General features: G+C 41.2%; 4 protein-coding genes across 4 annotated transcripts; 3 read left to right on the top strand and 1 right to left on the bottom strand.

Moving 5' to 3' along the window:
- Positions 1-4,031: 4,031 nt before the first annotated feature.
- Positions 4,032-5,108, top strand: LOC308310279 (26S proteasome non-ATPase regulatory subunit 4-like; the record flags this gene model as incomplete). Its single annotated transcript, XM_080756550.1, has 1 exon — positions 4,032-5,108. The coding sequence occupies one exon, from the start codon at positions 4,032-4,034 to the stop codon at positions 5,106-5,108; it is 1,077 nt and encodes a 358-aa protein (XP_080612676.1).
- Positions 5,109-6,473: 1,365 nt separating this feature from the next.
- Positions 6,474-7,811, top strand: LOC308309745 (COP9 signalosome complex subunit 2-like; the record flags this gene model as incomplete). Its single annotated transcript, XM_080755662.1, has 1 exon — positions 6,474-7,811. The coding sequence occupies one exon, from the start codon at positions 6,474-6,476 to the stop codon at positions 7,809-7,811; it is 1,338 nt and encodes a 445-aa protein (XP_080611788.1).
- A 3,964-nt stretch (positions 7,812-11,775) lies between these two features.
- gpsm1b (G protein signaling modulator 1b) lies at positions 11,776-55,426 on the top strand. The gene is made up of 14 exons (XM_080756544.1): positions 11,776-12,014; positions 26,510-26,731; positions 28,209-28,344; positions 29,083-29,225; positions 31,022-31,145; positions 32,336-32,451; positions 33,359-33,514; positions 33,905-34,013; positions 34,348-34,462; positions 37,441-37,511; positions 38,038-38,202; positions 51,417-51,570; positions 52,504-52,709; positions 53,591-55,426. The coding sequence occupies exons 1-14, from the start codon at positions 11,950-11,952 to the stop codon at positions 53,780-53,782; spliced, it is 1,974 nt and encodes a 657-aa protein (XP_080612670.1). The 5' UTR covers positions 11,776-11,949; the 3' UTR covers positions 53,783-55,426.
- Positions 55,427-57,133: 1,707 nt separating this feature from the next.
- On the bottom strand, positions 57,134-71,553 carry LOC308310277 (TBC1 domain family member 10A-like). The gene is made up of 9 exons (XM_080756548.1): positions 70,931-71,553; positions 67,052-67,151; positions 66,061-66,168; positions 65,669-65,775; positions 65,203-65,317; positions 64,820-64,885; positions 63,498-63,687; positions 62,002-62,156; positions 57,134-61,620 (listed from the first exon to the last, which is right to left on the bottom strand). Exons 1-9 carry the CDS (start codon positions 71,128-71,130, stop codon positions 61,234-61,236), a joined length of 1,428 nt encoding a protein of 475 aa, XP_080612674.1. The 5' UTR covers positions 71,131-71,553; the 3' UTR covers positions 57,134-61,233.
- Between the last annotated feature and the right edge of the window lie 536 nt (positions 71,554-72,089).

Consider the following 72,089-nt stretch of genomic DNA (forward strand, 5'->3'; position numbering starts at 1 on the left):
TGTCGTACGATGGTGTCACCCTGCAAAAACAGGCAATCTATAAGCTCATAATGCGTCACAGATGCGACACATTGTGAGCTTGTAGATCTGCTATTTTCAGTGCATGATAAACTGCTCCTAATAGTAATGGAGAAGGTCCCAATGATATGGTCTGTGGATTAAAGGCGAAAACAAATAAATGAATGGGAAAAAATAAAATAAAAGAATGAATCAAAGGGGCAACGGTATGTTGTTGGTTTATTTCAGAAGACAACAGAATTTAAGAGTGATGAAATGGGTGTGCTTATGAAACAACAAGTCTGGAAAATGGAATATATCTCATTAATATAAGTGGTTTCTATTGGAAGAATATTATAAAATATGACATAACATGCTTTCAACTTAAATGCGAATGCAATTATGACTATTACTCTTAACCCTAAACGTTTGGCCCACTGGCTTGCCCTGCAGTGTTGATTTTGTCGACTAAAAATGTCCTTCAACTACCTTTTTAACTACCTAAAACTAAGCCACCATGACTAAAACTATGACTAAATACTGACAATTTCGTCAACTGATAAAAACTAGACTAAAATGTGGAAGGGACTATAGTGAACAAGAGATCCGTAAAAAACACAAGTCATTTTACACTTTGTTGCATGCTGAAAATAGCCAATCTACAAGCTCTACAATCCATCTCTACAGCCGATCTACTGCCAGAATACATTTTATTTGACTATCTTATGATATTTACTCGACTAAAACTAGACTAACACTAAAACATTCCAGGTGACTAAAATGTGACTAAAATTAAATGAAAACTATTCAAGAGACTATGAATTTGCTGTAAAAAACAACACTGTTGCTCTTCTACATTAATGTCCTAATTGAGCGGCCTAACCCACATTTAGTAAAACCACGAGCACCGGCCGGCAGCTCTATTATGAGCAATTTGGCAGTCACAGAATGAACACTGATGTTCACTCCTATTGATTAATGCAATGACAGCAGAAATATGAATCTCTCAAGAACAGATTCGAGCTACGGAAAACATGACGCTTGTCTTTTTTGGCCGCCGGGTTCCCAGATTGAGGAAAGAATCCTCAAATAAATCTTTCTATAAAACCATGAGCAAGTGATCTTTTATCAAATGTGGATGACACATTTTGCAAGTCTAAATTCAAATGAATCAATAATTACGGATCTAGTTCCCCATAGAAGGCAGTCTGTTGCTTTCTTTTTTGCTTTTCTGCCTTTATTGATAGTATCAAGTGAAGACCGACAGGAAAGAGGGAGAGAGAGAAGGGGAGAGACATGCAGCAAAGGTTGTCATGAATGGGACTCGAACGCGTGACACGCTGTCAGGCCAGAGCCCATATGGCAGGCGCCTGGACCGCTAGGCCAGCAGGCGCCCTACTTGCAGTATTGATACTTTTACTTAAAGGGTCACTCACCCCGTTTGCAACCAGATCTTATTGTAATGTTTGGGAGACAATAAACACTTATCTGGAGTTTTTATATGGGACCTGGGTACCTTGGTGTTTTTAGATATTTTAGTATTTCAAAGTGTCTTATTAACATTGAGTGACTGGAGTTTCTTCCAGCTGTGAAATTATACAGTTATATGAGTTCATGGAGCAAAAGTAACTATTAAAAAGTAATTATTTCTGTATCATGATAATAGTGGCTTTCAATATGGTAGAGCAATCAAAAATACTAAATTTACATTGCATAATAAATAAACTGAACAGAAAGCAATATGATAGATTATGTTGTAACAATACTTCTTGGCAATAACTTTTATATTGTTGAAAAGGCTGTTTATCTTCCTTTTAATTTTGTAATTTGTAGGAACATGCATTTTGTGGGATGAGCAGCACAGTATACAGCTGAGTATGTGGGTTAATTTGTGCCCATGAAATCTAAGCCAAATCTTCACTGCCAAACGCTGGTTACTGTGCTTATTCAGCTCTGCTGCTGCCTGCTCATCCCACAAATGCATATTCCGAACCATTTAAAATGGAAATAAAAAGGCTTTCCAGTGGTTATAAAGCCAAGAAAGCAACAGAGACTGTACATCTATCTGTCCAAACTTTGTGTTTTACTTTAGTAGGTTGGTTAGAAGTGCCACTATAGTTTCTCAAGAATCCCCATGTTGGTTTAAGTTTTTATTTTATAAAAGGTATGCAATTTCTCATACATTAAGTAAGTAAGCCTTGCATCGAGCCATGAGGCCCATAGGGCAGGAGCCTATCTCCTGTTTAGCGTGAGGCAGCTTGATGTACAAGTACAGTAGTACACCCTCAGGGATTTACCCCCAATTTGACCCTTGGTGCTCATTGCCAAGCCAGGGAGTCACTGGGTCCAAATTATTTTCTTTGGTAGGATATGACCCGTCTGAGGATGTAACCCCGCCTCCCAGTGTCAGGACACTGTGCTGGTTCATTCCTCATACATTAAGTCACACTAAATAAAAATGGTGCTAAATAGCACAAAATGTTTCTTTGGCACATAATTATAGGGAAACCTCTTTTGGTACTACAGCATACTTTGTCAAATAGTGAGCTTTCCTCTAGTCTACTGCCTCAGCCATGATCCATGATAGCACCATGCTTCTCCTGCTGCTGGCTATATAATACAGCTGCAGTTCCAGAAGCAATATTGGGACCTGAGCACACATGCACCATCTAGTGGATATTATGTTACTAGCCACTGGTTTACCATGATTAAAGGACAATTTCACAGCTGGAAGAAGCTGCAGTGTAGTGGGGAAAGAGTATTCATAATTGAAATTGACACCCTATGAATTAAATCAAATACAAACAACACATGTGTTCCTCTGGAAACTAGTCAAAGGTGACTACATCCTCCTTAAACAGGCTAATATCTAAATGTAACAAGCAGGGATACCTGTGCACAGAGTTCTGTCCACGCTCCAATTACTCAGGTGTAATTGTAAGTAGTCACTGATTACCCCCTCCCCTATAAAGCCTGATGCTCATTCATTCATTCCTGCTCGGCTCTCTGTATGCACTAGCTTGTTTGAGCAAGGTAGGCACTGGATTGTTGTAAAACCATTGTTTAGAGACCATTCATGTATTTTTAATTATCCTATGTTCTTCAGGTGCCCTCTTCTAATACGATACACAACTATCAGAGCTTGTACACACTCACCAGGGATGGACTGGGACAAAAGTTAATCATTTGCCCCAAAAACATATTAAAGCAAGGGGGACTGGACATAACGTCAAGTGGCCAGTCCAGGCCTGATAATCACCGACAAGTTTGCAAAGCTGTGCTAAGAACGATAATGTCATGTTGTCCTGTTTAACTTTCAATGTGATCTATCCATGCCGATCGTGTTTACGTTTACAACTCAATGTGCCAGCGGAAGTGTCATCCTCTTTGAAGAAAGAGGGGTCGAGCAGAGGAGGAAAAGCCTTCTTGCTCTCTGCTGCTTAAAAGGATGCCATTTGATACTTTTGCTCTGCTTGTGTTGAGGAACTCCTTGCGCTGTGTTGGATTGGGGTTCGTAGAGAACAGGCCGCAGCTTGTGTCAGGCATGCCCAAATATGGAGTGTTATGAGGTCAGAACAGGCCAGCTCCATATGGGCAGGGGCCCTGTCCAGAGCCCGGGCAGAGGCCTTTTGCGGTTCCGGACAACTGTGGGTCCGACTGACTCCTGTGGTGGTGTGGAACGCGTGTGTCGAATTTGAAGTCTGTGTGGATTATACACGTACATACAGAGACTTGGTGCATAGATAGATAGATAGATAGATAGATGGATAGATGTTATAATAATAATATCAGGTCCGATCTACTGATCGGTTTTACCCAAATATGGAGTTCCACACTGATGTCGTCACTATGAAATCATTAACGTGTCATACGAGAATAAGCCAGTGGGTTATTGGACTCTTTATTCTGGTTCTCCCCCACAACGGGCCGTGATGTTCATGACACTGATGTGATGTATATGCGCCATACGTCACCGTGGCAGTATAATATATAGTGTACAGGTGGTTTCTCATTCTAGCATCAAGGTTTTCAAAATGGTGCTTGAAAGTACTATGTTCTGTGTGGACAACAGCGAATATATGAGAAATGGAGACTTTCTGCCGATGAGGCTACAGGCCCAGCAGGATGCCGTGGTCGTCGTCTGCAAGTCCAAAACTCGGAGCAACCCAGAGAACAACGTGGGCCTCCTCACAATGGCAAACAACTGCGAGGTCCTGATGACACTACAGAACAATCCGGATACCGGTCGCTTCCAGTCCAAACTGCATGCCGTCCAGCCCCGTGGCAAGATCTCCTTTTGCACAGCCATCAGAGTGGCTCATCTCGCCCTGAAGCACAGACAAGGGAAGAACCACAAGATGAGAATCATCGCCTTCGTGGGGAGTCCTGTGGAGGATAACGAGAAGGACCTTGTTAAATTGGCAAAGCGCTTGAAAAAGGAGAAGGTCAATGTGGATATCATCAGTTTCGGAGAAGAGGAACTGAACACGGAAAAGCTTACTGCCTTCATGAACACTCTGAATGGCAACGAAGGGACAGCCTCCCACTTGGCCACTGTCCCTCCCGGGTCCAACCTCTCCGATGCCCTGGTCTCGTCACACATCCTGGACGGCGAGGGAGGCTCAATGATGGGTCTAGGTGCCAATGAGTTTGAGTTTGGCGTGGACCCCAGTAACGACCCAGAGCTGGCCCTGGCCCTACGGGTGTCGATGGAGGAACAAAGAGCAGCTGCTGCCTCTGCTGCAGAGGTAGGCATGTCCACACCCAATGCAAGTGAATCAGAGGAGGCCCTGTCTCGGATGTCTGCGTCTCAACCAGGCTCGGAGCCCGACTTCGGCAGCATGACAGAGGAGGAGCAGATGACCTATGCCCTGCAGATGTCCCTTTCGGGAGCCCCCATGGACACTACCGCGGAATCTACCAGGGAGCAGGATGAGGATGACAATGACTTGATGCAGGATCAAGAGTTCCTTGAGAGTGTCATGGAGAACCTGCCCGGCGTGGACCGCACTGACGAGGCCATCCGTAACGCCATCAGCTCGCTCGCGGCCCAGCCAGGAAACAAGCCAGATAAGCCAGATGGCAAAAAGGATGAGGAGCCGAAGAAATGAGGGAGCAAGGACAGAAACATGCAGGACTGAGAGACAAGTTGGCATATTGCAGGACTTGTCATCCGTCTATAACTTTAGGGGTCAGAAGATGACCCCAATATGCACATCTGCGGAAAAGCAAAACAGTTTTTTTTCTTGTTCTTTCTTTTTATTCCTTTTCCCCCCCCGACTCATGAATTGGCTAAGGTTGATCTGGTAAAATCTTCTTGCAGCATATTATTAAGTCCTATTGATGGGGAAATATCGTAGTCTGGTTTTAAATGAGCAGTGATCACTAATGTGAAACTAGGGCATTAGCCATAGCAAATTTATAACCAACAAGGTTCAGAGATTTTACAATTCAACACTTTTTTTTACTTCCTGCTATCCGTAGCAACCATACGATTTGCATGACCATGCAATGGTACCTGTGGCCCGACTTCAGAGCTAAAAATAAATAATAATAATAGAAATAATAAATAATATATCTAATATATTTATACAGTGATATTAGTCCATGTAGCAACGTCATGCCAGGCAAATAAAGCACATGTTATTCTGTGAGTGTTTTAAAACAGTATAACCAACATAATGAACAAAGCATATAGGCACAAACGGTAATCTTTGAGTGTACATTTTGACACAGAGCTGAACCACTCCAAGACACTGGAGATCTCAATAATCTTACCTGTGATGATGTGTGTGTGTGTGTGGGGCTGTGTCCATGATCCCCGCCAACTGTCCGGAGATGTTGTGCGTAATGGATTGACGCCCAAGAACTCTTAGAATGGGCATAGTGCACAATTTGAATTACATGATGCTTATTTTGAATCTGATTTACTGTAACATGCTGTATCTGGGAGGGGATATTCTTTCCACTCTCTAAGGAACGGTGGCCATGTAATAAGCTAACATGACAACCTATTTTTAAATTAATAAAACACGATTTGTGTTGTTTTCCCTTGCAGTTCCTGCACTGCACAGCACCTTCATCATTAATCACCTAAAGGCCAATCTAGTGCAGTAGCCAGTCTATGACGTCGGTCATCTATGACATGTTAGTCACCTACTGTATATGACCGTCTATCGGTATTATTATTAGTTATTTCCATATTTGGGCAAAACAAACTATAAGGATAAGAAAATCAATATAAACTAAATAATATAAGTTCGTGTCTGTGCAGACACTACGTTTTGCCATTTTTCCAGCTTTAAAGGGTGTGGTACGCATGACAATCCAGTGATGTCATACGTCACTGCAGTGGTATATATATATATAGAAACAGGTTGCTTGGTTTCTGAGTCACTCTAGCACTAACTAGCTTTGTGATTCAATATAGCCTTCAGTTTAGCTCTCATTTAGTATAAGCAAGGAAAACCATCAAGATGTCTGACATGGAAGATGATTTCATGTGCGACGATGAAGATGACTACGATCAGGAATCGGACGACAGCGCATCTGGACCCAACGTAGGCCTGGAGAACCAGTATTACAACTCCAAAGGTCTCAAGGAGGATGACCCCAAAGCAGCACTCGGCAGTTTTGAAAAGGTGCTGGAACTAGAAGGAGAGAAAGGAGAATGGGGATTCAAAGCTCTCAAACAGATGGTCAAAATAAACTTCAAGCTGAACAACTTTCCCGAAATGATGAACAGATACAAGCAACTGCTGACATATATCAGTGGTGCTGTCACCAGCAACTACTCGGAGAAGTCCATCAACTCCGTTCTGGACTACATCTCCACCTCCAAACAGATGGACCTACTACAGGAGTTCTATGAAACTACCCTTGAGGCTTTGAAAGATGCAAGGAGCGACAGATTGTGGTTTAAAATGAACTCAAAGCTGGGGAAACTGTACTTGGAGAGCGAGGAATATGGAAAACTAGAGAAGGTAGTCCAACAACTGCACCAGTCGTGTCATACAGACGGTGGAAAGGATGACCTGAAGAAAGGCACACAGCTCCTGGAGATATACGCTCTGGAGATCCAGATGTACACCGCACAGAAGAACAACAAGAAACTGAAGGCCCTGTACAAGCTATCTCTTCACATCAAGTCAGCCATCCCTCATCCGCTCATCATGGGCGTCATCAGAGAATGTGGGGGGAAGATGCACCTGAGGGAGGGCGAGTTTGAGAAGGCTCACACAGACTTCTTCGAAGCCTTCAAAAACTACGATGAGTCTGGGAGCCCACGGAGAACCACGTGCCTGAAGTACCTGGTCCTCGCCAACATGCTGATGAAGTCAGGAATCAACCCCTTTGACTCTCAGGAGGCCAAACCCTATAAAAATGACACGGAGATCCTAGTGATGACAAATTTGTTAGGCGCCTATCAGAATAATGACATTGCTGGATTTGAGAAAATCTTAAATCGCAGTAAAATAATGGAGGACACTTTCATCAGAGAGCACATCGAGGAACTCCTGCGTAACATCAGAACTCAAGTACTTATCAAGCTATTAAAACCATACACAAGAATACACATCCCCTTCATCTCCAAGGAGCTGAACATCGATGTAGGTGATGTGGAGGGTCTGCTGGTGCAGTGCATACTGGCAAATACGATCCAGGGCCGCATTGACCAGCTTCACCAGCTAATAATACTGGACCATAAGAAGAGACAGGAACGCTACGCTGCTTTGGACAAATGGACAGAGAAGCTGAGTTCACTGAACCAAGCTATTGTCACCAAACACATGACGCCGTCAGACACTATGTAAAGAGAGAGAAAAATCACCTGTGTGACGTGAGCGGTGCCTTTTATCATGATGTCACAACAGGTGACCTGGCTAATAACCTAAGACACACACCAAGCCACACGGTGGAGCGGTTAGCACAGCAAAAAAAAGGAAATAGCTGAAAATGGCATGTTTGAATGCTTCCATAAAAATGCCTCTCCATTTAGACCTTTTTTGAGAGTCACAAAGAAAAGTCATAATAATCACCTTTAAAAATGTTGTCTGAATAGGGATCCCCATATAGTGCAGTTTCTTCAGTTGAATAATAAAATATAAAAAAAAGACGGTTGGCTCAGTTTGTGCAAATGAGCAGAGCAGTAGACCGGACCATTAGCTATAGGAGACATCTTACAGTCAAGTCACATTTATTTATATAGCACATTTCCATCGACAATAAAGACAAGAAAATGCAAAGGTCAGTCCGTATAGTGGTGTACACAGAGAGTCTCCAGAGTAGTAGAGAACAGTGGAAGTTATTTTCTCAGCTAAGACCTTGCAGCTATGCATTGCAGGCCTGGGGCCTGGGGGCATCTCCTGTAACCAGTGCATTTCCCCATCTACTAATCCCACAAGTTGCCAGTGGACATCAAGAACCCTTTGGATACCTGTTGAAGAACTGTTGCATGATGGTGTTCAGGAACCATGACATCTCTGACAAGAAATTGAGGCATCAAAGAGCCTTGTGGCCTTAGTTCTCAAAGTTGGGGTCCAGAACAGTCCAAAGCCCCAATTAAAGGCTGATTATCATTTCTTCTACCGGTAGTTTTAGAAATCTGCAAAGTACGTTTTCTTTTTTTTGATGTGAATTCCTATCAGAATGTGCTGTCCAAGTCTGGATCCATCTGTACGTGCATGGAACCAGAACCAGTGGTGGACAAAGCACTCAACCGCAGTACTTGATTTAAAGTATGACCAAATGTTACAAGTGAAAGTTCCTCAGTCAAATTTGCAGTTGGGTTCAAGTACTGCAGTACTTGCTTTAAAAAATACTCAAAAAAGTGCATTAAAAAAATATATATATATATATAAACTTATCCCATTTCCCAGGGGTTCCCAAATGTTTTAGCTCAAGACCCAAAAGAGAAATTAATTAGGCATTTGCACGGGACCCAACGGCTAAAAATCACACCTGTGTGAAGTGAGGGGTGCTCTTGTCATCATACATCATCATGGATCATCTAATACTGGCCAATCAGAATGCCGATTTGCTTGTTTACATTTGACGTACATTTTCCCTTCAATGTCATTGGCTTTTAATGTTTTGATGTTTAATTTACGTCATATTTAGCGGAATTTTGACCTGAAGTCCCCTTTCATTGTCAATGGCAAATCTTGAGACGTGAGGGGACAAAAGCTGTATATAGGAGTGGCTAGCGCCCCTAAAAAAAACTGATTTTAATTGCGACCCAATTTAATTGCGACCCATAAGGAAATGAGAAACTATGTTGTATTCTGTACCGATTTGCTCAGGCACATATGATGTCAATTCTCCATTCATTGTCAATGATAATTTAATGTTTGTGTAAGACGTAAATCTACACTAATAGCTGAATATAGGAGGGGCTAGAAAAAAGAAGAATGTCATGAATTGTCAAATTGTGAAAATTTGTGAAAATAGCTAATCGTCTTGTAGATATTCTATTTTCAATATTTACAACAAAGTATAGGACTTGAGTAGTTAAAGTTGTAAACAAACCAGCCATTGTACAAGAGTTGTTTTAAAATAAAATAGATGAAATTCCTGAAAACTCATGTTTGGTTTTAACTAGTTTGGTCTCCTTTGTTGTGGAGAGTTTACCAATGAGGGAAAAAGGTAGTGTTTTATGGAGTGTACATCTTGCACAAAATCTGTAACAAAGCCTCAAAAGCAGATGGACATTTGAGATCAGCAACCATGTACACACATTTGTACAAGCTGGTTCATTCTTCATTTGCATTGATACCTCATCACTATTAATGATATCATCAATATTATCAATGATATCACTATGCATACTACAGTTGCATGCATCTTTTCCACTGAGACTGTATTAAGGCCAACCTTTCAGGGTGTGAAACAGCATCAACCTTGGTCCTTGGACATGAGTACTTCACCAGTACTACAGCTAAATATTAATTTTCTCTTTTATTATTGTGTTGCTTCTGGGTTTCTGCCGAAACGTTCCCTTCTGTTGGATAAGGATCGCAAAAATAGGTCATAGGCGTAAATAAGAGACTGCATGTTTTGTGTCCAATGTCACTCATGTAGATGTTGTATGGCATACATCAGATGGGGAGAGGTTCATAAACTTCCTGGCACTTGAATCTGCGCTTTTATATTATACTATTTTATAAATGATAGGTTGCTTTAACAACACCACTCCTGTTCTCGGGCATACTCATTAGGGGTCCCAGTAGGGAAGCTTTCCAAACCCCACTGTTTTTGTTCTCATTATTTCTGTCCACTAAAAGAAGAAGCAAAAATAGTATGGCCTAAAATTACACTACAATTGGCAGTTGGTTTGCAAATTCCACCCACTACTCTGGCACATAAAATGACTCATTTTGACCTCAAGGTGGCACTGTAAAGTTTACATTGGATACTGCAGATGGTAGCCCAGGCCAGAGCAGCAGTATTGTGCCTGTGACAGAAAAAAAAATCACACCCGCTGGTGCAACTCCGTGTGGGGGTCCCGGGGGGTCCCCATGGGTCCCTGCAAGTTCCAGACCCACAGGATGGAAAAACATTGTGGAGGAGAAAAAAAAGAAGAAAAAAGTTCAGAGTAGAACACCTACACTAAACAACCCTAGTTTGTTACTGTTGACTTTTCTTTTCTCTTCCCTTGATGGTGAATTGATATTGTAAAGTAAACCATTTATTTTATTTTATTTTTCACGTTGTATACATCTCTCTCTAACTCAATAACTTGTATAGTCCTGCAAACAAAACATAAAAAGTTGAAATATGGAGGTATAGTTTCTGCCCGACAGCAACAACATAATGTGTGGGCTGACATTGCATACACAGGCTATTCATAAATCACTGTGGCTCCCATGTGGTTGTTGGACCTCACGCGGCCCATCTATGATGTCAGTCATCTATGACATGACATAGGCCTATCTATGACTCATGGCTCCATAATAGGCCTATTGGGCAAGGTTTCAGACTTCCATCATACAAATAATTTATGTTTATATTACATAAATATACTCAATATGTGAAAAATAAATGTGTGGAGGACTGGAGGCATTTTCTTGACCTAAGAAATTTGACCTTGATCAGTCCAGCTGTTCGCGCTTGTTCACCCAGGGCTGTTAGGACTACCTTGTGCCCAAGATCAGTGGTTCTCTCTAAATGGTGTCCGGGGTCCCCCAGGGGTCCTTAGGGAAGTTAGGGGATCGCCAACAAAAGTAGCCTAGTTAATAGCATCAAAATCAGTTCAACCAATATACAGTACATTGACTATTTGAAAATATCCAATCTATAAGTGAGCTTGTAGATATCCTATTAATTAATTAATAGGAGAATGAGAATTGAAAGAAAGAAAGAAAAATAATCAGGTGGCCTTTTAAATGTTTTGCTCAAAATATAGGCCTACAGAAAATCCTCAATTTGAGTATTTTAATACATGTTTGTAAACTTTTACAACATAAAGCAAGTTTATATCCTTTGATTGGGCTCTCCCAGTCCCAGGGGTCTACATAGGCTATACTTGCCCGACCCCCTCCTTTTTCCAAATTTCCATCTACACCTGAGCTTTTATATTATATATTAATGCTGACAGCCAGGGAAAGACAGTAAGTATTATGTGGGTTTCACCAGCTAAAATCACTCATGCTCACTCACTCACTCTTTTACTCCCCAGCAGCCTCTGATGTCACTTCGGGGGAGGGGCTGTCTTTTATATGGTTTGTGTTTGCACAATACCTCACTTCCTCAGCAGCTGCCATTACTGTGTGTGTGTGTAGAGAGAGAGAGAGAGAGAGGGAGTGAGTGAGGCAGCTGAGCTAGCTCTATGGCTGAGCGGCATACAAAAGAAAAGACGTGGTGAAGAGTTAGCGGAGGAGATATTTGAAGGAAGGGTCGAGCCGGAAGTAAGAGGCAGGTAGGCTACTTACAGTAGCAGCAGCAGCTCCTTCCATGGCTCAGTCCGTTGCTAACGGTACTATGGACCAGGATCTAGCAAGCAAGAGGCTCCACTCAAGGTAGGACCCTCTGGGGGAGTCGGGGAGACGCACAGATTAAAGCTTTGTTGCCTGATCTTGGGTTGACTGTTGTTACCTATCGGTGGAGGGGGGGGGGGTCTACTCTGTGGAGGGAGGGGGTCTACTTCTAGGAAGAGAAAGAGACGGGGTGGGGAGGTAAGTGTCTGCCGGGCTCAATGCACGACTGACTGACTGACTGAGGAGCAGCAAGACAGCCAGCCAAGGACACCAGCTCTCCTCCCTGTACTGTACCAGAGAAAGAAAGACCCAGGCAGGCACAGCTTCCTTCCTTCCCCAAACTAAGCCTCGTTCCTGGGCTTGCGTGGCTCCCTGAGATCCCTGCAGCCTGGGTGAACTGAACTGACTGCTGGTCTAGTCTGTCTGTGGCTGGAATGTGCAGACTGGAGGGAGCCACGTAAGACGTGGACATGGTGATGGGTGGGTGGGATATGTGTTGCAAGGAGTGTCTCTGGCCCAGCTGGGGGACGGGAACAGGGAATATGAGAGACAGGCTCACTCACGCATGGCTCCTTCTTTTAAAACAGTGGTTCTCGTCAGCTATCAGCTATGATGGATAGTTTAGGAACCAAATGGACCCATGGATCTGTAACACTTGAGAGTGTACAAATGGAACCCCGTTAGGGTCTCTCAGAGTTAAATTAACATTGATTTTACAATAACAATTGGGGTTCCAGAGATAAAAATGCCATTAAATGGGGTTCCGTAGCCTAATGCATGTCAAACTGGGGGTCCTTGAAATTACAATGGTTGACAATCACTGCTATAGCCGTAAAAATAATCTTCTCTTATGGGGGTCCCTGGCATATCTTTTTCAAATGGGGGCCCGCTGGCTAATAAAGCGTCAATTTGGGGGTCCTTGACATGAAAAGGTTTAGGAACCAAAACACATCATATATCGGGTGAAATGTCACACCATGAGATATATATATATATATATATATATATATATATATATGTACATACCTACACACACCTCCTGACTGCTGTGATTTCTGATCTGACAGACGTGTATATAGGCAGTGACACAAATGAGTTATTAACTTACTGTAGGCTACCCTGTATAATAATATAACAGGAAATGACCAAAGGTCATAACATTCTTGCATTTATGAAACTCATGCCATTTAGTACTGCTGCCTACTGTACATCATGCAACTGCAGCAACTGTACATTATATTTACTATTTTGGGGCTGGCAAATATTAAACATTTTAAGCACAATGCTCTAACGCATTTATGTGAAGATTAATATAATTCTAATCATTATTTTACAACACTGCTTTAAGTTGATGAGTCATATCTGTTTTGTGTGATGGGACTTTGTTGTCCCTTTCACCCTGCACCACATAAATGTCACAAACTCGCTTTGACAGTGACGCAGTGTGTGTGTGTGTGTGTGTGTGTGTGTTACTGTTAAAATGTGACACATTCATTCAGCCAGCACTTTGATGTGACCTGGCGTGTACAGTACTCCGCAATACCAAATCCTATCCAGAAGACTTTTGGACAAACATTTTTTATCAACTCTCGATGTCTTGCCATTGTAGAAATTGTTGCTTGCTTGCCACCCTCACGCCACTTGAGGGACAGGCTGTGTACACAGAAGGGGCTGCCGAGAATGTTAATGGCTGCTGAGTTGTGAATTGACATTCACAAGCCCTGTGAGGTCACCATGCCCCTGGGACAAACATGACGTGACGTGCGCCGTGCGCACACTTACTGTATTTTGCTTTGTTTCCATCATATGGCAATAGAGGCCTGCCTAATGTATAGCAGCATTCCCTGTATACTCTCCACTGTCTCCAGCCTACGCAGTGTCAATCCATACCCTTCTGGCTGTGTTCTTTGTCTTTCCAAGGATGTACAGTACTATTCACCATGTAGAGCCTATTTAATGTCCTGAACCTTCCAAGTTCCTTTGTACATAAATAACATACTGTATCTTAGACATAGTTTAGTACCAAAACCCTAGCTAGATGAAGAAGAATTTGGCAAATGGTGCATTTATATGGCACCTTTATCCAAGGCACTTTACAGAGATTGTGCATTACATTCACACAACACATTCATACACCGATGGCGGAGGAAACCATGTAAGACTGCTCATTGGGACCAATTAGGGGTTCAATGTCGCACAGATTAAAATAGGTTGCATTTTGCATCCCAAAAGGCAGTTAATATAAAGGGACGCAATAAAACAACGACCTCTGCATCCACGGGATGCACTACTTTTTTTTAATTCTAGTTTATTTTGCTAGCTTTAGTTATAATAATAATTTCTTCTTCTGTTCTCTACATGAATATAACCACATTATAACCATATAAAATGAAATGGGAGTTAAATGCTGCAATTTGTAAAAATGGCAAAATATGACTCCTAACGTTGTTGAAGTGGGACTCATAAAATGTCCCTGGGATTCATCTAAATTCTAAAAGACCATCCCTGCATCCCGGGACTCATTACATTGAACACCTATTTACATCACTGCTGTCTTGCTCAAGGACACTTCAACACTAACTCTCTGGGGGAGCCCGGGATCGAACCGGGAACCTTACGGCTCCCAAGCGGCCGCTCTACCTCCTGATCCACTGTCGCCCCGTCCCGCTGTTGTTAAAGTCTAATAGCAGCAGGACCAGTGGATGAGTCTCATTGAAATGAGACTCTGCTGCACTGGAATAATAAGCTTATTACTGCGTTTATTACAAATCAAAAGAGCACATTTTGATTCAGTGAGCTTCTGGGTTTAGGACAAAACGCTAAATCACCATTGTGTGTTGTCTTCAAATCTCACAATTCATTTTGTGAGGCAGGGGAAAAATATAATTATGTAATGACCCAATTCTGGGTGGTGTTGACATTCCCCTAATGTCTGTATTCCTTGGTAACGTTCCACTTTTTACACTGTTTATTTAGAATTAGCTAATATTTTTTGAAAATGTTGGAACAAGGCTTTTAAGTGGTTAAGTGAGGCATTCAGGGGGTAGACGGCGAGCTGTGGCCAGAGGCTCAGGAGGTAGTTTGGCCATCTTGGAATCGGAAGGTTCCAGGTTCGATTCCTGGCTCCTCCTGGCTTTGTGTGGAAAATGTGAACCCCATTATACTATGCTCCTGATAAGCAAGTTAGATGCTCATGCTACCTCGTGTGTGTGTGTGTGTGTGTGTGTGTGTGTGTGTGTGTGTGTGAGAGAGAGAGAGTGTTAGGGTATGGTGAGAGAGAGACTGTATGTATATAATACATTGTAAAGCGCGTTGTAAAAAGCCACTACTGTATATAAATGCACCATTTTATCTTTTCTTTACCATATAGAAGACTAGACGGGCAGATATGAGAATGAAAAAAATGCAATATAACAGAAAGAGAGAATAGAGCAAAAGGTTCTGCCTGGATTGAGATGGACATACAACACGGCAAAAAACATTCCTAGAGAGTTTCTCTTTGGTTTCCCTGACAACTAGCCTTGGCGCTCTGTAATTATGGGCTGGATTAGTACTCTGAGGACATAGTTCCTGGGCTAAGCCAGGACTCTGCCAAAGGGGAACAGCAGTACAGAATCCCTAATGAAAGAAGAGCTCCAACAGAGAGCTGTACATGAGCTGAATATACTGTAGGGTAATATCAGCCCTATTTTACACTTCCTTGTGTCGCACGAAAATAAGTAAGGCTTGCCGGTACAATACATTCATTACAAGTCAGAATTGAGATTTGTTTGTCAATTATTTTCTATCCTCTTTGGTACAAGGGCACTCTCTCCCAAGTATGTACCGGTAAATCAACTACAATGATGCTTCTGTTCACCTGTCCCAATCACCCTTATCAAGGACAACTGAAACGAAATACCTTGATGAAGGTACCACTTGATGAGGGTATTCCTAGAGGTTGCAACACTCTCAGCCATAATCAGTATGGCCAGGATTCACGTTGCCTGAAGTAACATATTCATTTCTGACGCTTGACATCAGTGCTAATTCTGTGGCGATTAGTTAAGGCTGATATTACAGTCTCATGCTCACATTGTATATGACCTTATCATGCACTGAGAAGATAATAAGGGCACTGACGCATTTGGGTGCTGGTGGAAATGGACGTGCGGCCGCTTGTGGCACGCCTTCTGACTGAGCCTAAAGGAAGAAAAAACCCCCCCAGTTTTGCAGCTATGTAACAATATCATTTGTTTACTAGCTCTGCTCACAACAAAGCTTAGAAAAGTGTATCTTATACACATATGCTGTTAGAGCGTATCAAACCACGGTGGAAAAAAGTGTGAAGGCTTTAAAAGGATTGTTGTTGTCAACATCACCTCACACTCTGTCCCAGTGGTGTGGAGTGGGACCACAAACAGCTATGGTTTGGTTAAAAACATTCCTTTGTTGGGCCCTTTCACTTTCCACACTGAATCCATGTTTTTATTTTCTTGTATTTTCATGATACCATAAACAAGGCTTACACCAGTAAATAGTTATACACAAGAGCACACACTTTATTCAATTGTCAGTAAAGTCAGTTACTGTGGCCGGTATGCTACTTAAAGGGACACTTCACCCTTTTTGCAAAAAAATATATGTTAATGACGTTTAGAAGCTTTAGAACACTTTCCTGGGGGTCTTTATGTGTGTAATATGTGGTTTTAGATATTTTAGATTGTAGCAGTGAGCCTGTTGTCTCTGATGTCATGGACACTGGGCTCACTTCCTTCCTGGACTACATGTTGTCTCAGTAAGACAGCTCTCCCCCCTATCCACAAGGAGGAGCAGTGCACAAAATAATTATGGGAATTGTTGTCCAGGAAGGTAGTGAGACCAGTGTCCATGACATCAGAGACAACAGGCTCACTGCTACAATCTAAAATATCTAAAACCACATATTACACACATAAATACCCCCAGGAAAGTGATCTAAAGCTTCTAAACGTCATTAAAATATATTCTTTTGCAAAAAGGGTGAAGTGTCCCTTTAAGAATGTTACATTGATCTCAAGTATGTTGTCCGACTCAACTACTAGTTATTTACCGGTATTACAAAATAACAATGACTAATCTTCCTCATCTGACGGGCAGCTGTGTGTTCACAGTCCACACTAAGCTGTTTTCATTGAAAGGGCATACATTATGGCTCATGGTGAAGTTCAGCTTACTGTCAGACCTCACTGAAAACTTCACTGTAACTTTGGTTCCTGAAACCTGTCCAATAGGGGTGTGCTTCCCCTGTTCTGCCATGGTGACTGTATTGGAAGACTGTCTCCTTTAGACCACAGGCAGCCTATTATGGGATGAATGTCTCCCAAACAGACCAATTAGAGTGGTAAGCAGAGGAGAGAATGGCAGACTGTACCATACAGAGGCATTATTAGGTCAGCCACAATGATGGCAAGAATAAAAGTAAACTAAATTAAAAAAAAAACATCTTGCTGCCGAGACTAATTCCTTTGTGCCTTTCTGCTGTTGTTTCTTGTCACCTTAATTTCTTTGAAATATATATATTTTTCGCCCCGCTTCAATTCCATATTGCTTAGTTTTTTGTAATGTTATTTAGTTTTGTTGCTTAATATTCATAACTTTTTGAACTAATTGAACTGTTCCCAAAGTTATGTATGCAAAACCTGAAAATATATGGGATATAGAATTGCATACATTAAATTGATTGATACACATCATCTTGACTACTACTATGACTAAAATGGACTCTGCTTAGACTACCTTAGACTACCGGTACATTTTTCTTAAATTCTTTGCAGCTCAGTGGTAGTGTTTAATGACGCACATTGTGATTGTTTGTCCGGATTGCGGAAAACTTCTAATTTCTGACGCTACCAGAAGCTGCTCTGTTACAGCCCAGTCACAACGCTGTGAATGGAGATCATAGACGGCACCCTGTCACACTGAAAAACTAAAGATGCTTTATCATGCTTATGAGTCATGACGACCAATTTTGCCACACTTACTGTGTGCTGCACTGTGGAAAGTGTGTCTGGGACCGTGGGCAGTCCCTAATGCTTAAATGATGCTCCGTTGTCAAAAATGTAAATTAAGATCTAATGTCTGTGTGCGATTCCATCATACAACATCATTGTAGGAACGGCGGTGAAGTATAACTCGGGCTTAACCCATTCTGAACGGGAACCCATTTTGGTGATAGCATCATGTTATGCTTTAGCTATTGAAAAATAGCAGATCTACAAGCTCATAGCGCGCCACCGAGTGGCGCGCTACGAGCTTGTAGGTCTGCTATTTTTGAAAAATCGAAGAACGACTGACATTTTTTAGAATCTGATCTCAGGTCAGAATGGGTTAATCAGACCAGTGTGTGTCCAGTGGAAACCTCGTATGAATCTGATCTCAGGTCAGAATGGGTTAAAACCAGTAAGACGCCTGAGGGCGAGAAGCGACCTCGTCCGGCGAGGCCATATATGGAGCGTGTCTTGAGTGTACGGGGTTTGATGAGGTCAGATCAACATATGGAATGTCAGAACAGGTCTGCTCCATATATGGAGATCTAAGGGTGGCAGCGGGGGCAATGTCTTGAGTGTACAGGGTTTGATGAGGGCCCGAACTTAATTTTACGGCCTGTTGAGAACTCTAGTTTTCGTCGGCTGCCGGGCAAGGCTGCACAAATAACTTTGGGGCGGCCCGTCTAGAGTTTAAATGGACAGGTTCTGACATATATCCATATACTAATATTGATGACACCAGGGATCTCCATATATGGGCTTAATTGCGACAGCAGGTCCCATTTACTATGATCCCTGATTTATGTCATCCCTGATGATGTCATAGTGATGCCACAAGACCTGGGCACAATATATATGGGCTTTCCCCATGTATGGGGATTTTGAGTGACTGACGGACAAAAAACGCACGATTCAATATATGACTTATCTTATTCTATTCTTAGTCAACAATCAATCACGCACAGATCCAAAATTCGTTGCAGCGCTCTACTGTTTTTTAGCCTCTCCTCCTTGCCGGTAAAGTTGATGTTCTTGAAATGGTGGACATTACAACCTTGACTTGATTCTTGGCAGTATAGTACCATCGCCAGGAATGTTCAGCAGGAGTTTTAGCTGAGCTGCCATATGCAAACTAAGAGAGGTTTCCTGTCTGATCATTGATGTGTACTTACAGTACATTTCAGGATGTTGGAAGGCGATAGTTGTGAGTCGTGACATGACATTGTCGCATAACTACATGGTGATAAGTTGTGAGTTAAGTTGTATGGTCTGGGAAAGGTATCATCACGTGTGGTTGTGATTAAACATCCTCCTTTTAACAGTTCTTTTTTTGCCATTTGTGGATACTGAGCTGCATGTTTTCTTTTTTTTATTATGTATTCTGTATTTAAATACCTCTTACTTTTACTACTACTGACAATAACAAATATATGCCTTAGACTCTGAGCAATACTATGTATCTACTTAACTGTAAAGAACATCAAGGATAGGATAAAAAGAGAAGACAAATAATAAATATTTAATAAATAGTGTGTGTCTGTAGGAACCGAAATTGAATTATTTTAATGGGTACTGTTGGAGATAGTCTCTTGATAACAACAAACAAACAAATTGTGCAGTGAGATACTTGAGGAAAAACGAATATGAAATGTACTACATCATGAGATCTCATGGGCGTCAGAATTCTATCCCTTGCAGATTAAGTACAATCACCAAGTGACAGTTTGTGAAGTCTGCTCCCTGGTCAAATGCTTTCCCTGCACATTTTATACATTAACATGAAGCCAAAAACGGCGGATTCCAGATGATTTCTGTATGTTCCCCTCGATACTTCTGCTTTTCCTCGGGGTTATGCGATGGTCAGTTTAGTCAGAGAGTTAGCCTGCAGGACAAGGCATAAGACGAACCAACATATAGAAAATATGGAACTGTGTGATGCAGAGAGGCCTCTTGACCTCTCCTCTGATACTTCCTTTTTCCTTGCTTAACAGCTGAGTGTCCATTTTTAGATTTCTTATCAACCAGCTGTTTTGGGAAAACACAGTTACGGAAATATGGACATACAGTGTATTTGTCATCCTTTGGTCGTATAGATTAAAGGTTAAACATGGATGAATCAATATCCTGATATATTCAAAATGTATAATAAACTTGCATTTAATCACATTATGCCTTTAAATAAATGGCTCTTTATTTAACATTAATGATCGATACCCGGTTCGATACCCGGTACCAAAGCATGTTCGGTTCGCTACCTGCTTGGTCCCGAGGTTTGGGAATCGGGACCAACCCCTAGTATGAATTACTGTACATCTCCCATCAGTGCTGACTGAGAATCAAAAGCTGTGTGTATGTACAGTATGTTGATCCCTATATACTTTGACATCATAATCACCTCAAATAGTTCCTATTTTTGCCGAATGTTTGCCTATTATATGACCATTATATACCCAGAATAGGCATGCTTGGATTAATGTGGTTAATGTACGAAAATATTCCTTTGACCATGTGCATGTTTGACTAATGACAGTCATACCTAACTGGAATATAATGATTATACACCCCTGTTTTCATTTATTTAGAGAACCATTCAGACTGGATACAGTGCTGCACAGTGATGATTATACAAGTGTAAAATAAAATAAGATGCAAGCCACTGATCGTTGGCACACACATTGTTGTGTTGGTGGGTTGTCCTTTTTCATTAGGCCAACTTTTGTGTTCTTGAACTACTACGACACGTTGTGAGCTTATAGATCGGCAATTTTCAGCAAATAGATTTGGTATAGAGGGAAAAAGGAGGGGTGACCCTAGTCAACTAAACATGTAGGGTTTTATGCAGAGATTGTGCTTATCTCCTCATTTATGTCTCCTTCTTCCAAGTTTTAGTTTTCCCACGTGGATCTGGCCAACTATGACAACTGCCATTTTAGTCTGCCAATTTCTTGATGAGCATCAGCATTTCTCACAGCTTTGGTTGTTGACTCTCAGCTCTAACGGAATTCACTGGCAGCTGCAGCATGTTTTCTGTACAGTTTGTGTGATGCAGTAGAATGTGCATTGTGCAGGGTCATCAGAAATTAACCTTGTCCAATTCCGGATACTGTTTGATCCTGTTTGTTGTTAGTGAATTGATACCAAAAATGGTCAAACATTTTGAAATGTCAGAAAGCCTGCAGAGAAGTTGAGACAACATGCTCAGCAGGTTGTACAGTTCTTCGAGTATAACAGGAGACTGAGGAGAGGTCTTTCCAGATTTACTGTGACTAGATCACATGGATGCCTTTTGGCTGTTACAGTACTGTCTATTACAGTATTATTATGTCAGCTTTACAGTAAATGGGGCCTCCACCACTCTGTTATGGACACACTGCACTGTGTACAGTAGACAGTGAAGTGACAATTGGACATTTTTAACACCTAAAAAGGAGAAAAAAGCAGCACCATTACTGCATTAAAAGTAATCGTCAAACTATACTATACTATACTAACTAAAAAATACAATATTTGTATGGTTTTATATTGTATCCTACTATAAATGCGCCACGTGTGTGTGTGTGTGTGTGTGTGTGTGTGTGTGTGTGTGTGTGTGTGATTGTAATGCACGTAACTCGAGAACCGTTTACCCCACGGACTTCAAATTCGACACACGCGTTCCACACCATCACAGGGAGTGCAGTGCACGGCCTCGAGTCGGTCAGACTATGGTTTTCCAGAACCACCACAAAAGGCTCTGCTCAGGCTCTGCCAGTGGGCCTAATCAGCCTAAATCCCCTCACCTGTGCCTCAGCCAATTGATTGCCATGGCAACCCGACACGGACAATTGATTAGCCTACTTAACCAGTCCACTTTTCACAGTCAGTCAGTTTGCCCTCTTCAGACACGGGCAGATACAGAGATCTCCTTGTGGAACACAGACAGATAGTTAAAACGGGTGCTATGACAAGTTGACAAATGGTATTATTAGGTTCCCAAGTTGCATCGTTCTCAAGTAGGCCGTTAGCCGACGGGCACGTACAGGTCTAGTATTAATAATATTGCTAGTGATTCGATTGTGGTTGTGGACTTCAAAGGAATATATTGCATCGTGATCAAACAGAATACTCAATCATCGAGTTATTTAATAGATCATACAAAGAAAACATCAATTGTGTTTTATAAAAAGTGTTTTATACCTTTCTGCAGTATTAAACCTGTACAGGAAAACTACAAAGGATTTCTTGCCTCTTTATGCCCTACATACTTCATCGTATATGCCAAATAGTGAACATAGTCAACACAATTGACACAGCCAAATTGGAGACAGCTGGTTGAAAGTGGTTCATGGAGGGGGGAACGGTGGCACAGTCGGGACTCGGTAGTGCTGTGGCCTCACAGATAGAAGGTCCTGGGTTCGATTCCCGCTGGGGACGTGCTCTCTCCCCCGCGCGGCGTCATCACGTGCCCATACCCGAGGCGGGGTTGGTGAAGGGCCCCTCTGTGTGGAGTTTGCATGTTCTCCCCGTGTCCCCTAGGGCAGTGGTTCCCAAAGTGGGGTCCGGGGACCCCCAGGGGTACCTGAGGGAGTTCCAGGGGGGACCCATCTATTTTGTTCATGTTCATAAAGTGCTAAAGTGTTTAAAGCAGTGGTTCCCTAACTTTTTCATGTCAAGGACCCCCAAATTGACACTACTTAGCCTGTGGACCCCCATTTGAAAAGATATGCCAGGGACCCCCATAAAAGAAGACGTACACATTTAGACGTCTACATTTAGACGTACACATTTAGACGTCTACATTTAGACGTCTGTATACATTTAGACGTCTACATTTAGACGTATACATTTAGACGTATACATTTAGACAGTGTCCCCCCGAGTGCCTCCCCAGTGTCCCCCCGAGTGCCTCCCCAATGCCTCCCCAGTGTGCCCCCCGAGTGCCTTCCCAGTGCCTCCCCAGTGTGCCCCTGAGTGCCTCCCCAGTGTCTCCCCAGTGCCTCCTCAGTGCCTGCCCAGTGTCCCCCAGTGTCCTCCCAGTGTCTCCAATAGCAATACAAGAGCAATAATACAAATTAATCTTAATGTATTAATCTTATTAATTAATTAATCAAATTAATTAATTAATGAAAATGCGGCCTGTGCCCAGCACCATGCCAAAGCTTTTTCCTGCAGGAAACACTGCTTGTGGTTGTAAATATATTGTTATCCGTGTTGCGAGGATGAGGGGGTACTTGGAAAAATATCTACCCCTAAAGGGGTACCTGGACCAAAAAAGTTTGGGAACACCTGCCCTAGGGTAGGTACCCTCACAAAAAACATGCAGTAATCCTGGTCTCTAAACTACCTCCCCCTGGCCAGCCGGGGTGCCCGATGGAGGGGAAAGGAACTGGTCGGAATAACGTGTTCCTTCCACGTGCTACGTCCGGCCGGGGAAACTCTCCCCCCGTCAGGTGAAAAGAAGCAGCTTGGACTCCTCAGACATGCATAGAAGGAAGCATGAGGTCAGTCCGCTGCCCCCCAGGTTGGCAGAGGAAGTGTAGCACCCAGGATTTCATTAGATAATTGACACAAAAATGGGTTGCAAAATTATGGGGTAAAAATATAAGTTAAAAAAAAGGAAAAGAAAGTGGTTTATGGTAACATAATAATGTTACAGGCGTTGACACTAAGGGTTGCCCACTTGCCCCTGGCAGGTAAACAGAAGTTCCGTGCAGGTGGAGTTTGCTTTCAGGTTGCCTGACCGGGCAAGTGTTTGAGAGGGGACAGAACCGTCTATAAATACACACAACACGAGATGTATCTGTCTAAACACTTGAACATGGCCAGAGCACTCTGTCTTCTGGTCTGTGGAATGTAAAATAAGAGCACTGTTTGCCTATAATATGCTGTTCACGGTTTGGTACACAAATATAGAATAACAAGTCGTGAACCCATAGTCATATTCATAGCTATGTAGGTATTTAGCATAAGAAATTGTGGTATGGCATTTTTTTATAGAAAACAAGTCTTAACTTGAACGGGTCAACTTTTACCTATCATATACTTTTGGGGCAAGTGAGCATGGCCTTGAACATGACTTGTACTTGTGCCTCTGAGACCTATAGTGTCAGCCCCTGACTGTGTCAGTGGCGGAGTCAGCAGACAGATGGATTAGTCCGGGATATTCACTCGCTGTCCTCTGTCTGAGAAGGTTCAGATCTCTGGATTAGTGATTGGCCAGATGCCACTTCCCCCACCCCCACCCCGTCACTGTCTTGTTGGTGTGTGAGGTGCCGCCCGGTGTCATTCTGCTGTCGCACGTTTCCAGCACCCTCACCCCAAATCTTTCCATGTCACCTCAAATAACAAAGGGAGTCTACCAACCCTGGAACGGCTGGTCCGGTGCATCACAGGAACAAGGACACTTAATGCAGGAGGAGAGGACACTGGAGCAGGACAGACATTTTAAGCCTTTTATTATGTGCTAGTATACAAAAACGACTAACGTAACCTGATGTCCATGACCTCAAATAACATTTGGGAGGATGGAGAGGATCCACAGAGAGGAGACTTTTAAAGTATTACTGAAGACTGCGAGAGCTGGCCATTTTCCCAGATTTTGACAACTGAATTGTTTACTTGGAGGAACGGAACTTAACTTCAGTGCTGGAAACATAAACGTTGGGATTCTGGATAACGCCTGGATAACAAAACATGCTGTATGTTCTTGCGTGGGAGTTTCAGGTTTTCAAGCTCCTTTTGACTGTTGAAGTTCAATATTTGGATTTTGAACGCTTTGGAAGACGTGAAAAGCAGATGTAATCCTTGTCATGGGACGCTTTGTTTACAGCTTCTAACCAGAATGTAAAAAGGCAATTGAAAAAAGTTAATTTGTCTTCTTTTTTTTTTTTACATTTATCTAAACCAGTGCTCCACTATATATCTTAATCAGGCAATTAGGCATGCGGATGGAATTCACTGTCATTTTACAAAACTGGATTTAATACTAACTCCTTAACTACCTAATATTGATCTTTTATATTGATTTGGCCCCCCCATGGACCCTGAGGCTTGCCCCCTGACTGGGGCAGAAAGGGCAGTGTGCAGATTAGTGCACCATGGGCCTCGGCCCCAAGCTGTGCTTAAGCCTTTGCGACTGGAGCTACAGGTATACGTGGAGAAAACACTAGTCAGGCTGAAGCCCAGGTAATGTTGGAGACGGGTTTCTTTACCACTAAGATGAAAACATGATTTCAGATTTGCCCGGGGCGAAAGTTGTGAAATCAAATTCCTTTGGATTTGTGTATGAGGAACACAATGAAAATAGGTCTTGGACTTTATTGTGTCTCATCCTCGGATGTTTTTAACTGTAACGTTATTGCTCTTCAAGTAACCTAAACAAAGTAATGCCGACACATAACGGTATAGTGACTTTGATGTGGGACTAGTCACTAGTGACTACGCTGAGAGTAGCGTAATTTGCACAGCCTAACTTGGCTTTGCTGATCAAGGCATTGCCATGGTAACCAAGCCATTCTAGAGGTGGGTGGAAGAGTGTATACTGTAGTATACACAGAGAGCAGTCTGATCCTGCTCAGTCTTGCTCTTTTGTTAAGTTATTTCTAGCATGCTTTCAATTTCTATTCAGCAGGGATAGTAACTAACATATCTACAACATACATTACATTATATGCTGCAGGTTAACTTGTATTCTAATCAATTAGATTTTGCTTGACCTTTACACAAAACATAAGCCTACTTTTTATAGATATTTTAAATAAAAATGTGTCGACATGTCCTTTTAAATCTCAATCTTAACCCATTCTGAACGGGAACCCATTTTGGTGATAGCATCATGTTATGCTTTAGCTATTGAAAAATAGCAGATCTACAAGCTCGTAGCGCGCCACCGAGTGGCGCGCTACGAGCTTGTAGGTCTGCTATTTTTGAAAAGAACGACTGACATTTTTAGAATCTGATCTCGGGTCAGAATGAGGTTAATCAGACCAGTGTGTGTCCAGTGGAAACCTCGTATGAATCTGATCTCAGGTCAGAATGGGTTAATACCTTCTCTATGATGATATATCTATGATGTATGACACATGGTTTCAGCCAGACCAGTCTGAACTAAGTCAGTTGTACTGTACTGTACTGTACTGTACTGTACTGTACAAGCCCTGGCCCCTGTGTGTGTGTGTGTGTGTGTACAGTGTATGTGTTAGGCTGCGCAACAGTGACACTTGGTGGTCGACAAACGCTATTGCCGTACTCGGACAGAATCGTACGTACATATAGGGACACGCATACATAGATAGGGACACGCATAGCTGTCTATAGGAGTGGCTGCACCACTCACAAAGGTAGAACGAGCTGGAAGTGCAACTTCAAGATGCTCATCGTGTCAGAATGATGTCTGACTCTGTTGTCAAGGAAACATTGACATGGCTAAACTACAGACCCTGTTGCTATGGTGATCCTGTCAAGATAATAACCCTATTCAAGATGCTTTCTGTCTCCCACTTTGTGTGTGCGTGTGTGTGTGTGTGTGTGTGTGTGCGTGTGCGCACTCAGGATGGAGGCGTCTTGCTTGGAGTTGGCCTTGGAAGGAGAGAGGCTGTGTAAAGCGGGGGACTTTAAAGGCGGAACAGTGTTCTTCGAGGCGGCGGTTCAGGTGGGCACGGAAGACCTGAAGACCCTCAGTGCCATCTACAGCCAACTGGGCAACGCCTACTTCTACCTGAAGGAGTACGGCAAGGCCCTGGAGTACCACAAACATGACCTCACGCTGGCCAGGTGAGGACGCAATGGGCTCAGTATACACACACGCCATTTTGGAAAGAACTTGGGGGCCTCCTTCACAGGTGTTACAGATGATACTGATGAAGGCTCTGTTCCATTCTGGTCAAACAGAGTCCGGGTGCGGCTATTGTGCATGTCAGCTCACTGGAAACACTCTGCTACACCAGTGGGTCTAAAAAGGGTCCTTAAGTGGGTTCCAAATGGCCCCGTACGGGTGTGTAACCATATGGCTTAACTTTATAACTTTAGTTTTATCTGGTCTAGTCTTATCCAGTCCTTTTTATTATTACCTCGTTGTTATTGTCCCACCGCTGCTTCTGCCTACTGAGTGACGAATAAACAGTGTTGCCAGAGTTTGTGAGAGAAATAAGCAACCAGGTCTCTGTTAACAAGCCCAAAAGAAGTGTCTCTAGGCTATGGCTATTTGAAAATAGCCGATCTACAAGCTTGCAAGTAACTGCTGTATAATTGCAGTATTACATGCACTCCCTTTCGGCGTTCCTGCATGCAGTATTGCAGGCGTAAATTAATGACTGTAAAACACACCCTCTCGTGTATGCACCACATCTCTGTATGTCTGTCTGTGTGTACGTTTGTAATGCACGTAACCCGAGAACCGTTCGCCCCACCGCTTTCAAATTCGACATGCACGTTCCACACCCCCAGTGTAGTGCCTGGTGTCGAGTCGGTCGGACCCACAAGTGTCCAGAACTACTTGGGAGAACCAAAGTGTAAAATTGCACAGCATTCAGTGAAAAACATACATGCTGCTTTTCATCTAGTTCTAGTTACTTTTTAATTGTCATTAACAAACTTTACATCATAGATGCATAGCCAGAACAAAATGAGGTTCCATATGTTTTAACTTGGCCTTTTTTTTCCTGTTTGAAATCAACACAGATGTGACACAGATGTGCGACAAAGTATGAGTTATCCAACCCTGGTGTTTGCCCTGTCCCAGAAAAAGTGACGGGGGATTTGAAACCGTTTACGCTGACCAACCACCGGCTTGATATTTGGCGAGCTCGTTAATCCCTTCCCCTGCCGACTGTGCCGGGAGGTGTGCATTTGGTGTTCCAGCTGGGTAGCGATTAGAGCCAGCAGGAGCATTTAACTTGTTACATCACATTCCCAGCAGGATCACTCGTACCCGAAGCAACCTTTTAGCTGACATGATTAATAATGTAAAATGAACATCGTCATATTGTTTTTACGAAACAGAAGAACATATGATTTTCATTCATTAATCATTAACGTAGACAAGTGATATCCAAATATCAGTGTGTCAAGGACCACCAAATATATGTGTATACGCGTGCTGTACCCCATTTAAAAAAATGTCTTCTAAAGATGTGGACATGTTGGAAGTGTTTAAACTGTTTCCGCATATCCCCCACCTTGAGGGCCAGTGACCTAAGAGTCTAAGACGGTTCACTGTCCTTACTTTGGCACCGTTTCCTTTCATTTTCAGGACAATAGGAGACCGAATAGGTGAGGGAAAGGCCAGCGGTAACCTCGGTAATACGCTAAAGGTGCTGGGGCGCTTTGATGAGGCAGCTGTGTGCTGTGAGAGGCACCTAGACATCTCTCAAGAGCAGGGTGACAAGGTATGACACACACACACACGCATATTCTATCTAAACCATAACCTTACCATTAGGGATGTCCCGATCACCTTTTTCTGCTCCTGATCCGATTCCGATCATTTGATTTTGAGCCGATACCGATTTTTCCCGATCCGATATTTTATCCGATACTTAACATTTAACCCATTTAGGACTGAGACCAGCTTTTACAAATGTCTTCTAAATCCTAACAGTTTTCTGAAGAACCTATGTTTCTATGTCAGTGATTCTCAAACTATTTCACGTAAAGGACCCCATCTGACAATGTGCTGTTCTAGGGAGCAAACATATGAGTTAAAATCATTCGCTCTGAAAGAATATAGTATATTCAAAGATTTGCGCCACATTTTCAAGATCTTTCAAAAATAGGTGATAGGTAGATCAGCTAAAGTATAACGTAATCCTTAAAACAACAAAAGGGGTTCCTGTCCTGAATGGGTTAAAGTTGCAGACAGTCAATTTGTTTCAGAACACAACAAGCCTTGTTAACATTTAATAATAATAAAAAAACAGCATAGTCCAGAGTCTGGACTACCGGTATGCTGTTTCTTTTTTTTTAAATTATTATTAAACTCCAGACTGACAATTTCTTTTACTGTCTGGCCACTACTGGCCACAGAACAGCTAGTTGACTGTCGGCAGAGGTTCAGTTGTGTTTTGTGATTTTCCCATTGCAGGAAGATGTTAACACGTGTCTTGTTAATGTTTGTGTGGCTTTAGGTGGGAGAGGCGAGAGCATTGTACAACGTTGGGAACGTGTTCCATGCCAAGGGCAAGCAACAGCTATGGGGCTGTACGCAAGAACCTGGAGACCTTCCTCCTGACGTCAGAGACACACTGCAAAGGGCTACCGGCTACTACGAGTTAGTGTTGATTTTAACTAGATTTTTATTTTGAAGTTTAATACATTAGCTCATGGCAGAAGTACGTTAAACAATGGGTAGTTCTCGTACCCTATGTTGAGAAGCAGTGGTATGCACGCACGCACACACGCACGCATGCACACACACACATTAAATAAACACTTCATACTGGGCCCATTATCGCCTATTAAACCCACACACTACCAGCTGAAGGCAATTATCGGGCACAGTACAGGTGAAAGTGCCAGCTATGATTCAGAACAGGCTTGTGTCAAAGTGTGTGATTAAACTGCAATTGTTGTTCCATTAAAAGGACATTAAAAGCGTAAGCGCGGGTCCCTGTGGATTCACAGATGCACACCAAGCTTAAGTGCTCGACAGTAACACAGTGTTGCAATGGTTTTTGTCTACATGTTGCTGATAATTTCACAATTTGCATCGGTGAAAATTGCACATCCCACAGATATTGTGACAGGAATTTTGCCTGTCTGCAGTGAGTGACAGCACTTCTTTGTCAAAGAAATGTAATAGGTTTTCAATGTCACTGGCTAGTTGGTCACGAAATAATCTACATCACACGTTCTCAAAGTGGGGTCCGGGGGTCCTCGAGAGGAGTCAATGGGCTCCCCAGTGAACAGTTAAAACACTTTAAAGCACCATTACGAATTTCGGCTATTCTAAAATAGCCAATCTACAAGCTCACAACACGTTGCATCACAACTCGCTGTGAGCTTGCAGATCTTTATTTTAATTTTTATTGTTTTTAAATCATTGACATTTTGTGTCAATAAATCTTGTCTGTTGGGGTTCCCTGGCACAAAATCTGTCCAATTGGGCATCTGCGATCAAATGCATAATGGATTTGGAGGTCCTTGACATGAAAATGTCCAGGAACCAGCGCTCTAAACAGGAATGTGTTCATCTGTTTGTAGAATGAACCAGCGCTCTAAACAGGAATGTGTTCATCTGTTTGTAGAATGAACCAGCGCTCTAAACAGGAATGTGTTCATCTGTTTGTAGAATGAACCAGCGCTCTAAACAGGAATGTGTTTTTGATTGATTGATTGATTATTTTTTTAGACAATATATCATATGCAAAAACAGTACATAGTACAGTAAAAAAAAAGCACATTTTATCCAAAAGGATGGCACCGAAAAAAGTCCTTGCGGTCTTGTTTCCATTCGGGTCCCAATGCATTCATTCATAATACAGTGATGATAGTAATCGAGGATACCTCACAACACATGAAAGTTATTTACAGGTGTACCAACAAATCTAAATAAATCTAAATACCAAATAAATCGCTCGGAGGGGGGGTATAGGGAGGTTGGGCAGTCATCTTCTCTCCTTTTGACCAGCTGATATTGATAGGTGATTTTTCAGACCGGTTTTAAAGGAAGCCAGTGATTTGTTTGTTTTGAGGGAAGGGGGCAGGGCATTCCACACCTGAGTGGCAGTGCTGTGGAAAGTGAATTTACCCATATTTGTTCTATATGTGGGTGGCACCAGATCATTATTTATACTCCCTCTGGTGTTGTGGCTGTGAGAGTTGCTCACCTTTGTGAGGTAATCGGTTAAGTAAATGGGGACTGAGGGCACAGAGGGCAGGGTTGAATTTACTATTTTGAAAGTCAGCCCCATTTTCAACTGCTTGACTCTGTCTTCTACCCGGATCCATCCTATGCCATCAAAATGTGTTACATAAAGGTGGGTCCTGGGCTCTAGGCCTAGGAGGAGTCGAATTAGTTTGTTCTGGGAGGTTTGAAGCTTAATTTTTTTGATCATCTGTTTGTAGAATGAATCTGTGTTTGGTCAAAGAGCTCGGGGACCGAGCCGCCCAGGGGAGAGCCTTTGGTAATCTGGGCAACACGCACTACCTCCTGGGAAACTTTGTTGAGGCCATCAAGTTCCACCGCCAGGTGAGTAATTACAGTATTTATAGTTGTACACGTTTAACACCTTGACGGCTTTAGATTAAAGGGTACCGAGGCTGCCGGGATTGTTTAATTACCTTTGGAGCATACACCTAAGTATTTGCGCCTTTGATCCATGAAAATAGTTCCATGGCTTGTTGTCGAACCGAAGAATATGCCACCGTCGCACAACAACAACAACAGGCAGTGAGAGCTGCTGGAGTCCAGTTGAAACTGCTGTTCACTTGCATTGAACTCATTTTCCCAGAAGCCCTTGCTTCCGCTATTTATTTTTGATTATTAAAAAACGGTGAATTAAACACACAAAACAAATAGTGGGTTTAGCGTATTATGCAGGGTAGAAACATGGATTAAATAGCGTGGAAAGTGGGTTATGTAGCAGAACTGTTAATGTATAAAGAATCAGACGACAAGCGACCTGTAATTAGGGCCGCAACTGTCGATTATCTCCTCATTGATTAGATTGCTGTTTAGATCAATCGAATAATTAAGAAGAGATCATTGAGGGAGCTCCTCACGTACAGTGATTCCGAGATTACACCTAAAATAACATAAGAACACGATGCTGACAACAAATGGTTGCATACAGGCATTGAACGGTTATTTAGTAAATTCCTAAAATGGCCAATAGATGCTAGGGTATTTAGTTTTAGATCTTGTTGCAAGAGGTTCCAAGAACCAGATGCGCCGCCAATGCTGAAAGCCTTCCCCAGTTCAGTTCAGAGATTTGGCACGAGGAAACTGAGGGACTGGGCATTCGCTAAAGCCAGTTCGAATGCGACTAGGGTTCTGACGTAACATGGATGAAATATATTGATCAATATATTGATGAACAGATCAATAGAGTAAAAAACAACCCCCCCCCCCCCCCCCCCCCCCCCCATTTTTGAAAAATCGTGAACATTTGTCTTTTGTATAGGGTTATTTTTTTTTAAAGCAAATATTTTTTAACTCAAATCTTCGCTTCTGGCGGTCCCTGGAACTAAATATCTCTACATGTTGGGGGGACAAATGTATTTTGGGGGTCCTTGACACGAAAAGGTTTGAGCACCAGTGCACCAGTGCGACAGTGCAACATTGGTAAACGACAACACGTTTTTCAGAATCGCCTCATGTCTTAATGTAATGAATGCTCTGCATAATAGGACTGAAAGTGATATTGTGTCATTTCACAGCGACTGTCTATCGCCAAAGAATTCGGTGACAAAGCAGCGGAGCGGCGAGCGTACAGTAACCTTGGTAACGCTCTGATATTCCTGGGCCAGTTCAACACAGCCACAGAATACTACAGGTGAGAATAGAGGATGTTCTGACATCTAGTGGACGAATGATAGAAGTACACATACAGTATGTGGTCAAAAGGCAGTTATTATGGCTGAGCCTATATCTGTCATTGATTCGAAATCCCTTATTTTTTTTAATAATACTGAATACATATGAATATGTATTTATTTCTACTTCACCTTCTAAAGTTTTTCCCCTTTCATTTGTTTTGTCTGTTTAGTCTGTTGTTTTTAAGTGGTGCAACCACTTCTACAACCAGCTCGCAATGTCCATGTACCTGTTTGTTTGTTTGTGTAGGTCAATGAGCACGAGTGGTGTGCGCATGCGTGTCAATGAGCACGAGTGGTGTGCGCATGCGTGTCAATGAGCACGAGTGGTGTGCGCATGCGTGTCAATGAGCACGAGTGGTGTGCGCATGCGTGTCAATGAGCACGAGTGGTGTGCGCATGCGTGCACGTGCACCACTGGTGTGCGCACGCACCCGCACCCGTGTGTGGATGTTGTTGCTACATGAATAGTGTCAATGCTAACGAGCTAAAATATAGCCATCCTTGCTCTAGAAAGCACCAATGTTTCCATCTAGACCACCGGAGTATCAGCAAAAACCTCCGAAAATCGCGCTAATGGACCAAACCATGGAGAGCTCCGTACATTAGGAGTTATTCAGCTTTTAGAGAGGGGAGTTGCACCACTTGGTTCACACAGGTGTGATTTTTTATGTGACAAGCACCGTGAGTTTACCAAGAACAGTATTTTCCTGCCATGTATGCAGAGTGTGTTTTAAATTGTTTAAAATCAATTACTGATTGATCCACAATTCCAAAGTGTGGTTAATTATTATTATTATTTAAAATCCTCTCCTCCCTTCTTTCTTGGATGACGTTATTCCCCTCATATTGCTTGTTTGCTTGTAGGAAAACCTTGCAGTTGTCCAGGCAGCTCAGAGACCAGGTGATGGAGGCCCAGGCGTGCTACAGCCTGGGGAACACGTACACGCTGCTCCAGCAGTACGAGAGGGCTATAGACTACCACCTCAAACACCTGCTCATCGCTCAGGAGCTCACCGACAGGTGGGCACCCACACACGCTCACACCCACCCACACTCACACCCACCCACACTCACACACACCCACCCACCCACCCACGCTTCTCATACCCACCCACCCACCAACGCATCAGCGTTCTCAAATAAACATGCTAAATTGCATCTGAGCCAGTCTTCCATCTTTTATTTTGGAATGCCGCTTTTTTCCACTTAGTTGTTTTATGAGTTAAGTTATTTTCAAAGCTGAGCACCCACTGCCTTAACCAAAGGGCAGTCTCCAGAGAAACCCTAACCCAGTGGAAGCGCACCTGCTTTTCTTTCTTTACATACACACTTACTGTATTTGCAACTTATTTTCTTTGCTTGTTAAAGACATTCAGGTATTTATGCGTAGTATTTTGCGTCTATCCAAAGGGTGGGTGAGGGCCGTGCCTGCTGGAGTCTGGGAAACGCATACGTGTCTTTGGGGAACCACAGACAGGCTCTCCACTACGCCCGCAAGCATCTGGACATCTCCAAAGAGGTACAACGTTTTCACATGCATATAGATATACTCACATGGTACGCTGTAGGGCTGGCTGCCACAGTGGTGGGAAAAAGTACCCACATTTTGTACTTTAGTAAAAGTATCAATACTGTGGTGTAGAAATATGAGTAAAAGTCTGGAATTAAAAATGTACTTGAGTAAAAGTATCAAATGTACTTTAAATACCAAAAGTGGAAAGTACACATTATGCGGAATGTCCCATTTTCAAGTTTTCAAATGTTTAAAAAGATAATGTTACAGTCTTGAGATTTCATTTTGCGTGTGTGTGTGTGTGTGTGTGTGTGTGTGTGCGTGCCTGCCTGCCTATCAGATCGGGGACAGGAACGGGGAGCTGACCTCCAGGATGAACGTGGAGCAGCTGATGGATGCTCTGGGGGTCAGCGAGAGTGACCTTTCACCCTGCGGGTCAGAGTTTGAGATTCAAGGTGAGAGAACCATACCATAGATACAAAAAAATATAGATGCCTTATTGGTCGCTGCACTTTAGCTGCAGAGACCTGTCTCCAACGGGAGGAGGAAGTGAAGCGGAATCTCGGAAGGCTGCTGGGAAAGAGGGAGTTCCGCCTCTGATTGGCCTATACCGAACGTCCCCAATATCGTTCTTCCGTTTTGCTCCGCTATACTTCGCAAGGAATCTGGGCAAAGCTTGCCAATGCAATCCAATCACGCATTGTCATTGCGTTCCGTTGCCTCCATGTTGCGTTCCGTTGAGATGCAGACGCCGCATAAATCGGTATGGAACGTTCGGCATGGATTTTTATATATATATATATATATATAATTATCTGTCTGTCTACGGTACATCTTAAGGCAAAAAAACAGCTAGTGTGGAATTCTCCTTTTAAGTTGTTTAGAAGCTATGCTTCAGTATAAGAACTAGTCCAGAGTCTCACCGCTCTCTTCACATCACATCCTCCTGGCAACGCATGCATGCGCTCGCTCGCTCGCGCGCACACACACACACACACACACACACACACAGACTGAGGGGGAAATACCACACTTGTCCTTTAACGACTCTTTTCAGTGTGGGAGTCCATATTATTTGCGTGAGATTGACTGCTAAAATATGTATTGGATGCTACAAATGTCCTGGAGACAATTTATTTGATTATAAGTGTACTTGTTCAGAAAGGGAACAGAGTAGTGTGGGATTGAGTTACCATTGAAGTGCTTATTCTTGGCAGTTAAATGAGCTTGGTCAGATGTAGTAGCAGTCATAGAGCACCGAAGTCACTTTCAGTAGAGGGCGCCAATACACAGGTTCATGTATTTCTTTTTTTGCATTGTTTTCTCCATAGGGCGATTTTAAGTCGCTTCATATCAGAACCGTGTTTGAAAAATAAACCGACCACCCCAGCCTTTCTGTCAGGGGAGTGGCTGTGCGTCGTTATCATATTTGATACAGCCAGTTTCTGGAGAAAATGGAATTATTGTGGCCGCAAAAGACTTGAAACTACATATGAAGGCAATATCGCTGCTAATATACGTCACGCCCAGCTGTCAACACATTGCGTTCCTGAGATTCCTCGTTGACGTAAGCTCAGCTGGTGGTGACTCGACTCGTACTAACCACGAAACATTAAATATCAATAAAATTAAAATAAACGTAATTAACATTCAGTTTCTGTTGTGCGACGGGCAGATGAAGCCACCCGTAAATGTACATGTAGTCTCTGGGTTGCTTGACTCGTTTCTAACGCTTATTTTGTTACTCTTTGGGTATATTTGTACATTTCCACCTTCATATGCATATAACCTGTGGACTGACGCCCTCTACTGACAGTGACGTCAGGACTTCAGTGCTCTATTATTGTCGTGGTCTAGAAAGGAACCTGGTGATCTGGCTGTGCTCTCACTCAACCATGTGATTTGATGAGAAACAATATTCCTCTTCAACAGAATATTATTTTGGCTACAATGACGCCACACCCTTGTACTTGCAAATAGGGTAAGGGGATTTACAGTAATAGAGAAGGGTTCCCACGGTCCTGACATTCGTGGAAATATTGTGCAAAAAATAACGTATTCCAGGCCTGGAAAAGGTTTGGAAAATGAATCAAATGTATTGGGAAATGTTTAGAATTGACAGTTTCTGGCTATTGATTTTGTTCATAAAAAAAAACAAAAAAACATGTCCGAACACATGTATAGCATTATGTGAAATTCGTATTTTGTCACTTGACCAAAATATTAGATCTACAACATACATCTGTACGTTGTAGATCTAACCTTGATAGGTTGTTAGCTTGTAGATTTGTGGTTCGATGGAGTGCATTGATGGCACACTGGTGTAAGAGCCTCATTATTGCACCACATGATGATTGCTATAGGCCTGTAAATGAGGTAATGAGGTAAAATACTTATTATTTGCTAGCAAAAGGCTGGCAATGACCCCCCCCCCTGACAAGACGTCGTCACATTGAATGTGATTGTCGGTTCACACGCAGGCCTGCTCTGCTGGCGCGTGCACACACACACACACACACACACACACACACACCACACTGTTTTACCACAGTGGACACCTCAGGACACGGCAGACCTGCGTGTCCTGAGGTGATCAAAGTGGTGAGATAAAGTGGTGGGAAGAAGTTGGCCTTCTTTTTTGCTAGCATGTCTAGTCACATGGATGGAAGTACACAGCACACGAAAGAAAAAAACACAATGATAAACAAACATTGTCCGCGTCCTCACATAAGGCTGTTGCACGATGGACCGATTCACACCCAGATTTGAGAATTCTCCCTCGGTTGAAGAGTAGGCAAATTGGTAAATGGTGCATTTATATAGTGCCTTTATCCAAGGCGCTTTACATAGATTGTGCATTTACATTCACACACACACACACACACACACACACACACACACACACACACACACACACACACACACACACACACTCATTCATACACCGATTGCAACGGAAGCCATGCAAGGTACCAACCAGCACATCGGGAGCAATTTGGGGTTCAGTGTCTTGCCCAAAGACACTTCCACATGTAAACAGGAGGAGCCGGGATTCGAACTGCCGACCCATGGATCATTGGCCTGCTCTACCTCTTGAGCCACAGTCGCCCCAAAGAGCCCCTTTTTCAGACTGCGTCTCTGGTTGTCTGTCTAAGCTAGCTCTCCTGTCTTTACCAAACGTCATGGGACCACAGACCACCAGCAGCATTGATATAGCACTCTGTTGCAGAACAACACAAAAAAGGAACGACCCAAGGGAAAGCCATACACATGAGTCAGTTCACGGGAGGGTTTCAAACTAAAAGTGTAGAAGTGTACTAGAACTAGAAGTGTAGAAGAGATACTGCAAACTTTTACATTGAAAGTTGTGACAGATATTGTTTCCCCCCCTCCTCCTCCCCCTCCCTTTTTTTCTTTCTTTTTTTTTAAATAGGAGCTAGACCCAAATTTACCAAGAGAAACAGCATGGACAGTGTGGAACTGTGGAAGTACTCATCAGATAAGGTGATTTCTCTTTTCTAAAAGGAGTTTTTTTTAAAGGTACCTTAAAGGATCAATTTTGCAACCAGAGCTTATTGTCTCCACCAGGCCGAAGGCATGGGGAGACTGTGTGTGTGTGTGTGTGTGTGTGTGTGTGTGTGTGTGTGTGTGTGTGTGTGTGTGTGAAAATAGAAGATCTATATATAATTGCATAGCTCGTAGCGGTGCCGCGCTATGAGCTTGTAGATCTGCTATTTTTCAACAGCTAAAGTATAAATAATGCCAGTTAAAACACCAAGAGGGGTTACCGTCCTGAGTGGATTTAAAGTTCTACGTCCATGTACTAAGGTACATTTAACCTATTTTGAGCGGGAACCCATTTTGGTGATTATGTTATAATTTAGCTATTGAAAAATAGCAGATCTACAAGCGCATAGCGCACCACAGAGTGACGCGCTACGAGCTTGTAGGTCTGCTATTTTTGAAAAATCGTGGAAATATTTATGAGGTCGGGTCAAAATGGGTTAATCCATCTCTGCTTGTGCTGTAGAATGGGGACAGTCAGGACATGGACAGTATATCCAGGAGATCCAAGCTGTCCCAGCCGGGTAAGAGGAAGGGCTATCCCGACAGCCAGTCATCAGACGAACGCCAGTGGCTGGACTCTCCCGTTGACGCCGATGACATCACTGTGCAAGTCCCGCCTTCAGTGCCAGTAAGTCATCAGTTATATGAATCAAGCGAAGTTGAGTCAGTTAAAAATGTTGGCTTTAAAAAGAAATGCATATATAATTGTATTTGGCTAAACTTTTAAAAAGGTTTCACGAATAGCAACGAATAACAAGCTGCTACGAAGTGCTATTCCCCAATTTAATCCTTGCGTAGGACAAAAAAAGACGATTTGCTCGTCCACATGACGTATATACGACACTATAGCTGAATAACACACAGTTAAGCATTTTATAATGAATGACTTATACTGTCAAAGTGTCAAGTATCATAATACTGGACTTTTGTTTTTTATGATAGCTCATGATTATAATTATACATTGTTTTAAGCAGATTATTATTAGTTTATAAAATGCATTATCTAGACTGATGGTTGGAAAGGTAATCAGAGACGTGGCTTTGTTGCTGACACCAGCGATGTCTGAGTGTCTTGCGATCGCTTAAACCCCAAGTTAAACCCCAGTTCCTTCAGAGTATAAAGTGTATCACCTCCTAAATGCATTATCCTCATCCTCCGCCTCTCATTCCCTCCGTTCATTTTAGACACCCTTTTTAGTCGGTCGATAAGATTGTTAATGGACTTAGCGAGCTGAAGGCCAGGAGACGAGATCTCGTTATATGCAGCATCTGCTGAGGAGTCTGCTTTATACCTGCAGAGCCAGGGCAAGACATATGGACAGCTGATGCAATCAGTGATTGCTAAGTATTTAAAACCCCCAGGTTATTTCCTTTTAGCTTTTTCGCTGGTATCTACGTTTAATAAACGTAGCTAGGCTATCAGTACCTACTGGTGCTAACTACGCGTACGTTCGACAACCGTATACTCCATATAATATGAAAGCAGCGACCGTCAATTTACCTTTTAGCATTGCTCCGTTAGTATGGAGAGCTTCCGTCCCCACCAGCTATGGGATTTTCCCCTTCATTGTCAATGGCATTTAATGTTTGTGTTGCCACATATTTACGTCATTTGACAGACATATGACCTAATTTCTCCTTTCATTGTCAATGGCAAAAATATGAGACAAAAGCTGCCCCTCAAAACAGTTTTAAAATGCATGTTATTATATGGGAAGCCGTTTAGGCCATAAATGCATAGTCAACTCGCACATACATGTATACTTCTCTTGCACATACATATATATTGGTACTTCACTTGCACAGACATGCATATCTCACATACACATACATGCATACTTCACTTGCACATACATACATTTAGGTAATTAACTTGCACATACATACATACTTCACTTGTACATACATACATACTGCATTCGCACATATATAAATACTTCACTTGCACATACATACATACTTCACTTGTACATACATACATACATACTTCATTCACACATATATAAATACTTCATTCGCACATACATAGTACATACATACTTCATTTGCACATACATAGATACTTCACTTGCACATACATACATACTTCACTTGCACATACATACTTCACTTGTACATACATACATACATACTGCATTCGCACATATATAAATACTTCACTTGCACATACATACTTCATTCACACATATATAAATACTTCATTCGCACGTGTGTGTGTGTGTGTGTGTGTGTGTGTGTGTGTGTGTGTGTGTGTGTGTGTGTGTGTGTGTGTGTGTGAGAGAGTATGAATGTATATGCACAAAAGTATGTATATAACAGGAAGGCAATTCCTGGAACAGGAAGCTCGCAAGATGGTCACATAATTCGCCAGGACACCATTTTTGCCATAACAAATGAATTTCAAATGAAAGGCTAATGGAAATGCAACAGTCAGGAACAGGCCTGTAATTGCTGAGTGCTGAACTGGAGGTAGTGCAAAAATTAAGACCAAATTTTGAAAAAAAAAGTTATCCTCGTTTCTCATAATTTTGGCCCATATCGTACGGTATACTATAGCGCGCCGTTTTTCATCATTTTTGAGGATTTAAAAAAAATGACGAAATGACAAACGATGGGTTATAGACTTATAGCCCATGTTTTTTTTAATTTGGAGAAAAAAAAGTTATCCCCGTTTCTCATCATTTTGGACCATGGGCTATAGCCCATATCGTACGGCATACTATAGCGCGCCGTTTTTCATCATTTTTGAGGATTTGAAAAAAATGACGAAATGACAAAAACGATGGGTTATAGCCCATGTTTTTTGAAATTTTGAAAAAAAAAGTTATCCTCGTTTCTCATCATTTTGGACCATGGGCTATAGCCCATATCGTACGGCATACTATAGCGCGCCGTTTTTCATCATTTTTGAGGATTTGAAAAAAATGATGAAATGACAAAAACGATGGGTTATAGCCCATGTTTTTTGAAATTTTGGAAAAAAAGTTATCCTCGTTTCTCATCATTTTGGACCATGGGCTATAGCCCATATCGTACGGCATACTATGGCACGCCGTTTTTCATCATTTTTGAGGATTTGAAAAAAATGAAAAAAACGATGGGTTATAGCCCATGTTTTTTGAAATTTTGGAAAAAAAAGTTAGCCTCGTTTCTCATCATTTTGGACCGTGGGCTATAGCCCATATCGTACGGCATACTATGGCACGCCGTTTTTCATCATTTTTGAGGATTTGAAAAAAATGAAAAAATGAAAAAAACGATGGGTTATAGCCCATGTTTTTTGAAATTTTGGAAAAAAAATCCAGGCCCATGAATTTTCAATTTCCGCAATTTCCAATTTCCGCAATTTCTAATTTCCGCAATTTCCAAATTCCGCAATTTCCGCAATTTTCCGCAATCTTTCCGCAATACTCTGCAATTTAAAAAAAATAATCAAAAAACATGGGCTATAACCCATCGTCTTTTTTTAAACACTCCGCAATTTGCTTATGTTTCCCATCCTCCGCAATTTGCTAATGTTTCCGATCCTTTCCGGTAAATACAACACATTGAGTAGGGCACTGCAGGGAGTTGAACCCCGTTCCGGTAAACCAGAAGTCCGACACCAGTGCCTTAGTTTTTGTGTTGTTCATTTACAGGCCCATGTATTTAGCTTTTCATTTGAAATTCATTTGTTATGGCAAAAATGGTGTCCTGGCGAATTATGTGACCATCTTGCGAGCTTCCTGTTCCAGGAATTGCCTTCCTGTTATATACATACTTTTGTGCATATACATTCATACTCTCACACACACACACACACACACACACACACGCACACGCACACGCACACGCACACACACACACGCACGTGCGAATGAAGTATTTATATATGTGTGAATGAAGTATGTATGTGCAAGTGAAGTATTTATATATGTGCGAATGCAGTATGTATGTATGTATGTACAAGTGAAGTATGTATGTGCAAGTGAAGTATCTATGTATGTGCAAATGAAGTATGTATGTATGTATGTGCGAATGAAGTATTTATATACTGTATGTGTGAATGAAGTATGTATGTATGTACAAGTGAAGTATGTATGTATGTGCAAGTGAAGTATTTATATATGTGCGAATGCAGTATGTATGTATGTACAAGTGAAGTATGTATGTATGTGCAAGTTAAGTACCTAAATGTATGTATGTGCAAGTGAAGTATGCATGTATGTGTATGTGAGATATGCATGTATGTGCAAGTGAAGTACCAATATATATGTATGTGCAAGTTGACTATGCATTTATGGCCTAAACGGCTTCCCATATTATTACTTCAACTTTCATTTTAAAATGGAAGTCAAAGACACTCTGATTAGGCGATTACATCATAGATATGTCATAGACGAGGATGATGTCATCATAGATTCACATTCACAATTTTCTTTCTTTCTTATCTACCCAATCTTCATTATGAATAGTGCTATAATATAGCTGTTGTATTACAATATTGATCCTGGATGTACAAGGTTTATACACTAATATTATTGAAAGTGCTTTGGAGATTCTAATATTGATTGAACAGGAACGCATGTTGACGCTTCGCAACTCTCTCGATCTTTCAGGATAATCTGACAATAAATGCGTCGCCAGCGTATATTTATTGTTTTCATTTTATTGTGTGGGAGTGGACAGAGAAGAGGGTCTGTAATAAGGGTAGTGGGTGCAAACTGGAATGCTGGTTCCTATAGCAACGCTGATGTCATTTAGGAAGAACCTTTTGCCCCTCCCACATTCACTGTCTTTCCTTCTCTTTCTTTCACAGAACCCCCCTCTCTCTCTCTCTTTCTCTCCCCCTCTCTCTCTTTCTGTCTCTCCCCCCTCTCCCTCTCTCTCTCTCTTTCTGTCTCTCTCTCTCTCTTTCTGTCCCCCACCCCCCACTCTCTCTCTTTCTCTCTCTGTCTGTCTCTCTCTCTCTTTCTGTTTCTCTCCCCCTCTCTTTCTGTCTCTCTCCCCTCTCCCTCTCTCTCTTTCTGTCTCTCTCTCTCTTTCTGTCCCCCACCCCCCACTCTCTCTCTTTCTCTCTCTCTGTCTCTCTCTGTCTGTCTCTCTCTGTATCTCTGTCTGTCTCTCTCTCCCTCTGTCTCTCTCTCTGTCTCTCTCTGTATCTCTGTCTGTCTCTCTCTCCCTCTGTCTCTCTCTCTGTCTCTCTCTGTATCTCTGTCTGTCTCTCTCTCCCTCTGTCTCTCTCTCCCTCTCTCTCATTCGATTGGCACACAAGTCTCCCTCTTCATCCCTTCCTCCTCTCGGAGGTGTTCTGTCCCAGTGCCCTAATTGAGTAACTGGACAATAAGCATCGTTGCTGTCGGGGGAGGGGCCTGGCATCGCCACATTTCAACTTTTTGTGTTTCCTTTCCCCCGTAGGTTTATGCCCTGCTTTGTCATATAAAGTGTCGCACGGGGGTTGTGATAATAGCCGATTTACAAGCATAGATCATGATCTTACTTTCTTTTCAGCTATTAGTGTAGATTTTCGTCTTACACAAATATTAAATTCCCATTGACAATGAATGGAGAAGTTGCATCATCTGTGTCTGGGCAAATAGGCATGTTACGTCATGATGATGTACAATGATAAGAGGCAAGAGCGCCCCTCACATCACTTTTTATAATGAAAAGGGAACGCTTTTGGACATGCAAGGTTTTCAGTCGACGACGCGGAAAGCAGAGATTCAAACAGATACAGCGGTAGAGGACACCTGGTCACAGCACAGTGGTAATCAAGAGGGCAAGCTAATGACAATCCATTGATTTTTGCATTGACTTGCAATAGAAATGCAACATCGTAAAGAACTAGTGCAACGGTATATCAAACAAATCAATTTAATTGATGCTGTAATAAAAAAATCTATTAATAACCGTTCCCTGTTGTATGGGGCATGTCATTGTACGCAAAAAGTATAAAACAGTGGCTCACAAAGCGCAAGCGTGTAGATTTGCTACTTTTAGTGCTGTTATGGGAATAGTTTTATTTCCCCACAACGGTCCATACTACATTTTAAAGCGTGCCGTTTTTTGCCGGGCGTCGTGGGGCGTCTGTGCACGATAGATACTGATAATGGTGGCACGCTAATGAGTGAATGTGGCTGTGGCTGTACATATACGCCTCTCTCAACCCGGGACATTGTCACCCCTCGCTTGTCCCCTCAGCCATCGCCATAGCCTTGTCCCCTCAGCCATCGCTCCGCTGACAGTGCGACCTCGATCGGAGGGACCCCATCCCATCCCATCCACTCCCCTCCACCCCACCCCTATAGCCCCCACGCACGCGCCTGCTCCCCATAATGAGTTGTTTTCCCACACTGGGGAGAACAGGGCTACAGCTGGGGCACAATGATGACCCGCAAGGAGTGACACACAGAACGAGAGAGAGAGAGAGAGGAGAGGAGAGGGAGGGAGAGAGGGGGGGGGGGAAGATAAAGAGAGAGGAGAGGGAGGGAGAGGGGGGGGGGGTGAGAGAGAGAGAGAGAGAGAGAGAGAGGTAGGATAGATTGTCGGACGTTGAAGGGAGGGGGCACTGGAGAGAAGGACTGAGGAGAGCAGTGTAAAATGGTGAGTTGAGGAGGGGGATAAGAGGGTTTGTGTGAAGTGGCCGTGCAGACGGATGAGAAGGGCAAGCGGACGGAGAGAGTAGAAGAACCGCGGCGGTAAGATGCGTCATGCTTCGGTAACAACGTGACTGGAGTGATGCTATAGAAAGGACTTGTGTGTGTGTGTGTGTGTGTGTGTGTGTGTGTGTGTGGATTGGTGACCCCGCATGCTGCCTGCCACCTAACTTTGGTCTCTTCTTGCTCTTGTTATTATATTGGTCTGTCAGTTTGTCAAGACTCGGCTTGTTTGTTTTCCTTTCTTTTTTTGTCTGATAAGGAGGAAAACTGCTAATTCATTTAACCACTTGAACCCCAGCATCCGTATTCTGGGGGTAACATTAGCCAAAGATGGCACATTTGCGACGCATTGTAAAACTTGTAGATTGTCTATTTTTAGTGTCAGATTTGGTGTAAAAAAACAGCGCCTTTTTTCCCTCTAGACCAAATCTCTTTGCTGAAGATATTGTGATCTACAAGATCTATATTTTCACCGAATGTCTGCCTATTATGACCAGCACAGGGATCACTAGGGTTCATATGGTTACACGTTCTTCCCAATGATGCTGACCTACTTAATAATTATGCTACTCCATACTGTATAGAAAGAAGCATAAACTTTTAGTAAGTGTTGGTAGCGCATCAAAATGTGAGCACCGTTAGGCCTGATTTACATGAGGTCTATTTCGCATTAACTACACAGGCTGACACCTTTATTTGCTGTGAAAAATCATCTGTGTTTTGCTGCGTTCTGTGTGAATGTACACAGTTTGTTTTTCCTTTTTTTGTGCTAAAAATAGCTGATCTTCAAGCCCACAACATGTTGCTATTTTCGCCAGAATGTTCACGCCAGGGTTAGCCTGGCTCCAGCCCTGAATCGCTACCATTAAAAAGAAATGGCTCCTGGCGATTGAAACGAAAAAAAAATTGAGACTTCAGAGTGTCGGGCTGCCCCAGGGCACGGTTATTTTATTTTATGTGGTAAATGATTCTTATTCTGCTATGATGATGGAACACACAGTAGACGTATTGTTGACTATACTTTAAGCTGCTAGTGTTGCACTTTAGGGAGCTGAGCATTATTGTTCCAGGGGCCATAACCAAAGAGCTTTTAGCATCAGACTCTATTGATCTGTGAGTCCTCTTCTGTTCTGTTTTTCCATTAACCTGGATTGTGTTTTTTTTTGTTCGACCACGATAATATGAGATAATCGCATCTCACTTTTACAACACAAGGAGCATTGTTGATTTCACCTGTGGTTGCTTGTGTTGTGGTTGGAGAAACATTGTGCAGTGTGTAAAATGACTATTGCACTGGTTGTGCTGAAACAGATTATTTTTAATGTCAAGGACCCGCCATTTTTAAATACATTGGGCCACAACTTGCTCCCATTTTATTTTCATCTCTGCGGCACCCAATTCACACTGTAAAATCCTGTAAAAACGTTCTGAAAGGTGTTAAAATTTGTCTTCTACATTTATCTCAAAGAGTGTCCTTGTGGGAGTCGGACCCCATGTTGAGAACCAGTGTCCTTAAGAGAATTAACTAAGAAAAGGAAGTCATTCATTTAACTGAATCACATGTTCTTGGATTGCTGTGTGTCCTGTGCTGATTTTACTCAAACCTTTGTTCCAAGGAGCGTGATTGTTTTTTTAATGTCATCTTTAGACATTTTGATCATTATCATTCACAAGCAGAAACACATCGCCTAACTCTGTGTAATCAACAGCTTGCCCAGGCCAGCGTTGCCCAAGTTATTGTGCTGATAGATGGAGAGATTGATTGATTGATTTTGTGTGACAATGTACAGTATACTGTGCAGTATATACTGTGCCTGTACAGTATACTGTGCCAGTGTGAAGCTGACAAAAGGCAATTTCCTATTATATTCCCAAGACATTTTTAGAGGTCATCGCTGCTGGGGACTTTGTACTGGACTGGGAATGGGTAGCTTATTTTTATGATGTATTTTTATATTAATCATGGGAGATGGTCTGTAATAGCACCTTGAACATCTAGGTCACGGCGTTCTTTCTAAGAAAGCCATCCCGTGTGAGCTGGCCATTCTATTTATTATCATCTCTAGAAGAGGTAAAAGAAATACCAATTTTGCCACGGATGACGTCATCGGCTAGAGTCTCTTCTAAGAGCCAGTCCATCAGGAAGTGAATGGTGGTTGAATCGGGCTGAAACCATGGCCAAATATGGAGTCGTACAAGAGATACTGTAGGTACAGTATGCCATAGATCAGTGGTTCTCAAACTTTTTAGCTCGAGACCCAAAAGAGAAGTTTGATGTCTTGCCGGGACCCAAACTAGTGAAAATAGTCAATCTAATTGAATCTACAAGCTCACGTTGTGAGTTTTGTAACCCATTTTTTCACCAAGTGTCAACTGTCAATTTATCTAATCTAATCCTGGGCTCTACTCTTCCTCTGCCAACCTGGGGAGAGCAACGGACTGACCTCATGCTTCCTCATGCTTCTTGCGGAAATTGCGGAAATGGAAATTGCGCAAATTGCGGAAATTGCGGATTTCTTTTTAAATTTTTTCATTTCTTTCAAATCCTCAAAAATGATGAAAAACGGCGCGCTATAGTATGCCGTACGATATGGGCTATAGCCCACGGTCCAAAATGATGAGAAACGAGGATAACTTTTTTTTCCAAAATTTCAAAAAACATGGGCTATAACCCATCGTTTTTGTCATTTCGTCATTTTTTTCAAATCTTCAATAATGATGAAAAACTGAGCGCTATAGTATGCCGTACGATATGGGCTATAGCCCACGGTCCAAAATGATGAGAAACGAGGCTAACTTTTTTTTTCAAAATTTCAAAAAACATGGGCTATAACCCATCGTTTTTGTCATTTCGTCATTTTTTTCAAATCTTCAAAAATGATGCAAAACTGCGCGCTATAGTATGCCGTACGATATGGGCTATAGCCCACGGTCCAAAATGATGAGAAACGAGGCTAACTTTTTTTTCCAAAATTTCAAAAAACATGGGCTATAACCCATCGTTTTTGTCATTTCGTCATTTTTTTCAAATCTTCAAAAATGATGAAAAACGGCGCGCTATAGTATGCCGTACGATATGGGCTATAGCCCACGGTCCAAAATGATGAGAAACGAGGCTAACTTTTTTTTCAAAATTTCAAAAAACATGGGCTATAACCCATCGTTTTTGTCATTTTGTCATTTTTTTCAAATCCTCAAAAATGATGAAAAACGGCGCGCTATAGTATGCCGTACGATATGGGCTATAGCCCATGGTCCAAAATGATGAGAAACGAGGATAACTTTTTTTTTCAAAATTTCAAAAAACATGTGCTATAACCCATCGTTTTTGTCATTTCGTCATTTTTTTCAAATCTTCAAAAATGATGAAAAACTGAGCGCTATAGTATGCCGTACGATATGGGCTATAGCCCACGGTCCAAAATGATGAGAAACGAGGCTAACTTTTTTTTTCAAAATTTCAAAAAACATGGGCTATAACCCATCGTTTTTGTCATTTCGTCATTTTTTTCAAATCTTCAAAAATGATGAAAAACGGCGCGCTATAGTATGCCGTACGATATGGGCTATAGCCCACGGTCCAAAATGATGAGAAACGAGGCTAACTTTTTTTTCCAAAATTTCAAAAAACATGGGCTATAACCCATCGTTTTTGTCATTTCGTCATTTTTTTCAAATCTTCAAAAATGATGAAAAACTGCGCGCTATAGTATGCCGTACGATATGGGCTATAGCCCACGGTCCAAAATGATGAGAAACGAGGCTAACTTTTTTTTCAAAATTTCAAAAAACATGGGCTATAACCCATCGTTTTTGTCATTTCGTCATTTTTTTCAAATCCTCAAAAATGATGAAAAACGGCGCGCTATAGTATGCCGTACGATATGGGCTATAGCCCATGGTCCAAAATGATGAGAAACGAGGATAACTTTTTTTTTCAAAATTTCAAAAAACATGGGCTATAACCCATCGTTTATGTCATTTCGTCATTTTTTTCAAATCTTCAAAAATGATGAAAAACTGCGCGCTATAGTATGCCGTACGATATGGGCTATAGCCCACGGTCCAAAATGATGAGAAACGAGGCTAACTTTTTTTTTCAAAATTTCAAAAAACATGGGCTATAACCCATCGTTTTTGTCATTTCGTCATTTTTTTCAAATCTTCAAAAATGATGAAAAACTGCGCGCTATAGTATGCCGTACAATATGGGCTATAGCCCACGGTCCAAAATGATGAGAAACGAGGCTAACTTTTTTTTCAAAATTTCAAAAAACATGGGCTATAACCCATCGTTTTTGTCATTTCGTCATTTTTTTCAAATCCTCAAAAATGATGAAAAACTGCGCGCTATAGTATGCCGTACGATATGGGCTATAGCCCATGGTCCAAAATGATGAGAAACGAGGATAACTTTTTTTTTCAAAATTTCAAAAAACATGTGCTATAACCCATCGTTTTTGTCATTTCGTCATTTTTTTCAAATCTTCAAAAATGATGAAAAACTGAGCGCTATAGTATGCCGTACGATATGGGCTATAGCCCACGGTCCAAAATGATGAGAAACGAGGCTAACTTTTTTTTCAAAATTTCAAAAAACATGGGCTATAACCCATCGTTTTTGTCATTTCGTCATTTTTTTCAAATCCTCAAAAATGATGAAAAACGGCGCGCTATAGTATGCCGTACGATATGGGCTATAGCCCACGGTCCAAAATGATGAGAAACGAGGCTAACTTTTTTTTCAAAATTTCAAAAAACATGGGCTATAACCCATCGTTTTTGTCATTTCGTCATTTTTTTCAAATCCTCAAAAATGATGAAAAACGGCGCGCTATAGTATGCCGTACGATATGGGCTATAGCCCATGGTCCAAAATGATGAGAAACGAGGATAACTTTTTTTTTCAAAATTTCAAAAAACATGGGCTATAACCCATCGTTTATGTCATTTCGTCATTTTTTTCAAATCTTCAAAAATGATGAAAAACTGCGCGCTATAGTATGCCCTACGATATGGGCTATAGCCCACGGTCCAAAATGATGAGAAACGAGGCTAACTTTTTTTTTCAAAATTTCAAAAAACATGGGCTATAACCCATCGTTTTTGTCATTTCGTCATTTTTTTCAAATCTTCAAAAATGATGAAAAACTGCGCGCTATAGTATGCCGTACGATATGGGCTATAGCCCACGGTCCAAAATGATGAGAAACGAGGCTAACTTTTTTTTCAAAATTTCAAAAAACATGGGCTATAACCCATCGTTTTTGTCATTTCGTCATTTTTTTCAAATCCTCAAAAATGATGAAAAACGGCGCGCTATAGTATGCCGTACGATATGGGCTATAGCCCATGGTCCAAAATGATGAGAAACGAGGATAACTTTTTTTTTCAAAATTTCAAAAAACATGTGCTATAACCCATCGTTTTTGTCATTTCGTCATTTTTTTCAAATCTTCAAAAATGATGAAAAACTGAGCGCTATAGTATGCCGTACGATATGGGCTATAGCCCACGGTCCAAAATGATGAGAAACGAGGCTAACTTTTTTTTTCAAAATTTCAAAAAACATGGGCTATAACCCATCGTTTTTGTCATTTCGTCATTTTTTTCAAATCTTCAAAAATGATGAAAAACGGCGCGCTATAGTATGCCGTACGATATGGGCTATAGCCCACGGTCCAAAATGATGAGAAACGAGGCTAACTTTTTTTTCCAAAATTTCAAAAAACATGGGCTATAACCCATCGTTTTTGTCATTTCGTCATTTTTTTCAAATCTTCAAAAATGATGAAAAACTGCGCGCTATAGTATGCCGTACGATATGGGCTATAGCCCACGGTCCAAAATGATGAGAAACGAGGCTAACTTTTTTTTCAAAATTTCAAAAAACATGGGCTATAACCCATCGTTTTTGTCATTTCGTCATTTTTTTCAAATCCTCAAAAATGATGAAAAACGGCGCGCTATAGTATGCCGTACGATATGGGCTATAGCCCATGGTCCAAAATGATGAGAAACGAGGATAACTTTTTTTTTCAAAATTTCAAAAAACATGGGCTATAACCCATCGTTTATGTCATTTCGTCATTTTTTTCAAATCTTCAAAAATGATGAAAAACTGCGCGCTATAGTATGCCGTACGATATGGGCTATAGCCCACGGTCCAAAATGATGAGAAACGAGGCTAACTTTTTTTTTCAAAATTTCAAAAAACATGGGCTATAACCCATCGTTTTTGTCATTTCGTCATTTTTTTCAAATCTTCAAAAATGATGAAAAACTGCGCGCTATAGTATGCCGTACGATATGGGCTATAGCCCACGGTCCAAAATGATGAGAAACGAGGCTAACTTTTTTTTCAAAATTTCAAAAAACATGGGCTATAACCCATCGTTTTTGTCATTTCGTCATTTTTTTCAAATCCTCAAAAATGATGAAAAACGGCGCGCTATAGTATGCCGTACGATATGGGCTATAGCCCACGGTCCAAAATGATGAGAAACGAGGCTAACTTTTTTTTCCAAAATTTCAAAAAACATGGGCTATAACCCATCGTTTTTGTCATTTCGTCATTTTTTTCAAATCTTAAAAAATGATGAAAAACTGCGCGCTATAGTATGCCGTACGATATGGGCTATAGCCCACGGTCCAAAATGATGAGAAACGAGGCTAACTTTTTTTTCAAAATTTCAAAAAACATGGGCTATAACCCATCGTTTTTGTCATTTCGTCATTTTTTTCAAATCCTCAAAAATGATGAAAAACGGCGCGCTATAGTATGCCGTACGATATGGGCTATAGCCCATGGTCCAAAATGATGAGAAACGAGGATAACTTTTTTTTTCAAAATTTCAAAAAACATGGGCTATAACCCATCGTTTATGTCATTTCGTCATTTTTTTCAAATCTTCAAAAATGATGAAAAACTGCGCGCTATAGTATGCCGTACGATATGGGCTATAGCCCACGGTCCAAAATGATGAGAAACGAGGCTAACTTTTTTTTTCAAAATTTAAAAAAACATGGGCTATAACCCATCGTTTTTGTCATTTCGTCATTTTTTTCAAATCTTCAAAAATGATGAAAAACTGCGCGCTATAGTATGCCGTACGATATGGGCTGTAGCCCACGGTCCAAAATGATGAGTAACGAGGCTAACTTTTTGCATGAGCGTCATGCGTCATGTTTTGTTTTTCAGAAACTGGGTCGTGACCCCTCAGATGAAGACTGCTTCTTTGATCTCCTCAGCAAGTTCCAGAGCAGCCGCATGGATGACCAGCGCTGCAATCTAGATGAGACCCAAAACGGAGACAGTGCTGCTGACTCCATCCCATCACTACATGACATGATAGGTAGGTTTTATATCATTTTTTCGCTCTTTTTGGACCACTGTTCACTGAGTGCCATCTGGTGGACAAAAGTGGTGGTGTTTCCGAGAAAAGAGTGTGCAAGGGCCAAGACTAAAACTGGCATGAAAAGGTTATCAATTAAATAATTTCTAAGGATAGCAATAGTTTACCATACTGGTAAACTATTGCCTTGAAGCAGAATGATAAGAAAAAGTGTTATCTTTGTTTCTGACATTTAGTAGAGACGTTTAGGAACATCTGAACCTCAAGACAATTTGTTCTGCTTCTGTCGTTTGAGTTTGACCTCGACACTGTGATCAAATTGTAATCACTGTACTGTATCTGTACAGTATGCAGTGGTGGAAGATTTCTGACTTAAGTAAAAGTAGCATTACCACAGTTTAAAAATACTTTTTTACAAGTCTAAGTCCTGGATTCAAAATGATGCTAATATAAAAGTATTAGCATCAAAGTAAAAATTTGGGATTTGAATTATTTGATCATGAACCACAATTTTATACTTTGGCCATTTGAAAATAGATTTTAATTTAGAAAAATGTTTAGATTTAATTGATAATTTGATTAATTATTTGTCATCTAAATTTGCACAACTAAAGCTGTCAAACGAATGTAGTGGAGTAAAAAAAAAAAGGATTTAACCCATTTTGGGCGGGAACCCCTTTTGGTGTTTTAAACATTGTTATAATTTAGCTATTGAAAAATAGCAGATCTACAAGCTTGTAGCGCGCCACTATGAGCTTGTAGGTCTGCTATTTTTGAAAAATCTTGAAAATATTTATTTCAGAAAACTGGAGGATTTAAAATATTAGGCCTAAACGGGGTGATAAGTGGGACTAGGGAATAGGGAGGGAAGAAATGCTTCCCGGTCTTTCAGTCTGTCTGTGCAAAGATTGACCCCATGCCTGCGTCTCTCAGATCCTGCACTCACCACGTCGCCCCAGACAGAGGAGCTGTTTGATTTGATTGCCAGCACCCAGAGTCGACGCCTTGATGACCAACGGGTTAATGTTGGCAACCTGCCAGGCCTGCGGATCACCCACAACAACCTAGGGAGCCTGGTGGGCGAAGGCGACCCCCAGGAACCCAGCGACGATTTCTTCAATATGCTCATTAAGTGCCAGGTGGGAACACACTTCAGAAATCACAGGCGCTCAACGGGTTGTAACGACCGAATTGGGGTGAAAAGGGGGTTGAAAGAAAAGACTCAAATGCAATTAAAACCTTTTAATTGCAATTGAAGACAGTGCGTGTGTGTTCTGGTATCAATATAACAAACATGCGTTACCTTCCGGCTCTTCCATAATTTCTCGTGAACATTGTATGCATAATGTAAATTGTAAAGGTAGTCCAGGTATCCAACAGATGTCTGTAGTTCAGACGGAATGGACGGAAAACAGTGTTCAGAAAAAGGTGGGTTTTTTTCCTGACGGTAAATCACCAATGTTCTCTGAAAAGCTTGCTTAACTACTTTCAACCTGGCATCCCTATTTTCAGCACATATCCCAACATTCGTTTTTTCCAAACACTTTTAATTAAAATACAATAATGTAAATATATAGTAGTAGTAGCAGACCTGCTACCGCTTGAAAATTCAAAAATGAACTTAATTAATTTAATAGATCTTTTCTAGAACTGTGAGCCTTTGAACTACTTTTACAATGTCTGACTGCATGTTTTGCATGTTTTTTTTATTGACCTTTATTTAATCAGGGAAGACCATTGAGCGCATGCTCTCTTTTGCAAGAATGCCCCGAGTACAACAAGATCACAGTGTACAAAAAAACAACAACAAATTACACAATTTTACATATGGTGAAATATGGTGAGCAATATAAAAATAATAATCATAATGATAATACACCGGTAATACACAGTATGTGTTTGCATCCACAAGTAGTGCCTCAGATGACTATAGAGACCGGTTTATCCATTTTCAGAGAGTCCTGATTTGTTTGCCTTTTGTCCTCTCTCACTCGGTCACTCTCTGCTCATCTGTCTGCAGTCCTCACGGATTGACGACCAACGCTGCTCCCCGCCAGAGGCCGGTCCTCATGCGCCCACGGTGCCCGACGAGGACTTCTTCAGCCTCATCCAGAGGGTGCAGGCCAAGCGCATGGACGAGCAGCGCGTCCAGCTGCCCTCCGACGACCCCGACAGCCCTGATCCTGAGCACCCCGGGGGAGATTCCAGCTAGGACTGAAGCTCCGTGTCAAAGAAATGGGGAATACATGGAAAATATAGTAGCTATTTCGAGGTGAAGGGTTTGAACTCGCTATGTTTTTGTGACCCGTCCTTCTCGCTCGTAAGTCGTCATATATAGACGCTTGGTCAAGACCTCTTTCACGTCCGGTGCGGGCGCGAACGGTACCCCGTTTGTGTCCCATATGAACGTGGACGGATTATTATTTTCACATAATTATTTTTTTAAACATGGCCGTCTGACACGGACTATCCCGAATGTTGAAAAGTGATGTTAAAGTTGTATCCGGTGGGTTCACTGGTGATGCAATGGGGTCCTGGCCAAAGCGTGAGTGTGTGACGAGTTCGGGGCGAGAATGTGTCGGTTCTTGATGAAACAGGTAAATCCTGTGTGCAATAGGTGGTGCCCTGCCAGCTGTCACTCATCGTATTACGTTTTAAATGTCTGTATATAAAATAAGAAATCAAGCAGAATTTGAGCCAGGACACGTGGGGCAAAAGAGCTACTGTTTGACTTTATAATTTTGGGACGTTAAGATAAAAAAGACAAGATGTATACCGTGTCGAATGCCTTAATCAACATTTTGTCAGACTCTCAGATTGTAATTCCCCAAGTGTCACATGATCACATCATGTCTTGTGGTTGATGCGTGCATGATGAGTATTAACCATGAAGGATTGACGTGGAACACTGGTGTCATTTGTATAAACCGTATTAAGGATGGCCAACAGTAGACGAGCGGAATCCGTACATTGCTAGTATTATCATCAATCTGATGACCAGAATCACGGTTCGATTACTAGACTTATCGGGGGAAATCCACGTCTTTGATTTTGATATCCCCCTCTGCTGGTATCGGATATGTTTTATCACTGCGTCTGGTCATACTGAGTTAAATACATGCATTTTCTTTTGGGGAAATGCAAATGTATTTTATGTTTCATAATTTAACAATTGAATTGTTTGTCAATCACATTAACCCTGGCATCCCTATTCAGGCCAATTTTGTGGTAAAAACAAAACAAAAAACATTACCACTTATTAATAAATTATAGTTCATTTAGCCCTTGGGGATAGAAGCCAGCCTTTGATCTTGAATATTTTGAAGGAGAAAGTTATTGTAATAATGATATAGAGCTCAAATTATGTGTGATTTTAAGCACTTTTATCATATTTCATTGATGAGCTTTTCTTAACTGTACCATATCCTTTGCATATTTTTGAGAATAATTTTGTAAAGATTAGAGTGTTATCATAAATGCAATTAGTGCCTAATAGTATACATTTCTATTAATTTCCGAGTCCCTTACAGAGCAGCCAAGATCATTAGCTTAATATGCAACATTGTTTTCTCACTCAACAGTTCGAATATGATTCTTTTGGGGGGGTCGCGGACAGTAAAACTTGTTCTAGGTTAATGATAAAGAACAGGTCCCTGCTATGAAAACACCGGTTACCCCCCCCCCCACCCCTCCTCCTTTCTCCTCCCAGAAGAACATGCTTCCGGACTAACTGGTATCCAACCCCTTTTTGTCAATGGCATGCCATGATGATATGTACATATATATTTTTTGTATTTATGTTCCTTTTGAGGATGTGACAATGTTCCCCGTGCTTTTAATAAATGTCTCATTTGGCTTTGTTGTCTTTTTGTTTTGCAAGAGCTGAATTCACTTTCTATTGAATGGGAACCTATTGGTCAACTAGAATGATTGAATAATACTTTATTCATAAGTTTAACGGTACAGGAATTACAGTCAAAGCCGCAATAGCACAAACTTTGGCATGCTACTAGTCCTACATACTTACACCTAGAAACCCCATTCAAACTATTTAGGTTCATCATATGGTGGACATGTTTGCCTGAAAATAAATCTTTGAAATGTTTCATAATGGAAATGACGGAAATTGCGGAAATTGCTTAAATGGAAATTGCGGAAATGGTAATTGCGGAAATTGAGGAAATTGAGGAAATGGAAATTGCGGAATTGGTAATTGCGGAATTGGTAATTGAGGAAAAATTGCGGAAATTGCGGAATTGGTAATTGCTAAATTGGTAATTGCGGAAATGGAAATTTTTTCCTCAATTTCCGCAATTACCAATTCCGCAATGAACAATTCCGCAATTTCCGCAATTTTTCCGCAATTACCAATTCCGCAATTTCCGCAATTTCCATTTCCGCAATTTCCGCAATTAAGAATTTAGGAATTACCAATTCCGCAATTTCCGCAATTAACAATTCCGCAATTTCCGCAATTTTTCCTCAATTTCCGCAATTACCAATTCCGCAATTACCAATTCCGCAATTTTCGCAATTACCATTTCCGCAATTCCGCAATTTCCGCAATTTCCATTTCATTCCAATTTTCGATTGAATTGTGAAAATTGCGGAAATGGAAATTGTGGAAATTGCGGAATTGTGGAAATTGCGGAATTGGTAATTGCGGAATTGGTAATTGCGGAAATTGACGAAAAATTGCGGAAATTGCGGAATTGGTAATTCCTGAATTTTTTATTGCGGAAATTGCGGAAATGGAAATTGCGGAAATGGTAATTGCGGAATTGGTAATTGCGGAAATTGAGGAAAAATTGCGGAAATTGCGGAATTGGTAATTCCTAAATTTTTAATTGCGGAAATTGCGGAAATGGAAATTGCGGAAATTGCGGAATTGGTAATTGCGGAAATTGAGGAAAAATTGCGGAAATTGCGGGATTGGTAATTGCGGAAATTACGGAATTGTTAATTGCGGAATTGGTAATTGCGGAAATTGAGGAAAAATTGCGGAATTGGTAATTCCTAAATTGTTAATTGCGGAAATGGAAATTGCGGAAATTGCGGAATTGGTAATTGCGGAAATTGCGGGAAAATTGCGGAAATTGCGGAATTGGTAATTGCGGAAATGGAAATTGCGGAAATTGCGGAATTGCGGAAATTGCGGAAATGGAAATAGGTTCATCTAACGGTGGACATGTTTGCCTGAAAAGGAATCTTTAAAATCCTTATATTTCTAAAACTATGAAACATTTCAAACTATGAAACATTTCAACTGTCTGTGTGCGAAGGTCTGCCTGCGGCCTGTGTTCAGTTTTCCCTCTCCTGAGTTCCGGTGTAGCCCCCAGCCAAGACCCAACCCGTAACAGCCCTGCCAATCGGGCTCAGCCTTATTAGCACGACAGGTTGCACGTTGCTGGATTGTATGGATGGATGTAATTATTTGCTGATGTGAAAAGGGTGAAAAGAGTGTTTCACATAATTCGTTATTAAAACACAAATTTGTGTTATGTTCAGTTGTGACTCTATATCCAACACAAATTTCTCCTGAGACAGACAAATAAAGACAACCTTGAGTATGAAATTTTATTAATATAAACGTGATTTGGAACACATTTGGGACATACAATTATTTACTGATTTAATTTGTAAAATGAGAGGGAGGTTGTACTATAAATATTTGAACAAAGCAGGTTTCTTACTAAATTAATTATTCAGTAATGAGCATTGTGTAGCTACATACTGGAGTCTGGACTCTGGACATATTGTGAAGACAGTAAAAAGATGAAAGCGTCCCAATCCTGTGACAAAGCTAACCTCTACATGACAGCATAGAGAACTACTAGTACCTGCTCTGTCATCAGTACATACTCAATTGTACATACAACAAAGCAGTGCTGTAGTCCAGGATTACCAGGCCTACCAATAATTATTCTATTTGCGACATGTGCACGTATAGGCTTGTGCGTGGTTGGATGGATGGATGAAATAAATGATTAGCAGAAGGTATGCGCTTTTTATCAAAAACCTTGACACAGTATAGTATGCTGTGTAAATAGCGTATAACTGCATACTACACCAGTAAGACACGCAAACGCGGGAAGCGAACGCAGCTCGTACATATTTGGGTTTTTTAAAGATTTATTTTTAAGTTATTTTTTTAACTTAGCCATAACCATATAAGGAGTCCCCAAAGCAGCTATACGTCCAAATATGGAGTGTGTTGCATCAATCACAAACAAATCACTCAGCTCCATATATGGGCACAAAGGGGGGACACACAGACACACACAGACAGACAGACATGATCTGCTAGGTCTCATAGTAAGTGCTCACTGCGTTCGCAACCACTGCACCAAAGCTTAAAATAAGCATAAATATATACTCTTTATCTCTTAACAAGAAATGGCTAACTTAAATGGCACTAAAATCACAATGCACAATCTATTAGAGAGTTTCGGGAATTGCTTCAAATTGTGATTTGTATTTGTTGTCATAATAAAGTAGAGTCAATCTCTAACCAGATAATAGTTTTATGTGGCCTTCAGACAGTTTAATGTTGACTTGCACTTTATAAATCAGCTATATGAATTCACAGTATGTACAGGTAATCTCTTCTAAATTAGTGTTGAAATTACAAATGGTAATACATGCAGATATAAAAGCTTCATTGTTATCTCTTAAGACTCTTTAAAGGATTTGGCAAATAAATTGAGCTTTCGAACGGATGAAAATAAACCTTCTCCACTGTTAACTTCTTTGCAATTAGTGTCTATAGTAAATAAAATATATACCAGTACATATGATTGATAAGAAAATAGCAGAATTGACAGAGACAGTATAGCATTGATATTCCTATAATGGGCTTCAAAAGTTCATATACAAGACAAATCATCAATCAATCATCTAGTGCAAAAGCTACATCCTCGTTTCATTTTCATCCAAATGGAATCCATAGAAAATGTGTGTCCAATATGTTGCTTTGTGTACTCTTCACTTAACATTTAATTTGCAGTTGGAACAACATTTTCCATAAACAACATACTGTTCTTCTGAAGCTAGGTCTCTTCAATTGACCTCGATAAGATTTTTACGGGTGCAGTACTTAGTTTAGACAGTTTTTGGTTTAGAATAGTCATTGGTTAGACCAGTCATTAGTCCTACAACTACAACCTAACTCAAACCCTCACCCTAAACCTAACCTCCCACGGGGCAGCACACCTAAACCTAACCTTAACCCATGTCTAACCAATGACTAGTCTAAACTAAGTATGCACCCCGATTTTTACATGTAGACGTGATCCCTATTAACCACATGAACCCTTGCTTCTCTATTCTTGGCATGTTACAATAGGCAAACATTCTGTGAAAATAACAGATCTACAAAGCGTGCAACATGTTGTCATGGAACGTGTTGTGGGCTTGTAAGTCTGCTATTTCTGCCAATTACTTTTAATGAAGGTTTAAGTGGAGGACCAAAACATAAGCATAGACTGTGCGGTTCATTTAGAGTGCAGTTTGCGAGGTTTCAAAGAAAAAAATCACTCTCTCACTGTTCAACGTAAAAATACAAAGTATGCACCTTCAGTGGCATTTCTCAACTTTGTCTTACTTCATTTTCACGGACATCCACAGAAATAAATGGACAAGCTATTTGATGGATTCGAGGGAATCACATTTTAAGCATTGTAATATACTATATACATATCCTCCCATAAATCATTCAGAACATAAATCTAAATTCTGCTGTCCCTCTCCCATACTCTGATATAGAATATAATATGTCAAAACTTTAAGTATAAACATGTAAAAAATGATTAAAAAACGTCTTTGGTTTGGTACTTTCCCTGCAAACTTTTACCTTCATTGGAGTCAGAATCAACACCTAAAGATCAGGGTTTTCAACCAGTGGTCATTGAGGGGGCTCTGGTGGGCCTCGGCTAAATGATGGAGAGTTGGTAAACAAAATGGACCCTTATAGATCTTTAACTCTTGAGTGTGTAAAATTTTACCAAATCCATTTTGTTTCATTTTACGCTCTCAAGTTTTAATTTATTGTTAAACATCTGCATTACTTAATTTCCACAAAGTCTACACAATTACAGAATGTTAAAGAATGTAGTTATTTTGATGTTTGTTTGAACGTTTGGTGGTCCGTGGCTATAGAGGGTATGCGCGTGACATCATCATCATAGCCAGAAGTTATGCGGAAACGTCTACTGAATGACAAAAAATCTACTTTCTGGCCTTGACAGCCCATGAATCCAAACAGAAAAGTCCTATTTGATTGAATTACATGACTTTAAATAAATAATGGATATGAAAAAGGTTGAAAACCACTGACTCACTGTGCCCTCAAGTGTTCAACAATAGCAAACAAAAAGACACAGACATCACCATTCCAAACTGTACGCAGTTAGTTCACTTTGACTTTTAAAGGTGGTACTATAAGTGATATTCTTTGGTACACTAGAAAAGATTGTTGAATCATTGCTACGCTTGTTCGGTAACAGGCGTCTCTCCACCTCTTTAATGAACAGAAAATACAATTTCAGGTTGGGATAGCAAGTGTATCTGATCAGGAGAGAGCATCACACGCAAGATCATTCAGTTAGCTTAACTTTTATAGTGTTCAGGTCCAAATTTGTCTGCTAAAGTTTTTGGGTTAATATTAAATCTGTATCGTCACGTATGAGTTCTCTCTCCTGATTGGATACAATTGGTATCCTGACCAGAACATGCGTTTTCTGTTCAAGAGCTGGAAAGACGGGATTAAACAGCAGTGATTGCTATCAGAATATAGAGCTATTGAACACTTATTTAATGTAAAATAATCCTTTACACAACCTTTAAATGTGAACGATTTGATTCAGTATAATAACTTAGTATAAGCTTGCAACTACTGTGCTGATACTAGTCTCTCCACTTCAAATTCAAAAGGAAAATAGGGCACAATTTCTCCTATATATGCCGATGGGTTCTCAGATTGCTGTGCCGATGATGTAATGATTAGTGTGTCAAGAGGAAGAGTATCAAAAGGAAAAGTGCTCTAGGAATCAGTTAAAACTAAATCAGATTTCATTAATAAGAATTTACTATTCAAGATTATCACAGGAACAGTTGAGGCAAATCATTTCATGATTTTCAATCATTTGTTATAGTTAGTGTATTTTCCTGGATGTCCAATACTATGAAGAAAGACTGTTACTATCCGACTCTCCAGCATTTTCTGTGTGCAAAACAAAATGGTCCCTTCTCCCCAGCCCAAATTGCCCCTTTGACAATTAATTGTCAGTGTATGTATTCAGGCCACGGCTGTGGAAGGTATTAATTACACAGAGTTCTTTGATGATTGTCAGCTGTGGTTTTTCTGTGTACATGCAAGCAAATGTGTGTGTGTGTGTGTGTGTGTGTACGTTGTGTGTGTGTGTGTGTGTGTGTGTGTCGCACGCGCGCTGCAGGTCAGTTGATCGGACGGAATGGTATACATTTAACCACTTAAGCCCTATATACTTATACTGTAGTTCTACGACCGATAGCAAAAATAGCCAATCTACAAGCTCACAACACGTCACCTTGCAACACAATGTAAGCGTGTAGATCGATATTTATGAAACTCTTGCCCAAAATAGGGATGCGAGTGGGGATCTCTTTAAATTATAATCTTCACCGTTACAGGTACGTGTCGTGCTCTGCACTACTCAGACTCTCATTGGACCCATGGATGGACTTGTGTTTGGGGTCACTAGGAGAAAGGAATGGTTTGGTCACCTCTGGTGGTGGAGACGTTGCCTCCGTATCATCTTCCCCTCCGGTCTTTTCCTTTGTCTCTTCTCTTCCCTGCACATCACTCTTGGATGCCAGCGGAGACTCCACTATGATAGTGGGCCTCTGTCTCAGATCCTGCCGGCTGGGGGGATCGGCGGTAATGATGGCCTTGGCACCGTGCATTCTCGGAGGGGACTTACAGTTAAGATCACCACGCGTTTCCTTCCATTTCCGCAGCTGGGCGAGGTGCTCCCTCTCGATGTCTCTTTCGGATACCTGCAACTCGATGATCTGAAACACGCAGAGAAGACAAGGAGAGTATTAACATTTCTAAATGTAATACTAATAAAGATGTAATACAAGTTTTTACTTTGAAATATGAGAATACATATTCAGGGTTTTGAATTAATATTGTCAATTAAAAAGGTGATAATTACTGTAGGCTTTAGCCTGCAGTTTGTATTTGATTTTCCACAAGGTGGCAACACTGTATTATGAGACTGAATATAATATTTAAGATTATTGACATTATTTCAGTATTCAAATTAAATTAGATGGCTGAGCAACCACACATCAACTATGATGCTACTCTAGAAATATCTACTGTGTATATATATAAGTTACATTTCTGATCCAAAATGCTTTTTGTGAATAGTTGCCAATATAACATACCTCCCGCACTAGGAAATTGTCTTGCATGTAGCGCGGCTCTATCACCTTTAGCAGTGACATCGTCTCATACAGGCCTTGACAGCTCTTAAGTTTCTCCTGAGAGCCCAGCATACATTTCAGCAGCACCAGGCCAACCCGGAAGATGATCTTCACACCTGAGAACAGAAACGTACATTAAGAACAGTGCTTCTCCCTTTCTTTAGACGGTGACTGCAATGTGCATTGTACTGAAATGCCTTGCAGGGGAATGTTTTCCCACATCATCCAATTTCTCAAATGTCTGCGCTCTCGCACCTGCACCTCCCCACGCTTCAGTGTTTGCAACACAGTATGTCTGCCAATGTAATATTTTGCAATATTAAGGATTGTGAATTTGGCTAGCTCATTTAGGCCATTTGTAACGAAGACTCTAACTTCCATTTATATTAGCCGAACTGGGAGTGTTCGTTGGATATACAGTCCCCATATATGGGGATATCCGACTAGGACGTTGGGGCTATATGATATATATGTCAAGTATGACAACACCTATATTTGGCCTGAGCCGACCTAGTGCTGATATCAGATAGATGTAAGATGTAGATCTAACTGGCTTAGTCATCGTGATAAGCATAGTCGGACGTAGAATATACAACAAGGGTCGGCTTCAGGGAGAAGCGAGAAGTCGAAGCATCCTGGTTTAAGTTCTAACCAGACCACTGTGGCGGGTTCTAACCTACGTAATCAGTAATAGAGCCTTGAGCTATTTTATACATTGATTATAATATGATAAAATAAGTAAATGGGGGCGAGTATTACATTGATCTGCACTCGTTATATCTATAGACAACCAGAAGAAAGAAAACCTTCATCCCGAGCATTGTAATGTCTGCTTCTTGTCCAGTCATGTTAAGGGGTGTGTGTTGTCTCGTCTGCAACATAATGCAATCTACAAACGTACTGAGCCACTTATGATTTGCACAACTGTCCAATGGAACAATGATGTATCGTATGTATCGTACATGATGGTGTCACGTTGTCTACAACAGTGGTTCCCAAACTGACCCCCATTTGAAAAGAGGGACCCCCATAAGAGAAGATTTTTATTACGGTTCTAGCAGTGATTCTGAAACATTTTCATTTGAAGCACCCCCAGTTGGACCTGAATTAGGCTATGGAGCCCCATTTAATGGTATTTTTATCTCTGGAACCCAATTCATATTGTAAAATCAATGTTAATTTAGAGTGTACAAATGGACCCGTCAGGGTCCTTTTGGTTCCATTTGTACACTCCGAGTTACAGACCCATAAATGTCCATTTGGTTCCTAACTATATTTAGATGGGGACCCCCTGGAACTCCCTCAAGGACCCCTGGGGGTCCCCGGACCCCACTTTGGGAACCACCGGCATACAAGCCTACGCTTGTAGATCTGCTTTTTTTTCTCCCCCCTCACATTTTTGCCGCCAATAGGAATGCCAGGTTGAAAGTGTTTTTTAATGAATTCATTCATCTTGCCTTCGCAGAGGAACATGTCCCAAACACGCAAAACTGAGGCCCACGGCAGGGTCCTAGAGAAGGCACACATGAACCACTCTGTCATGTACAAAATGGGTTCCAGCTTGTGCTTCTTCAGGTGGCGGAAGGCCACAGGACACACCCTTTTCAGCAGAGCATAGAGGATCTCTCCGTCCAGCTGGATCGCTTCCTACGGGTCAGCATGGAGATGGACAGGAAGGGAAATGGAGAGAGAGAATGAGCATGAGCGTGTGTGTGTGTGTGTGTGTGTGTGTGTGTGTGTGTGTGTGTGTGTGTGTGTGTGTGTGTGCGTTTGTGAAAGAGAGGGGGAGAGAAAGGGAAGTAACTAAGTAAGAATGAACAGAATCTTCTCTCTCTCTCTTTAATCCGATTGAAATTTTATGGAGGCTTCATTGCCTGGTCACCCACTTAAGCAATTAGTGTATATCATGGTCAGGCTAGAGACACACGAGCAGCAACATACCCGGTAGTGTCTTAAGCCTGACTGTGTAACACATTGTAGGAGGAATCAGCTGGCGTCTGACATACGTATGCCATTTGTGTTTTGCTTGTCAAATCAGGTGATCTTTGGCTCATTCTAGACCTTTAACCACATGAACCCTAGTGTCCCTATTCTGGGCATGTCAGAACAAAATAGAACATCTACAACGACAACGCTTGAGAATCAGTTAGCAAAGTACTGTACCGTATTGTCCCCAATAAAAGACGACTCTGATTATAACATTTTTCAAGACTGAGTTAGACTCATTTGTAGAAAAATAACATTGAATGTCAAATAGTCTAGTCCCTGATTATAATACAACCCTGTTTTTTTTAATATTCCCATTAGAAAAAACGTAATATTTAATAGTGTCCAATAGGGTATATAGAGGTATAGGGTATAAGTGGTAAAATGGATTCATTTGACAGCTGGAGTTCCAGTAGTCCATACAAAACCTTCTGTGTTCAGAGAGTTAAATGAACATTGAGAATGTTACTGTGAAGTAATTATAGACACATTCGAAGTCTTCATACTAGAATTGTCCTACATTTAGTACACACGGACAATTGTTGTAAGATTGTTGTAAAATGTTGAAAATTGTGTTTTTGAGCTGACTGAAATTTGTTTTAACGTATACCTGACAATTATTAACATGCTGAGTACTGTGAATATGTAATCTAATTTTAGAGTCAGCTTAACTGTAGCACTTTCTATAGTTCATGTTTTGCATCAAGGCATGGACTAGACTACACTCTAGGTACTAGAGAATGTGCCACAATTAAGACTTTTTTCACTCAAGCTAACAAGATGTCAGTCTCACCAATCCAACACTGTAATATCCAGGAAGGTACTTCTCACAGATCTGGACCAGCCCCCAGAACGCCTCCTACAATAAAACGAAATTATTTCATATTTAAAAGTCAAAGGCAAGGCAAAGCAGTTTTAAGTTTAAAGCACATTTGAAACAACAAGAGTATTTTCAATGAGTTCATCATGGCAAGTCTAATAAAATGATTATAAAACGTCTAAATATTTAATCAAGCAGCTTAAAAATTGTCTGGGGTGTACACAAAAGCCTGAGTAGATGTTAAAACGAAGTGTTTTAAAGGGAAAATACCCCTTTAAGGCCGTGTGTGTGTGTGTTCCTTAAACAAACTGGCATATCTTTGGCAACATGGTAAGCGGGTGCTCATGTGTGCGTACCTCTGCTGGCATATGCATCAGAAGCACAGCAGCAATGGGAGCCTGGGCCTGACAGTAGCCCTCTTCTGGACGATACAGAGTGTAGGCCTTCAGCACACGGAACAAGTCTTGCTGCCTGCGAGCAATATGCAAAAGAGACACCATTTTAAATCACTCCGAGCTCAAAGCTCAAAATGCTGCTTATGCAACACATTATATAACCAATAACCAATACTACTTGATTTATCATGCAGATATGTAATGAATCATATTTTGGAGAACCAATTCGGTTATAGCTTTTTCATATACATACCGTAATTTCCGGACAATAAGGCGCACCTGAATACTGTATAAGCCGCACCAGCCAAATTTAGGGAAAATTCAAATAATGGGTAAAAAGCTGCGGCTTATAGTCCGGAAATTACGGTATTTTGCTTGCCAATACATTTGGAATTTCCCTCTGCTGTAGATTCTGACTTATGCTCACCCATGCCCTCCTCTCGCCACAAACATCTCGTGGAAAGGGAACTGTCGATGGAGGTCCCTGTGTATCACGTCTATCCACTTGGGATCTCCTGGCTGGCTGTCCAGGTCCTGAAATGTAGTCAATCATGCAAATACGGTATTAACAGCACAAGCAGTGGTCATAGTTTCATTTGGGATTATTTGGGTTACCAATTGTTAATTGTTAGTCAATTGTTAAGTCCTCGAAAAAAAATCTGGCTGAATCGGTTTTGTGGTGGATGTTTTTGTTTTCGCTATACAATGTCTCAAGGAATGTTTTACAACGATATAATTAAACCTTGAATCTTTTATCATCAGGAAACTTAAGATTTGCCTTACCTAATCAGTGAATTTAACAATGAAAGTATGGCTGACCTGAAACTTGCCCGGGTTCTGCTCCTTTTTCACCTTCCCCCCAGACAGGTAGAGCCATGCCCGCCCCCGTAACGAGGGTGGGATTCCCTTTTGACAGCGCAGCTTCACCTGACAATTAAAATAATACATGTTATTACTAGAGAAATCTATGGAGTGAAGAAATTAAACAACAGGATAACTTGATTGGCTATTTGCTTTTTTTCTTTTTTTTTGGTAATGATTTGTTTTTGGCTATTTGCCTTTATTGATAGTTATTAGTGAAGACAGACAGGAAAGTGGGAAGGGAAGAAGGGGAGAGACATGCAGCAAAAGTCGTCATGAACGGGACTCAAACATGCAATGTGCTGTCAGGCCAGAGCCTATATGTGGCATACGCCTGGACCACTTGGCCAGCGAGCGCCCCTGGCTATTTGCTTGGTATTTTAAGTGTTCAGATAAATTAAAACATGGTGTGCACTGTGTATACCAGTATGCATTTGTGACATTTCACAAAAGTGAAGGAGGCAAGGAGAAAAACCAGCTTCAACCCATAATAGATAAGGGCTTGTTCTTTTAGATGGAATGTGAAAAATGCTAATGAGACATATTTGCAGAATATAAGTGCCAAGTTAAAATCAAAACAAGCAATTTATCATTTTAATTGACAATATCCACACAGTAGCCATTTTTATTGTAATTATTTTTATACTATGGGAGTTGGCTTGGGTGGGACGTATTACTTGACTAGTTAAAGCACAAGGACCAGTGTCTGCATTATTATTATTACTATTGAGAATTATTGGGGGGTTTTTTCGTACTGCCATTTGTGTCTATGGGGGGTGAGAGAAATATCTGCATGAATATTTTTGTCAATTGAGAATTCAATACATTTAAAAGAAAATCAGGCTACATGTCCTACTTAAAATTTAACATTAGATGATCAAGGAAAAAGACAAGAAATGTCACGCTGCGCCGTCTTTTTGGTAAAAACCAAACCCATATCAAAGCATACCTTCTTGTGTTTTTTGGCCATCCACTTGTCCCAGCTGCTGAGCATCTCTAGCCATTTTCCCTCCCGCTGTCTCAATACCTCAGGAGGGATGTCTCCAGCACTTTGGAGACAGGAAGACAGGTATTAGGGCCAGAAAAAACAAACAAATTAGTGTGGTAACAGTTTGCCATTCCAATTTTGAGTTTGTATACCCAGATGGAAACAATACTAATGCAAGGAAGATGTATGGGCCAAAGAAGGACGTTATAATCCTAATAGAAAATAGCCAATATAATAAGATTTTTCTCCATCATTCAGAGACAGATATACATAATTTGGCCGACATGTAAGGGTTGTTGATGGAAGGCAAAGATGATGGGAGCATACACTTTGGATAGGCATAATGACGCATTCAGATTTCAGCCACTCAACATAATGTACTTTAAGATAAATAAAATGTACTTTGTGAATTAAATGTTTGTTTTTTTAATAAGGCAACTTCTGCATAAGGAGCAGTGTTAGAGGCTGTGCATGCAGGCTGATTATCATAAGCTGGATTTGTGTAGATAGAGGATCAGATTTACAACCAAGTGGACACAGATAAATCTCAGGAACACAAATACAATAAGGCAAATGAGGATGCTACGTACTAGTAAGTGCACGCTGCCGTGCTAACCGCACACACATAAACACAATAGTAACAAATGAGGATGCTACGTACTAGTAAGTGCATGCTGCCGTGCTATTTAACCCATTCTGACCGGGCACCCATTTTGGTGTTAGCATCATGTTATGCTTTATCTATTGAAAAATCGAAGAGCGACTGACATTTTTTTAATCTGATCTCAGGTCAGAATGGGTTAAATCAGACCAGTGTGTGTCCAGTGGAAACCTCGTATGAATCTGATCTCAGGTCAGAATGGGTTAAACCGCACACACATAAACACAATAGTAACAATGAATGAAGAATAGACATAAGGTGTGGCATGCACACTTTTCATCACTTCCTGGTATTCATGATGGGAGAGGCCTGTCATGGGAGGGGGTGGGACAGTGCCTGATCTCTTCCACACAGGAAATCTGTCCTCAGACAAAACAGTGGAACACTTGCCACTGCCAGTGAAGTATATGGAAAAACAGGAAGTTGAGAGAGAACTTTCCTCTAGTTATTTTCTTTACGGCCTCTTGACATTCTCTAATATCTCACTAAAGTCCTACATTATGATGTTATAAAAAGAATACTGAGACAGGCACTAATTATATGTTTTTATCCTACATGACAGATTATATATTGCTGGAGAGGTTTGCCCCGGTATGTTACAAGGAAAGGATCCATGGCACAACATGGGCCCGGTCTCACTTCTTTTCATAAAGTAGAATTTGTCCGAGCCAAAGCTTTCCAAATAAGTAGACTTACATAATACATACATTTAAAATATTTCACATACTGTACAACAATGCGATTATTAACTAGAACTGAGCGATGGATCACTATCTACTAAGCTCAAAAGCTATGCAAATACCTTACATGCAAACATCTTTGCTGAGATGTAAGTCTGATACAAGCCATTGTGTAACGTAATTTTAAAATATTATTGAATGGACAAGTTATTGATTATACAAGTTGTGTGGTTGATATAATTAAGTCCGGGAATTGACATTGAGGTGAAAATGTAGAAAAACGCTAACAAACAAAATAGAATTAAGAATTAGGCTAGCTCAGGTGGTCTGGTAATAATAGGCTAAGCTTGTCATCCATCAAACTAGAGAGAAAAAAAGCTTGAATGCATCAAGCAATTACCAAATAACTTCTCATTTGACTTACAGTATTTCCTCTACAAAACGGATTCAGGTGACTTGAATAAATTTTTGACCAGCTCAGTGGCCTTGTGGTTATTGGTTAAAGAGTGTCCGTCCGGAGTTTGGGAGGTCTGGATTCAATCCCCTGGCCACTCACTGGTCAACAAAAACACCTTGAAGACCCTAACAGGAGCCTAACAAAGGCCCTTAAAACAAGGCTCCAGACTACCCAAAACAAACTGGTCAGGCTCCTACTTGGCCTCACCCCCCATCTTGCAATGGGTCTGGTCCACAAGATTCGATACACCACCAAGATACCCATGTACCTGTCTAAATAGTAAATACTTCCTTAATGTTAACGAAGTCTACACCCACAACACCAGAGGGAGTGCAACAAACCATGTGCAACCCAGATTCGGCACAAACAAGGGAGTCAATTATTTTCGCTCCCATGCCACCAAAATGCTGCTACTACCAACAGTCATTAAGACGTGCAAATCCCTTGACTCCTTCAAAACCGCTCTCAAAGGACACCTACGGACGGCTGCAATTCGAAACTGGCCCCCGTAAAATCTGAATCCCCTGACCCCTTTTTCCCCCCCTCACTGTATACGTTTCTTTTCCCTTTTTACCTCCTTTATGATGAATTCCTGTTCTGTTCTTTATCTATATAGAAGTGTCTATTTGTACGTCTCTAAATGTTTTGATGAATTGAACAAGGCGAATCCTCTTGTAAACATGTGTAATGCTTTATTGTGTCGTCCACTCACAGTTAACAGTCTTTGTATCGAGTTGTGCTTGAAATGTACTGGAATTCTGCAAACTGTTAATAAATACTTCAATAAATCAATCAAACATACCAAAGACTATAATGAGAGTATGAGACCCTGCTTGCCAGTCAAGTGTTGGATTTTTGGGGGCAAGTCCCTGCAACATACCAGTGTCAGGGGAGTCGGGGACCTACTTGCCCATCGTGACTGAGGGATACACTTGTACATCAAGCCACCTAACGCTACAAAAACAGGAGATAGATAGAGATAGACCCCTGCCCTTTGGGGCCACATGGATCAGGAACTGTTGGTTCCCAAGGCTATTTATTTACTTGAATCAAATTTGGATTAATGACCAAGTAGGCAAGTACCAATCAATAGAGGAAAGAAGGCACTGGAGCAACTCAGACAGTTTAAGCCCTTTTAATCAACAGGGTGTATGTAAAAAAAAAATCAACTGCATCATTCAGCCATTCCCTGTGCTGGCTTACTAAATCAAAAGGAAGTGACGAAGGATCAACTCAAGTTAAATAACAAGCAACATTCTGATGACCACACCAGGTAGACTAGAGGAGTGTTTCCTGTTCATCTGGTCTGGCAATCCTATAGAGTATGCATTTCTTAGTGTGTGTTATGCAGTTCATAACTTCATTAAAGGACCACTTCACCACTTTTCAACTTATCTGCATATAATTGGTCCTCACTAATGTTCATGATAAAATAGCACATTTCTTTTTCTACTCAGTCTGTGTCTCATAGGAGGGCTGTGGGCAGATCATCGATGGGGAATCCAAGCTAATAGAGTCTAGAAAGCCTGCATTGCAACAAATAGTCTAGAATCTAGACTATTCCTGGTAAGTTGCAATGTGAAAATGGAAGCCATCGTTCTCACGATAATACAAATCTATATAGTTTAAAATATATATTGAAAATCTGCCTAACGATGATGTCACTGGTAGACAGGTTTCTGAACTGCCCACAGCCTTCATATGAGACATAGACCGAGTAGAAAAGAAATTGTGCTATTTTATCATGAACATTAGTGAGGACCAATTATATGAAGATAGGCTGAAAAGTGGCGAAGTGTTCCTTTAATACAATAATACATTTCTTCACTTCTCTGTGGTTACCATGTTTAATTAGATCATGCCAATTCAGTCCATTCTGTGTCTATATTGCTTGTCTTCCTATTTTTTATCATTTTCTTTAAAATTGCAAATGTTGGGAGCTATAAGGAAAATAAATGTTACAATAGCCTACATTTGAAACGGAATCTGATTCACCAACACTATTCAGGTGAAATTAATTAATATCAAGAAATGCCACTTACGATTCGTCGGCACATTGCTGGCCATCCCTGAGGAATCCATATCTGTCCGTTTGTCTTTCTCCAGAGTTTGCATAGCCGTTCACCTCCGAGTCGGAGGTGAAAGAGTTGTCTTCTTCCCCATCAGCTGTCTTCGTGGTGCTTCGCAAACTTGTGCTGGACTCTGCTGAGTGGAGTCCATTGCCTTGCTCAATTCTTGCCATTTAACTTAACATTTAGCATTAGCTAGTTCACATCTAACTCACTAAGGTCAGCCTTACAAACTTCCTGGACGGTGTCAGTGTGTGACATCTCCATGAACACGAAGAGCGTCCGAGCTGTTCCCACTGGATTGCAGTAGTTAGATAACTAATGTTTTGGTGCTTCACCTAAGTCGTTAAGAGGAATGCCTAGCAACTATAGCTGGTGCCAGCAGTAGTAGGCTGGATAGCTTTTTTTATGTCATCTAAAAAATATTTGTCGTCATCAGACATAGGTTATGTTGCCGTCGTGAAAAAAAGGAGGTTAAAGTGACAAAGAACCGCAACCAGCTGTTCGAATAATGATGCCAAATAAAACGTAGCAAGCTAGCTGCTAGCAAAGTAAAGTGGCTAACCTGCTAGCATCACAGCTGTCAGCTGACAGACACACACCTTGAATGGATCTGAATCCCTGTTGTCAGCAAGTATCTGAGAGCAGCTAGAATGCTGCAAACACCTCTGTCCTGTACTGCCATCTAGTGCTACAAATGACAACCTCGGGCCGTGCTCCGTGAGGGACCGGAAGTGCGTTTTTCCCCCGCTTGCACGTGCACAAGCGCACATGCACGCACGCGCAACATAATGCGCGTGCACGACACGCACTTGCTGGTGCGTAATTATACGTGCTCGGTTTGGAAAAGTTTGATGTAGTTTGTTGTAGGTAATAGTTTAATTGAAAGCTTATTAGTTGGTAAGTGTGCATATTTGAAGAAATGCAAATCTAACAATAATAAAATTATATGCAATAATAGGCTAGGGCGGCCTATATGGTCGAATATGACATATGATATCAACTTGATATCTCATTATCAAGGCATTTAAGTAATGTAATAAGTTGCTATAACCCCGTACCCCTGTCCCACACAAGTGATACTTGTCCAGTATACCACTGGTTCCCAAACACAGAGTCTGGACCCATTTAA

This window comes from Protomyctophum bolini, assembly GCF_963924005.1.
Source record: "Protomyctophum bolini genome assembly, chromosome: 22".
Lineage (NCBI taxonomy): Eukaryota > Metazoa > Chordata > Actinopteri > Myctophiformes > Myctophidae > Protomyctophum > Protomyctophum bolini.

What these genes read in the sequence shown, in the direction of transcription:
- gpsm1b (XM_080756544.1), top strand. Translation starts at nt 11,950, where the DNA reads ATGGCTCAGTCCGTTGCTAACGGTACTATGGACCAGGATCTAGCAAGC. An exon ending in AGCAAGAGGCTCCACTCAAG is followed by an intron (nt 12,015 to 26,509) that starts GTAGGACCCTCT and finishes GTGCGCACTCAG; the next exon opens with GATGGAGGCGTCTTGCTTGG. An exon ending in AGGGCTACCGGCTACTACGA is followed by an intron (nt 29,226 to 31,021) that starts GTTAGTGTTGAT and finishes ATCTGTTTGTAG; the next exon opens with AATGAATCTGTGTTTGGTCA.
- LOC308310277 (XM_080756548.1), bottom strand. Translation starts at nt 71,130, where the DNA reads ATGGCAAGAATTGAGCAAGGCAATGGACTCCACTCAGCAGAGTCCAGC. An exon ending in AGAACCCGGGCAAGTTTCAG is followed by an intron (nt 65,776 to 66,060) that starts GTCAGCCATACT and finishes ACTACATTTCAG; the next exon opens with GACCTGGACAGCCAGCCAGG. An exon ending in GATATTACAGTGTTGGATTG is followed by an intron (nt 63,688 to 64,819) that starts GTGAGACTGACA and finishes GCTGACCCGTAG; the next exon opens with GAAGCGATCCAGCTGGACGG.